Source organism: Prosopis cineraria, unplaced genomic scaffold (genome assembly GCF_029017545.1).
Source record: "Prosopis cineraria cultivar Desert tree isolate PC_DT_omini unplaced genomic scaffold, ASM2901754v1 PC171, whole genome shotgun sequence".
NCBI lineage: Eukaryota > Viridiplantae > Streptophyta > Magnoliopsida > Fabales > Fabaceae > Prosopis > Prosopis cineraria.
The window spans coordinates 1-65,586 of NW_026555498.1; the positions used below are offsets into that span (position 1 = coordinate 1).

A 65,586-nucleotide genomic window follows, 5' to 3' on the forward strand; every position below is an offset into this window, starting at 1 on the left:
TTATCGGTATGTCCTACAGTCATTAAGAGTTTAATTGCAGTAGTTTCAATGTAAATCAAGAATTTACATTCCTCACCTATTTGGTTTACACAGGATTTCACTGCAAGTTGTCAACTAATAAAATGTTTTTGTGAAAAACTTGTTAAAATATTTGGCCAAGCATTCTCATTGATGTTCTAAATTTGTAGCTCAGGTATGATGTTTATTGGGAATGGCAAAGGTAAATTGGCATGTGTGATATTAATGTTAGGAAATGGTGCAATATATATATATATATATTAGTTTGGAATCCCATGATTTATTCTGTTACTTTTCTGCATATACTGTACAAAAGTCAACATTTTATTCTCTTACATTGATTTTGTTCATCTTATGTCGATGGAAACGCCTGGTGGGAAAAAAGCCTGAAAGATAAGAATAAAAGCACCTTGACAAAAATGGTCAGAGCTTACTGATTTACCCTTGAGGATATTTATTATCCATATAACGTTAATGGAGCATCTTCAACATGGAGCAAGGCTGGCGGTTGAAAGTGCTTACTCAAATATTCAGAAACTTCTGCACCAATGGATTGTGACTGTTTAGTTGGTTAGTTATATTAGAGCTCTTAGGAAACTAGCCGTTAGGATGATTAGGTGGGTTTAGAGCCTATAAATACCCTGACATACATTTGCAAATCCTATCTATGATATCAATAACAAGTTGCGTACTATTCAGTGAATCTGTCTAGTCTCTCTCTCTCTCTTCTTCTCAATCCCTCTGAACTCTCTGATTCCTTCATTCTTCTCTGTTCTTCTCTCCAATCCTCCCTATATCCTCTCTATATCAGAATTTTTCTAGTATAACTGTCACGATTATAATTATGTAACAATACCCCCCCCCCCAAAAAAAAAAAAAGAAACTGTCCTCAAGGTCAATCACAACAAAATCTGGAAATTTCTGTTGAAACTGATAAGTGACATCCATGAGGCTTCTTCATCTGGTTTATTTCTCCACTGTACTAGAATTTCAGTAATAATTCCCCCTCTTTTCCTACCAATTCATTTGTTCAAATCTTTTTCTGGTTCTAGTGCAGGTGGCAATGCAGGCCAATCATTAGCAGGATGTCGTTGCTTTAGGGTTTTGGACATAGTTTTAGAAGTGACATGTGAACACAGGATGAATCCTTGACTCGAGGTAGTTCCAATCACTAAGCAACAGCTCAATTCTCTCCAAAACTTTGTAAGCACCAAAATAATGAGGAGATATTTCTGGGAACTCCTTGTAGCTACTGAGATTTGTCTATAGGGCTGTAGCTTGAGAAAACCCACTGTCCCACAGCAAATTCTCAGTCAATCATGTGAGAATCAGCTTTCTGCTGCTTCATCATATTGGCTGCCCTGAAGATGATGCTGTAAAACACCCATTACTGCCTCCTTACCTGTAAAAGACCTGTCCAAAACATCTAAAGCAGGGCTGTGGGATAAATAAGGGAAATGTATCTTTTTTTTTTTTTTTTTTTTTTTTTTTAACTATCCCAAGCTGAATGGTGGTATAACACCGCATTCCTACAACCACTAAAGCAATTCCTCATGAAATTTTGTACGGTCAAACAATAACAAGTTAGCAGTTATATGGTCATTTTTTCAACCATTCATGAGTTTTAAATGGGAATTTGTGAATGCAACAAGCCATCATGGATATACCTGTTTGGGTGACCACTCTGGTTCCAATCACCTTTTCTGAAGTTTTGCCTTCAATACCAAGTGTAGGAACTTCATTAACTCTTGTTGGAGAATGTTCTGTTATTAATCTATAATCGTGTAATTACTTCAGTATTATTTATGGGTATTATTATAATAATCTCTCACGATAAGCATTTATGTCTTGGAGCCTCTCCCTTGTGTATATATATACATAGGCATATTTTTGTGAATAATATGCACAAGGAATTTTTCCCATTCTCTTTTAACAGTTTACAGTCCTGTATTGGTTACAATCATACCGTGAATATCGCTCTAGTTTTTGGTTTCCATGTCACTGATTTTTCATGAAGTTTCCACCAGTTGACCTTGATGTGACCTGTTCTATAATACTTAATCCAAGTTCTTCCCTGTATGCTATATTATATGATCCATTAGTAATGAGGGCTAGATTCTCATGTTCTGGTCTAACAGCCTTGGTTAAGCCCTCTCCAACTTCCTTCCTGCTTTGCAAATAGTTTCTGGTAATAAGCAGAATTTGTAGCACACGTCCTATTGTGGTTTCCATACAAATCAACCTGCTGCCAATAATCTATCATAGCCTCCCCTGTAAGCAATTATGCAACTAGCATTTGACCTGGAAGATACTAGCAGTATTATCAACAGAAGAGAATGACTACTGAACATCTCTGTCAAATCTTCCTAGCTGTTTTATAGAGTGAAATTCTCTCTCACTGGTCCTAGAGTTAATTAGAATTATCTGCATCCCAATTGAATATTGTTGGGTCATTTGGTCTAGGCTGAGGAGTGTTATTAGATAACCAACCTTTCCTTCCCTTCACTTATCATCAAATTGAAGTGAGTCAAGTAGCTGTAAAGTCTCAGCTTGTACTCAATGATGAGAATCAGAGAAGCTTCATGGGAGGTTGAAAGATTGAGTCTTTTGTGCTGGATAATGCTCCATGGGCATTCATTGCTGCCATGGCTTACTCAATGGATGAGCTTAACTGAGAGTCTGCGTTGAAGGCGGAACCATTGCCAACCACTTTTTGAGGTTCATTTGGCTTCATGCTTTGATACCATTAAACACAGTTGTGTCAGCCAAACACATAGGAAGAAGACATATATAGGAGAGACGTAACCATTATAATGGCAATCAGTCCCATGATTATAGCAATGACTGCAACCAATTGATTAATATTCTGTAGTTGTAAGAATAATTTTGATTTGCGCTGGTGTCGATGTTAAAAGTTGGACATATACATGTTGGATTGTTGGGGGACAACTTTCTGCCCTTTCTGTCTGGCATATAACTCCAATTTTCTTCTCAATTTTTAATCATTTTGCTGATTACTGTATCTTGTTTAGGGGTTTAAAACACACTTCATTTTATTGTTTTTCTGCAGATAAAAGTTCCTTGCGGTCTCACAAAACAGTTTGTATTAACATGCTCAAATGGATCTTCCCATCCATTATGCACTCATGATGTTCGGTAATACATGTTTTATTAATTTCAAAACTGTTTTCTTTTAATCGAGTCCGTTAGCTTTGGTAAAATATGTTGTGTCTCATGCGCTCCAAATATACACTTTCAAATCCCTGAATGTACCCTAGTTCCTAATGACAGGAATTGACAGGCAAAATCTCCTATTTACTCTTATACTGTAGACTATTATCATTCATAAAATACTTGGGCATTAAACTTCCTTACAATATGTAGTGGGAACATATATTCTATATTCTCTTCCTCTCATTCTTGATCCTGGTGTAGCTGATAGTTCTTGTGCCCATCCTTTTAAATAATTTACTTCAAGTAAATTTTTGTCCTATATTTTCCTTGGGTATTGCTACTTTAGGTTTCACTTAAAAGAATATAGTATCCCTAAATCATGTGTAGCAAGTATACATTTGAAAGTGGTTTGTTATAGATATCATTTACAGTATTCATTATCCTTCATTTTGTAGAATGCGTGACACTCTTGTGTTGACTATGCGGATGTATCAGAGTAAGGTATGGCTTTGCCTTTTAAGAAATTCTTGGATATCACTGACAAAGTCATTGACAAGTAAATGTAGCATTGAAAATAAGTTTTCACAAATTTTTCTTCAACTTGAATAAAAATTTCTTGAATCTTTCATTAGCTTTTTGTTTCTTCCTGGTTCGTAAGAGGTAGATGTAACTCTATCATTAGATTTCCTTACTAATTAAGTGGCCTCTGGTGCATTACACAGAATGTGATCATGAGTTGCTCTATTCATGGCTTGTGAATAATGCAAAGTGTTATGAATTTTATATTTTATATTAATTAGGTTGAAATATACAAAATTTCTCTAAATTTTGAAATAGTTGAACAAAACCCTCCTCACCTTTAAAAGTTTAAAATTAACCTCCCTAAAACTTTTATTTTTCTTACCACAAGCTTCTATACTGTTATTTTTTTAGTTATCTTATTAACAGAAATTGCCATGTCATATTAAAAAAACACATAACAGCTTATGTGGCATCTAATGTAAGCTATTAATAGTTTTATAAAAAATTTATCCATATTTTTCTTCTTGTTGGTTTACATCAAATGCTACATAAATTGTTACGTGTCTTTTTTAAATATGACATGGCAACTTTTACTTGTAAGATAACTAAAATATAACAGTAGGAGAGTTTGTGGTAAAAAACAACAAAAGGTCAGGGAGGTTAATTTTAAACTTTTAAATGTAACTTTTTGTGCAGTTATCTTAAAGTTCAAGGAAGTTTAGTATATTTTAGTTTATAATTAAATATTGGTTTCCATCATCGTGTTGAAGCTATATTCTATCCATTGTTCACAGCAGTCTTGTAAACGAGTGCTGTGAAATAATTGGGTATTCGTTGTCTGACATTTCTTCTTTTTGGAACTTCCTTTCTGTTGGGGAAACAGGCGTTGGATGACAAAAAGAAAGGAAGAGCATGATCTCAGAATCGTGTCCAAACTTACACTTTCAAATAAGAAAAGAAAGGTATTACATTGAATTAATACATCACCTGGAGATATTTTACAATTATTTTGGTTCTGTTGTTATTGTTAATTTATAAATGTTTATGATGTAAGTAGGAATTATAGCATGCAATTTGCCTTGTGATTTCATAGTAGCCTCCCCTGTATGCAAATTTGTTTACTTCACTTTAACAAAGTTATTCAAAAGTTATCACACTTGTGACTTGTGCTTTTAACATTAATTTGCATATTAATAAAATTCTTATTCTCATAAAAATATATATTATTTTTTCTTTTTACTTAGTTTCCATTTATGATGAGTGAAAAAAGGTTATAATTCACAATCACAAGAATCTAGATTAATAAATAAAGGGGTAAAATGTGAAAAAAAAAAAACTAAATACTAAGCTGTTTGTATTGAATCATGATTCACTGGGAGAAAATATCTACATACATATATATATATATATATATTTTTTTGGATTGAAGGGAATAATTTTTTTAGTCACTTGTGAAGTGATGTTCGCACTCTTAACAGTTGTGACCTAAAAATAAATCTAAACAGCTTTTGTTATGTTAGTTCAATATCTTTATTCCTTTAATATGTTAAACGTTCATAAATTTGGATTTGGTGTATCAAGCTTCTCAAAAGAATTAAAATATAGTTGAGTACACTCAAGTCATCAAAATCTCGAGAAAATAAATTTTAGTAATCAAGACAATTTATAAATAATTTTTTCAAGTTAAGAATGATATTGATTTTGAAAAGAAAGTTCAAGGTTTAAAATATTTATAATTTTTAAATTCTATATGAAAAATATGGAATGAAGTGAAATCAATTTAACCAAACAAATAAATAAGTTTTTCAAGATTTAAATTCACTCTCATCATTATAGAATTCTAAATTCAATTTATTTGGTTTTTGTAACTCATTTAACATTAAATAAAATGTCTAATCACCATTAAGACCAGGTGACTATGGCGTAGATCAAGACACAATTTTTGAAAATTATGCCAAACAATGACTTGATTTTAAAATTATAACTTGCATTGCCTTTGATCATATTTTAATACTTAGAACCAATTAAAAATTATGTAATTAACTTCAATTTAAGACCTAATAGAAGTTAAATAATTCAGACATCGCAGTAAGGATTAAATAGATTAATATTTACACAACATTAACGATTGAATCTTAAATTCAAACTTATTGTGTGCATCATCGTTTTTGTGTGTGGTGGACTGAAATGGGAGCGTTGAACCTCGGATTGAGAAGACGAATGCGATGGTGTCTCTGGCTGTGAGGTAGCTGTGCGATCTCATGGCTGAACTCTGAACCCAGAGGAAGATGTATGCAATGATGTGTGATCCTGTGCTTGCATCTGATGGTGGAGATGAACGAACTGAATCTCCTCTCTCTTCTGCGATTTTTTCTTCTTTTTGAAAAGTCAAAAAAACCGATTTAAAATAAGAAAATTACTAAACTAGCCCCCAAATGTTTAAAAACGCAAAATAAAAAAAATTAAACCAATCTAATAAAATTGAAACAACAAAGTTTTAAAAATGAGAATAAAAATTGTCCAAATAATAAAATGTGTTAAGGAATTGAAATTCCAAATTAAAAACAATTAATTTTAATAAAATGTGTAAAATAATCAGAATGCTCATAATGTCAAAACTTAATATAAATAAATTGATGATTAAATTCAATGTTAAAATCATGTATATAAGGGTTTAAATTAATAAAATATGGTCACAAATATTAAAAAAAAATGTACAAAATATATGATTCATCAATGTACTTGTCACAGAAGTGCATCATGTATCTGTATCAAACAAGTTTGTATTATTAATTTAAGAATAAAATATTTTGACTCCCTCTTTATTTTACCTTAATTATATATTTCTTTTTCCTATTTTCAAAATTTATACAGAACTTTTTTAGTATGAATAGTTACAAAATATAAATATCTTCATATTTTTAAAATTTCATTATTATCCATCTAACAAATAGTTAATGTTAAGTTATATATGTTAAACTAAAATATCCCTCTTTAAATATAAATATTGTCTAAAAATCATTCCAATTGCCCCACAAAAATTAATACATGTATTTGTTACTTTTTTATTTATATTTAAAATTTTTTAGTAATGTAAACGTATTAATTTAGTAATTTTTAAAATTTTAAGTACATCAATTGTCTAAAATAATAATTAAACACGCAGTTAAAATAATTAGATGAAAGAAGGATTTGATATAATAAATTACAAAATATAATTTATATTTATTTTTCTTCAAATCTCATTAGTTTTAACACAAATTTTTAAATTATTTATTTAAATATTGTTATACTTAACTATTTAAAGTTTTTTTAAATATGGGGAGAGAGTAGATAACTAGATCATAAGGACAAGTTAATAATTTTTAAAATTTTAACATAATTATAAATAATCAATTAAGCATCTCAAAGTTTTTAACGGAATATTTTAGTGGTGTTAAAATTTGAACTAAATTGTTGGTCAAAAATAAAGGAGGGAACTTTGTAATTTTATCAAAACAAGAGTTATTATTGTGTTTTACTTTTACCTGACACGTTATACATATTATTTTTCACTCTTCACAAGTTTTATTTAATAAATAAAAAAAGTGCATCCAGTGCATTTTTCTAAAAAGTGCAATAGGTCCAATTTTATCCAAAATTGAATTGAACGTAGTAAATAAGTTTCGTTACATGCATACATGTGGAATAATGAAACCATATGCGAAATGAAAAATATTTAAGTATATTTAGTATATCATATCATTTGTAATTTGTCTAATTAAAATACTCTAAGTAGTTTAAATAAAATTTTATTTGATATTTTTTTAAATGATTTTATTTTTATAATATGATACACATTTGATTTTTTGTATTCTCTCTCTCTTTATTATTAATATTAAAATCAATTTATATTTAATATTATTTAAATGCCTTATTTTTATTAGAAGATCATAGGTGATACGGTGCATCCATTCTATTGAGTATTTCTCCTAGGAAAAAGGTGAATGCCAGCTGATTTATCAAAAGCATTTGCATAATAATTAATTTTTTTTAAAAAAAGTAAATTTCACCAAATCTTGAACCATGTAAAATCTAAAGTATGATGAGTTTTTATTTTCAATTTGCGTAATTAAGTCCTTTTGAAATCAGTTCGTGGATTGAACGATACCCCACAAAAGAGTATTGACTATTGATGACTAGCTACAGTATGTTCTATGCCTTGAGTCCTATTTTACTCAACGAACTCACAAGTAAAAATGCTTCACCATTTTGACAATTATGATGAGCTAACTAATTCTTATAGATTAATAAAATTCAGTTAGTTAGTTATTTGTTAAAAAAATGTGTATTAATTTTAGGGAAAATATCATTTAAGAACCCTGTGGCGTTTTAATAGTAAAGAATGATCCTAAAAATCTGAAATACCACCGCACAACCTGAGACCTATCTGAAAATAAAATTTTGGGGGAAAAAAAATCTAACTAGACCTGTGAACATCCCATTTTGTTCCGGCTCTCACAAAAAAATAAAAGAATAAAATAAAAAATTGAAGAGCCTTTTTGTAATAAAATAATAAAAAATAAAATTAATAAATAAGAATTAAATGAAAAATTCACAAATTTGTGCCTTAATATGAGTCTTCAATTTGAAGAAGTCAAATAAAATTAATCACAAATTATGATTTGATAGGATTCAACCATTAAGGTGTGAAATCCTAATTTTTATCTATAAAAAGGTGATAATCAAGGTAAAAGAAGAGGAAGAAGGAGGCAACAAATAAAGAAGCTTGAGAGAGTTTGATATAAAGGTAAGGAATATTTATTCTCTTATATCATCTCCACTCATTATAATATGATATTAGAATTGGATAGGAAAGCTCTAGATAAGATAATACTAATTGCTTATTATTTTAATACTCTAAGAAAAGCCAATCCTCTCATTTGTGATCACATGTATGATCTTTTAAAAATTAAAGGCTAAAGGGTATAGGATTAGTAATAATTTGATGATCATTTTGATTTTCATTCTTCCCCTTTGAAAATTCCTGTGTGCATGTGTTTATATATATGCATATAGGTTCCTACACTGGATTCCCTTTCTCCTCTCCCAGACCCACTCTTTTTTTTTTGTTTTATTTTTTTCTCTCTTTTTTCCTTCCCTACCTCATTATGAATATAACAAAAAAAATTTTTTTTCTTTCAACCCTAAATAGGACCAGAGGGAGTAATTTTTTAGAGTATATCAATCCTTTTTTTAGTCTTGTGGGTCCCACATGAAGCATCTATTCCTATATGTACATATGTGTGTTTTTTATTCCTCTATCTGTTGGTTTTAATTCTTCCTTATTTATTTATTTTTTGTTCCCTTTTCTTTTTTCTTTGGCCTCTCAATCAACTTTAACCACAAGCATCAGCTTTCATTCTTTTCCTTTTTTTTTTCCTATTCCAAGTGTGGCCTTTCATTCACATAGACAAAAGAAAGGAAAATATATACGTGATTTTGTCACAGTGAGCATACACGAACACATACATTCAAGCATGTGTTGGTTGTTTTTTTTTTTTTTCTTATGAGATGAAGATGATTGAAATAATCATCTAAATTATGACAAGTGATAAAGTCTCAAAAGTTTGATCTCTTATTTTTTTAATGAGCCATTTATATTATTATACCCTTCTCTAACACACACTACACCATATGATTTGAGACTATTGTGTTTGTATTATATATTTTTTTTTGTTATATCGTGTGAAATTTTTAGAGTTTCTGCAGGTAGCTATTTTATTGGTATGCCGTGTGTGGCAATGGACCATCATAGGCACACTAGTCATGATCCTTAATTGATTTGTTTTATTCTGTTTTTTAAAAGGAGAGTTTTTTTTTTGTAATTATAAATGGGTTGGGAAACAAATTTCTATGCCATGTGATATTTCAAAATCTTCAAAGGCATAAAATAAATTAATTTTTATGTGAGATTCTGTAAATCTCCATAGAAATTTCAATATAATTTATTTTTTTAAAAAAAATCCTTTTTCAAATAAGGAAATAAGTTTTTATAAAAAAAATTAAAAGATACCGATCCAATTAAAAACTTTTTTAAAAAATTAACAAACTAACATGCATTTTTACTTTCGAACTGCGTGAACTTTGATCTCTCTAAAAGGTATGTAAGTCTTATGGTTTTATCCTAAGTCAAGTCTAACTTGTAAATAAATAATTTTTTAAATTATAATTTTTTATTTTTTTAATTAATTAAGGGTAATTAAATTTCATTTAAGGCCATATTAATTTTGTTCAGTCAATTTAAGGTAACCATTCTCATGGACGGGTGATGTGGGGTGCTTAACATTTTTTTCACACACAATCGACTGCTGAACTCTATTTTAGTTATTATAGACCATTTTATTTTCTTAAAAAGATTTTCAAAATTGTCCTATTAAAATTTGACGATAACTTCTACATTTATTAATTTTTCTTTCTGGGAAGATCATGATATGGGCGCGATAGTATGGTGACTCCACTGGAGAATTTTAGAGAGTCAAGCCCATTTATGTTGATTATTCGAAATAATATGGCCTTTTTAATGACCTTTTTTTCCTTTCCTTTTTTTCCCTTTTTTTTAAAGTTTTTTCCTTATTTGTATATGATTCTCTTCTTTTATTTTTATGTTCTCATTTATTAATTAGATTCTTTATTTTTTTTCCCATCTATTCTAAAATTTTCATGCTTTAAAAATTACTCGATATGGCATTCACAAACCCCCCCCCCCTCAAATTACTTTCCAATGGAATTCCTAATCTTAATTTCACCAAATGGTTTCATCAAGTGAACTCATTTTAGCTATATATTCTTATTTCTTCATTTTCTGAAATTTTCATTGCACGGGTTATGGAGCATCATAAATTACCATGATAAAAGAATTGAACTACTTATTTATAAAACACTAACTATTGTAGAAATGGAACAAAGTAAAATAGTTGAAACTACTATATGATTAAAAGAAAACAACTCTCTTCTTTTACATTCTAAAATTACCCTACCATGATAGACAGAATCAAACTTCCCTGAAAATATCCAGAAATTTAGGCCCAAAAAGAAAAGAAAAGAAAATATCCAGAAATGATAGACATTATTATCGTAGAAAAGAAATAAACTAACTTAATTAATAGGACTACCATAGAGTAACAGAATTTGACAAATCCAATAAGTACTAATTTTTTGGCCAATAATCAATACTACTACCTCCGTACCAAATTATAGGGTACTTTTAAAGAAGTTTTTTCGTCCCAAAATATAAGACACTTTAAGTATATTAAAGTTTCATTAAATACATTAATTTTAATATTATCTTTTATCTCTCTATAATTAATTTATGGCTCTTCTCTTTTTAATATATTAAATGATGGGTATCTTTGAAAGTTTATATTTTTATTTTAGAAAGATAAGATTGTTTAGTATATTTAATGAGGTTTATTGATATGTGAGATTTTGTTTAAAAATATCTTATAATTTATGACAGAGTACTAAATTTAAACCAAGCACATTATACATGTTATATAATTATTAACTGGCCATGTTACTGATAAACTAATATAATTACACATGTTATATGGAGAGAGCAAATATAATTTGTCTGAAAATGTCGTCTATATTTTTGAATTAAAAATAATAAAAAATAGTTATTATTAAATGATAATATGGGTACAATACATGTTATGTAATTCATTTTTTTTGCAACAGAAAAAGAAAATATTTTGAATTTAAACTACCAGAAATATGAGCCAAAAAAGATAAAGAAGGATATGCTTCTTTTGAAGGAATCATTCTTCTTTTCTATATCGTATTTTTTTGTTCCTAATAAAAACTGAATAACATTCATAAACGAGCAAACTGGAAGCTAACAACAGACTACAAGAGAGTCAAAATCAATCATCATACACTCCTTTCACCATATTAAGGTGGTGGATGATCATATCGTATTTTATTTTGCAGAGGAAAAACGCACATTTGTTTTTTAATTACATTCAGTTTCCTTTGATCAATAAAAGCCCATCTTCAAATTAAAACAATCAATTAATTAACTAAGTAAAATTATAAGATGAGATCATGAATCAACTTGCCATAAATATCGATCCCAACATATTTTAATGGAAAAAAAAATACCTGGAGCTGAAAATCCTAAAGGCCCGTTTGGATTTCAATTAAGTATAATTAATTATAAAAAAATTGATTAATATAATTAATTTTTATTATAATTGATTATGTTATAATATAATTATATTTGATGTTATTTTTTAAATTAATTTTGATAAAATTAAAAATGTTTGAATGAATGAATCAAAATTAATTTTAGATATATAAATTATCATAAAAGACATTTTTTTAAAAAATATAAATATCAATAAAGCGATATATAATATTATTAGTGATAATTTAAATAATAAGTTATATCATTTAGTGATTTTAATAATTTAATAATTGTTAAATGATAAATCAAATTTAATATCAGGAAGCCAATTAATTTTTTTTTTTTGGAATTAAGGTATATCTGCAATTCCCATCTCCTCCAGCAAAAGCTTATATCTTCTCCAGCCCCAAAATTTCCACTACAATGTTAGAGAAGGCTCATCTTTCTGCCATATATATGAGAGAATTTACACAGACCCATTTTATTGCGATCCTATTGGGAGGGTCAATTGAGAATGCGAAGGAAAGGGATGAGACGGTAGAGTGCTAGCAAATTGGAGATGGGATGACGAGAATAGAGTTGGGACAAGAAGATTGGAGCAAGACACGCATTATTAGACGACAATCAGAGCTTGCAGAGGATGGCTGTAGTGGATCAGACAGGAAAGTTGGTAGTTGGACTGAAGATGTGAGGAGCTTGGACGCGCAGCTTGAATTTGATTGAAGGAGATGTGTAAAAGGTATACATGACATGTGAAATATATTGGCACCAATAGATAAAATATAGCTTGAGTCGTGTTCAAAGACACTATTTTTAAAAACTATTCTACCACATCTAGTTGACTACATGACAACTCTTTAAGATTAAACAAATTCTTTCTATAAAAGCAACAATGGAGATTTTCAAAATATAAACTCAAATTATATTAGTACTAATGAGGAGGAGAAGAGAAAGGCCATCTTCTTTTTTTCTCTCTCCCTAGAACATGTGATAGACACTACCTATTATAGGCAGAATACTCAAAATACTGAACAATAAAATTACTTTAATAACAATTAAAAGTGAGTTACAAAAAATAAAGAAGTTAAATAAATATATTTAAGTGGGGTTATGATAATTAATATTAATTCATAACAACTCCTTTTAAAAAATTAAAGATATTTTACAATACCCAACAAAATATCTGACAAATAATAACCGTATAATTAAATTTCAGAAGCTACTCTCTCCAGCTTAAGCCAGAACATGATTTGGGTTCAAATAATTGATTATGTAAAAATGGGAGTGTTTGGGTGTTTTTTTATTATAACCATGGGCATAGTTAATGGATTATCAGAGTATATCGAAACAGACACTAACACTGGCGTCCCAACAAATAAAAGCAGGGAAATGTGCTTCCAAATTATGGCGATTAAAAATTCTAAGTTCACTGTCGCATTGTGTTTATAATACTCCATACATCTTGTATAAGTTATTTTTAATCGAATCTCACATATCAATAAAGATTTTTTATTTAATTGAAGTTATATAAAAACATAATAATTTTTCAGTTTTTTTTAATAATATTATAATTAATATTACGATAGTGGTGGGAAAAATATATAATTAATAATTTATTTTATTTTTTAAGATAAAAATCAAATTATTTAATTATTTAAAACATCTTATAAAAATAAAATAAATTTTTAAAAATATATCATATATAAAGATGGAAGAAGTAATTAATATTTGACCTGCTCCATTTATTATGTCATATCATGAACATTCATAAAGTGGGAAAATCTAGCTTCTGTTCTTATCAATAAATCAAGTAGCTTATATTTTCAATGGAATACAGCTGTGCGGCATTGAATCACCTTTCATTTCCAAAGTCTTCGTCAACTTTTCCTCTTAGCTTGTTTTTTTGTCTACTAAGTGCTGATATTAATATAATGACACGTCCCATTTGGTCAGAAGGTCTTATCATTGTCTTTACTCTTTATATCTTTTCAATTGTAAAATTAAATATTAGTTTCTTAAATTTAGATGGACCACCATCAAGCAGAAGGTAATTTCTCTTAGCCGACCACTAAACAAAGTCTCAAGACAAACCACTCATATATTAATCGTTAGAATTGTGAGTTGTTTAAAATTTATTTTTAATATTGCGTAAATAGCATCTCTATACTGATACCAAACCACCGAAATATGTGTCAGCCTTTCAATTTCCATAGAAAAGAAGAAAGGCCTATCTGCTTAAGTTCATATCCTTTTCAGCTGCATGTAAAGTTTAATTATGCATATTCACCAAAGATATCTAGATATTTTAACAAGTACTGCTGATAATTAATTTTTTAATCTATTTTTAATAAAGTTAATGTCTATTTTTGCCCTTTGAAGTATTTTCTTAAACGTTATCATGACAATAACATACTTAAAGTAATCAGATCGTAACAATGTTGTCCTTATCATTAAATAAGCAAATATTGACTGTTAACTTGTCTGACTCGTAAATAAGTTTGACACAAAGCATAGCAATGTTGCCTTCTAGGTAATTAAGTTGTAATAGTTTTGCTCTTCAAGTAATTAATTAAATGATAATAATGTTATCTTTAATATTAAGATTGAGTTAGCAAAGTTAATGATCATCGTTTGCCCATTTAACATCAGGGACAATATTGCTTCGGTATAATTACTTCAAGAATAAAATTGTCATGAAAAAATTTAAGACATTGAGTGTTTCTATAAAATAATTCAGCAGGAAATATGAACCTTAGCCTTTTTAAAATATATATACAATTCTCCAATATTTAGTATTATTAGATCAGAATAATTTGAGATTGTTTATGCCTAGCTAATTAGAAGCGGTTGTTCCAACTTGAATTTCTTCATTCACTATATATTTAAATTTAAATTTTATAGGAGACTTAATTGTTATAAATTTTAAGTTTTGAGATTGTATTGGCATTCTTCATTATTTTCCCATGCCCTTGGTGAAAGCGGACTTGGATAAGCCATCCAAAGCTAAAAGCATATAAATGAAAATGACTTTAGCATTAACTTCAAGCCACAAAAATTAATCAGTGTCTTTTTACAGTTCGTTCTGCTTATGATTCATTGATAGATAGTTATGATTGCCCTGATCAGATGTGGGCCAAGATTTGGAAGCTTCGAGTGCCTCAGTGGTGTTGATCCTTCCTTTGGCTCATGAGTCATGATTGTATCCTTACTAATAAATCTTGCTTTGACCATCATTTGAATATTCAACCGTGGTGTAGTTGTTGTCCTGAGGAGTTTGAAGACACTCTACATGTGATGAGACAGTGCCCTGAAGCTAAGGAAGTGTGGATGAAATTATTAAGCCCTTCTCAAAGACGGGCTTTCTTTACCACGGACTTACGTAAATGGTGCAAGATGAATCTCAAGATTCAGGTAACAGTTAATAATTTCAAGTGGTGTGATTTGTTTACTGTTCTGTGTTGGGCAATATGGAAACGTAGGAATGAGAGAGTTTTTGAGGGACGAAGATCGACTACAGTGAGTGTCATCACACAAGCTACTGGTATCCTTAACTGCATGAACGTGGCTAACTGTCGTTTACAAAATACATCTATTGCTGGCATTCGTCCTAATAATTAGGCGGATATGACTATCTTAGCTACTGATGAGCTCTTTGTTTATGTTGATGGGGCTTTTGCGGCTGCTACTAATTCTAAGGTTGTGGAGATCTAGTTAAAGATACCAAAGGGAATATCATTGAAGCTTTCATGCTTCGTTTAGAGAAGGGGGATAATCTGACGGTAGAATTATGGGCTTGTTATATGGGTCTAAAGCGTGTTTGGGATATCAAAATCAAGCATGTAAGAATCCATAGTGATTGTCATGAAGCACTGTCTCTGTTAAGAGCCAATAATTACGATCTTCATGAAGACCGAGAGTTTATTGCTGAAATTTAATAAATACTTCAAAGAGACTGGCAGGTTGATATGAGATGCATTAGAAGGGAGTTCAACTCAGAAGCTGATTTCTTAGCGAAACGTGCCTTATCTCTCCCCATAGGTCTTCACGTAGTGGCTGGTGACTCTATTCCTTCATTCATGGAGGAGTTTTAGTTTTTATTTGCTGTTTGTTTTGATTGTTTCTTATTTATCAAAAAAAAAAAAATTAATCAGTGTCTTTTCAAAAGCCAAGTTGATAGATTTTGCTGATGACTTCATCGTGGAAGAAAGAAAAGTGACAATCAAATAACACAAGAAAATTAAGAAAAAGAAAGTGAAAGATTATTGATGAATTCGCTTTCCAGTATATTTTAAATCTCAAATATCAATTTTCTTTGACGTCAACACAGGAAATGGGTTTTGCTTTTTCTAATTTTAGTTTCTCCTTATATTTTATAAATAAATTGATGTTCTCATTCTCAAATAAAGATGATGCTCTCACAATAAAAAAAATAAAACAAGAAATTAATTAAATAATTAACTGAATAAATTATACAAGATGATATCATCTATCGAATTTCGAAGAACATTACAAAAAAGAAAAATAAAAACGTACACTTTGGCATATGATGATAATTCACTTTAATTTAGACCCGTATATATCTATTGGAGAAAATGATAACAAAATTCATTTAAATTATATAAATGACATTTAATCTCTTACAATATCATAATTCTATTGAAGTTTTTAGGGATCTCTTTCTTAATAAATTTTAAATTAAAAAGATTATTTTATCTTTATTGACAATTTATGATTTTTTGTTCAATTTTTATGATTATCAAAATAAAAGTTGTGAATGAGGTTTATTATTTTGTGAACTTGTTTTTCAATAATACAAATTACACTTAATAAATTTTAATTTTTTATTTAATAATTATGATTCATAGAACAAAAGTTTTTATTTCTTAAAAAAAGTTGTGATTGAGGTTTATTTTTTAATAACAGAAATTACACTTGATAAATTATAATTTCTTATTCAACTTTTATAATTTACAACACAAAAATTGTAATTCCTTAAATAAAAGTTGTGATTAAAATTTGTCATTTTCAGTAAAGGTAAAATAATCTTTTTAATTTAAAATTTATTAACACAAGGATCTCTATAAATTTTATTAAAATTATAGCATTTTGAGAGATTAAATTGTTATTTATATAATTTAAAAAGATTTTATGGTATTTTTTAATCTATTATGTCATATTCTGAACATAGTAAATAAATGTAAGATTCCAGAATATGATTATGATAATTGCCACTTGAGATATTAGTGGCTACTGATCTACTTATCAAGAAATCAAGTGGCATTATATTTTGAATAAATTAGTTGGTGAACAGAAAATATAATTTATCAGCTCTCCTTTTGGCAATTCTTCACCAACCTTTTTCGCCTCCAATATCAACAACACAAATGTGTTGCTTGTTTTATTTCAAAATGAAATAAAAAATAAAAAATATGTGTCTCCCTTAAATTTGGATGGCCCATATGTCGTGGCTAAAACAAATTAAACAAACAAGTTATCTCTCGGTCTGTTTCTTTTTTGGATAAAATACTGGGCACCAACGTAATTATCTTTCTCTCTTTTCACAAATTATATACTCTTTTATTAAAAAATATAAGATATTTTTAAGTAAATCTCAACCCAATAAAAGTAGTCAATTGTTTTTGAATTAATGCTATCTTTTTATATTTACCTTAATTTAAAGGAGTGTTTTTAAAAATAAAAACAAATATAAAGTAAGTATAAGCTCTTTTTGAATATGTACATTACCGTGAAATACAAAAAATACTTTACATTTTTTTAATATTGAAGCCAACAAAAAAAAAACGCATTACATTTTTTAGTAAAGAAAGTACATATTTAATTTTTTTTAATTATTCTAGAAAATAAATGAGAAAATAGCAATTAAGGACTACTAGCTAAAATAAATTAAGAAACAATTATTATCAAAACCTGAATAGAAAAAAAAAGTCTGAATAGACTGTTATAATTTTAGACTTAGTTGTTAATTGTTAAAAGCTGAATTAATAGATACTTGTTGGTAAAAATTAATATAAATCAAAAATATTTATTTGAATTTTTATATAAAAATTAATTCTTAATTAATATAAATTTTAGTCAATGGTTCTTCATTCTTATTTTCCCAAAATATAAAATGTTTATTATGAGAATTCAGTTCCAAAGGTTGATTAGGGTTGATGAAAATATTAATCTAGCTAACCAGTCAAACTCAATGCACTTGGGAGCTGAGTTTATTAGTTGTCCAAATTAGCTTTAGGGATTTTCCACTAGGATTTGCATAGTTTATTATATTAAATAATTTTTTATACTACAATATTTTTTTATTAAAAAAAGAGAAAAAATGTACTTTTAGTTTTAGTAATATAAACTATTGCCTAAATGATCTATACCAACAATTTTTAATTAAGTGTTGTCAATTCAAGTATTACCTATTGTATAAGGCAGTGTTTTTTCTCAAGCGTGAAGCATGAAGCATTAAAATCTAAATCAAGGTGATTGATTATCACAATCTTAGATATTTTCCTGCTTAATTATTTAAGCACGCTTCAAGCTAAGTCCCATAGTTATTCCAAAGTTACACGCCTCTTCTCTAATATACCAAACTACATTTACTTTCAAAAGATTTGCTTTTCTTCTTTCTTCTTCTTCTTTTTAATTTTATTGAAAAGCTGTTTATCCAATAGAGAAGCCATAATTATTATTTAAAAAAATCTCAATTACTGAGTTAGAAACCGGCAATGTGATAAACAGAAAGATATTGGCATCTGCTTATTACTTACTCTATTTGTCTCAAATTATAGAGCATTTTTGAAGTAGTTTCTTTATCTTAAAATACAAGCCACTTTAAGTATATTAAGATTTTATTAAATGAACTAATTTTAATATTATACTTTTTCTTTCTATAATTAATTTTTATTCCTTCTCTTTTCAATAGATTAAATTATGGATATTTTTAAAAGTTTATATTTTTATTTTGCAAAGATAAGGTTATTAAATGTATTTAATGAGATTTATTGACATGTAAAATTTTGTTTAAAAATGTCTTATAATGGGACGGAGGAAGTATTATATTAATTTCTAATGTATGTGCTGTCTATAAACAACTCGAACTAGTTCATGTATAAATCTAAAATGAGATTAATTTAAGACAAATTAAGAAATTTAAGGTTTAGTTATATATAATAAGGTGTGAATGGTGATGACGATAAGGAAGTTTAATAAACTACACTTTCTCCTCCGCTTCTATCGCTAGTTACTCTCTTCGGTTTCTATTATATAACATTTTTTAAATAGATTTGTTGGTTCTTAATGTAAGGCACTTGTTAGGGTATTGGTTATATTTTTTTAATATTATTTCTATTTAATTTTATTAACTATGAAAAAGACTGTTATGTAAATTTAAAAAATTATCATTTAAATAGGGGTAAAATAAAAAGTTAGTTTAATTTTCAGACAAAGTTTGTTATCATCTAGCAAAATTAATTATTTTACTATCTCTTATTAATTTTAGTAAGGTAGTTAAAGGCTTCAAAAGGAGTATAAGACAAAGTTACTTGGTTGTGACTTTGATGAAATAATAGTTTATTGACATCATTGAACTTGTTAAAAAAATGTGTGAATTTTCAATTTTTCAATTTTGCTGTTTATGGTATTGAAATTAATTAATGTCCATGATAAAGTACTCAATTAAATGAAATATTAATAATAAAAAAACCCGATTCCCATGAAAACTTCATAGTGAAATAACCGATAATGAATCTGGACCAAAAGCAGCGGAAAGTAAGTTAGGACGAAGGGACTATAAAGAGAAGTGATAAGTGAAAGCGATATTACCCAAGAACTTATCCTAATAAAGTTGAAACCAGTGAGTGAACAAGACTTTAATTAATTTAATTAGCTTTAATAGAAATTCTTTTTTCTTAGCATTATCTGATTAAATTTCACTAGTCAAATCCTTTTTTTGGGGTGAAAAAAAAAATCCTTTTTTAGTTATAAACATTGAATAGTGATGTATATGGTTGTCAAATTCTTAATTTAATTTTTTGAGTTTATTGTTTTATATTATCAGTTTATAAAATCATGTTAACTCACTCATAAACTTAAATTAAATGAAAGTTGTTAAATTCGTGAGTTAACTCTTTGAATTTAACATTTTTAGGTTTCTAGTTTATAAAATCATGATAATTTACTCATAAACTCATACTAATTGTAATCATTTAACTTGTTAAACTTGTCAATTTTTAATGAGTTGAGCAAATTAGACATATACTGTATAAAATTTGTTTATAGAAACAGTAGGACATAGTTCAAAAAGAAAACTAAAACTCAAACAAAAATTAATGTTAATAAAAAAGAAAAGCCCTTTTTTTAAAAATTTTTATGTTGAGTGTGATAATTTATCAATATAAAAAAATTTAATTTAATAATTTATATTTTTAAAATATATTTAAATTAAATTATGATCATATTTTATATTTTAATAATTTAATCATACATTTTTAATGATTAGTTATTAATAAAAATAAATTTTTATAAATTTATAATTTGAGTTTATGATTTGAGACCATACCCTTATCATGAAATTATTTAAATTGTGAGTTTGACAGACTTGTGCGTGGCTACTGAGCAAATATTCAACGAATGAATATCAAACGAAATTATTATTACTTCATTGATGCTAGATCACAATTTGACCAGAGGGAAACAAAACAAATAAATAAATATATTTCTATTTATAACATAAAATATTTATTAAAAAAATGTATACAGAATATCTTAAAAAAAGAATGCGCGAAATTCACACCCATGACTGTCTGACTTGCTGAGTTACGTATCGATGTGGCTAACCTACTGACTGCGATCCAGCTCATTCGGCTCACAAGCATCTTTACGAAAGGCCACGTGTAATCCATGATCATTTCACAGTTTTCCACTGAAGCTCTTTAATTAAATATTAAAGTACAATCAAAAGTCATATTTAAGATTTAAAAAAATACTCTTCCCGTTAAAAAATATAAAATATTTTTATTAAATTATATCTTTTAATAAAATAATTACTTATTTTTAATTAATTTATCATTTTATATTTATTTTTTATTATTAAATAACTTATAATAAATATAAAGTTATTATTAATATGAATATTTTTTAAAAAAATAATGATTACATTTTAAAAGATTTAAAAATATTTATATTTTTTAATATTCGACTCCTAAAAAGTATTTTATATTTTTAAATTAAAAAGTATATATAATTATCTTTCTTTTAAGTAAAGCTATAGTATATCTTAAATCTTAAGATTGGTACGTAATGACTAATGTTGGAGTGGTAATACCACATGTTTCTTTTAGAAGAGGTAGTCAGTTCTTGTCCTATATAGAAGGGTTAAGTTAGGGTTTAAAATTTTTTAAAAAATAAATCTTAGAATTATAGATGAAAAAAGATAAATTTTTTTTTAAAATATAAAAATGATAATGAGTTCACACAAAATGTGATAATTTCTCTTAATTCTTTTCAGATCTTTATGGCGTTAATATCTTTTATAAAATGATTATAATGCTCCCAAATTGTCGTCCCATTTTAATTATTATCAAAAAAATAATATTATTTAAATTAAAGTAGTCATTGCTATTTATAGCATTTAAAGTTTTGTGATTAAAAATTCAAACTATTTAAATTCAATTAAATTATTTTTAAATAATTTAAAATACTTGTAGTTCAATGATTAAATTCAATTTAAATTTTTTTAAGTTGCTTGATTAAAAACAATTCAAATTATTTAAACCTAACGTAAACGATCTAATTATTTTAAACCTTCATGGTAATTAAAAAATTAAATGTAAAACTGAAAACATTTTATTTTCATTATTTTCAAAAAATAAAAATAAAATTTCGATATTATGAATTTATTTGAACCAGTTGCTGCTTAGCTTGTTCATCATTTCTTCTATTATTTATTCATATTTTTCATGAATTATGCAGACACAAGCCTTGCTTTGGGCATTAGATTTCCCAGAGTTTAGGGCAAGATATTGAAATAGAAAGGTCACAAACGAAGAATTTCAACACTTTAACTTCAAAAATCAGACTCATTTTCTCACAGAGAATTCAACTCTTCTCCTACATTCAAGTCCGTGTATATATAATATTAAAATTCGAAAACTTATTATATAAGTTACTTTTTTTTTTGCCAATTATATTAAGTTACTTGATCACTTGTTTTAGTTATCTTATACTTTCCACAACTAAAGTTGATAACGGAACGTTAAATGCTTTTTACTTGATTTGGACCATGCATCAAAGTGAAAAGAAACCTTTTTTCAAACAAATAAAGGAAAATGTCTAATTTGATATCTTTACTTCTTTTGTTTGATGGATAAATTGTTCTTGACATGGATATGGTTTCTCTGAAAATATGAGCTTAAGCACTTCGTGTTGTTTTTTTTTTGGTCAACAAGCCATACTTAATTTTGACTGCCCATGTCTGGTTCATAGTTTTTCCTATTTAAAAATATAAAATATTTTTAATCGAACTAAATTTCAATAAAGTAGTTAGTTATTTTTAATTAATATTATCTTTTTATTTTACCCTTATTAATAAGGTATTTCACTTTAAATAAATATAATGTGATATATTTATTAGGGATATTTTTGAAAAAAAGTGCATACAGTATACTATGAAATATTAAAAATGTCGTACAATTTTAATGTCCAAATTCTCAAAAAACATTCATATTTTCTTAATGGAGGGAGTTTGTGTGTATATATATTACTTGTAGATTGAAAGATTATTAGCAAAACTCTGCATCCTTTTCTTTTTAAATAAAACAAATAAAATTTAATAAAATATAACGTAATGCGTCCAAGGACGGATTTACATGGGAGCAAGGACCATATTTAATTTATTGTCCTTTAATGTGTTTTCTTTTTTTAAACAAATTTGAAATTGAATTTTAGCCCCCATATAACTTTCACTCTAGATTCATCACTAAATAGGTCCCCCCCCCCCCAAAAAAAATTTCCATGCGTTTCCATAGCTCGAAACTCAAAGCTCTTACCAACTAAATTTTAAGATATGGTGATGTTAGGTTTGATTTTAATTAATTTAAACAGATATAAACACATGTATTTACATATAATATAAAAATTCTAGAAGCCTGCACTCATAATTAACTCACGAATAATGTGATTCATTTATTAGGTAGTGTGAGCACAAATCCCGACCACTTGATATTCAAAATCAAAATCAAAGTCAAAATCCTCTCTGTCCAAATAAAATCTCCTCGGAGATAAATATTAGAGAAGTAATAAACAGTAAAAAAAAGGTAAATAACACTATACAGGGGAGAAAATTTATATAGTTAATGTGATTGTATTCAATTAAATTAAATATATAGATATTTTATAAATTATTTATTTTATAATAAATTTTTATTATTGATTAAACTAATATATTAAGATTTACATATCATAATTTAATTGAATATAAATATATTAAATTAAATATATAAAATTAAGTATATAAGTCTTGCTTTTATGTAAATATGCCACTAATGGGTCCGTAATGAATATGACATGTTCTTTCAATGCCAGAAATCTAGCTAATTAAAAATATGTCCAACAAATATCGCCTGTAGAGGTATCATTCATGATCAAAAAGAGAATTGGACGACAAGCTTTTTCTAATACCTTAACTATTATTTCAACACTGTTGCTGAAATTTTGGATATCTTTGAAAGACTCAACCTTTGATAGAAAAATAAGTTTTTTAAAATTAATGTTTACTCTAACTCTCTTGAAGTTCCTTCACTGACTCACCGTAATTTCAATAACAACCACTCTCTCACTGCAACCATCACAAATATTAAATATCTTATTATAGGAGATTAGATGATTACTTTTAATTATGTTTTAAAAAAAAGGCAACAATAATTACATAGATTGGCTCGCATGTCAAGCGCTTAGTGATAGCTTTTATATTAAGATTTTATAGAAGCTATTTCTAAAGTGTAGAAACTTTTTGAATGCTAACATGACTTAATTATTATCATTTGTACTATCTGTGACCTTCCTCATTCCAATTAAAAAAAAACAATATCATCAACTTTTTTTAAATTATTCATCCACTCTTGTTAAATGTTACCAAAACACCACATTATTTCCTGACCCCACCCCCTTTATCCGCCATATTTCCTGAAAATAAAATTCATTTTATATATTGAAACACGTCGATGTCAGCTGGCACAAAGAAAAAAGAAAAAGAAGATATCGATATCAAGTCCAGCTAGCCAAAGTTTTAATGATGCATGATCTCACTACGTAAAAGATCTTCCCCAACAAAAAAAAAAGTGTTCAAACTATTTCACGTTTCATTCACTATCTGGATCCTTCATATTAAGATATAAAAAGAAATCACACATCTAAAAATTAAAAATAAATCATAGATATATAAGTTTAGGAAATATTTAATCAAATGACTTAAGTTATTTTGATAGAGTTTGCTATCCTTAAGCATACTTAATATAAGAAATTTAACATGGTATTATGAGCCATTCAATTGGGGGGCAAAAAAAAAAAAATAAAGAGAAAAAAAGGAACAGAAATGAAAGAAATGAAAGATGAAAAAAATACAACAAGACATTTAAAAAAGAAAAGAAAGAGAGAAGAAGAAGAAAAAGGAGAAAAGAATGAATAGACCTGAGGCTTTCGAGACTGAAAAAAAGTACAAGCACAGGCAAAAAAAATTAAAAAATTATGGATATATAAGTTTAGGAAGTATTTAACAAAATGACTTAAGCTATTTTGATAGAATATACCATCCTTAAGCATATTTAATATAAAAAATTTAACACCTCACACTACATCCATGTATAGTATGGTCCTCCTCGTCAACTTGTTTGTCTCCTAAAGAACTCGCCGTGTAAATCTTTTTTCTTGACCAATTCCACGTGTATGTCTTAGCGTCCGGTTAATCTCATCCAAACCTCCATATATGCACACTCACCCACAAGGCCCTTGCTCTCCGTATTCATGATCAACAAGATCGATCGCTTGAAGATTCTCTTTTTCCTCCACATATATTTTTTCGCTCTTAATGTGATCAGCTCAGAAATATTATTCTTCTTCTTCTTCTCTTCTTCTTCTTCTATCTTTTCTTCTTCTTCTTCTTCTTCTTCTTTCTTCGTTGTGATCGATCTCATAGCAAGAACCCAACTTAATTAATTCATAATGGGTTGCTTAAGTAATTTATTCAAACAGGTCAGTTCTTAAGTCTAGATATTCTAATTTCTATATAAATCCTGTTATTCGTTTCTTTTTCATTTGCATTTATTTACTTTGTCAAGCATGCATGAATATAAACACGCGCGCGCACAGAGAGATATGAACATGCATCGACTATGCATGGTTTTTTATCTGATATATTCCTTTGATCAAGTGTCTCTGAGTCTCGAGCTTTATTTTTTTTTTTTAAAATATGCATGCAATCTGAGTCTCAAGTTTCTCTACACATGACAGCATTTTTGTATTGAAAAGTTTCGATACAACGTTTCGATATAATTTCAATTTCAATTGCCTGTCAGAGTGCACTTGACCTAAAGCTAGAGCGCTTCTTATAAAACCGCCACTGTAAATTTTGCCACTCGATTTAGGAGCGTTTTTAGCTTGTAGATTATTTTTTTCCCCTGTAGTAGATAGTGAAATTTACCCTACAAAAATTTTTGATGCCCTGATTGTCATTTATAGTTGTTATTCAGTAGGGCTTGACTTAACAATTCCCTTGTCATCAGGTCACTCACTTTCTCGACCTTTCGGCATTAGGCTTTGTTTTTTTATAATTAATTTTTTCCATCCATCATACAGAAATTAAAAATATAAAAAAGTTACACTATTTATTTATTTTTATTACTCATAGGTATCTTTATATTGAAGAAAATTTTATTCAAGATATGATTGATATTAAATGTGGACGCCTCTTCCAACAGGAATATATATTATGTTATATATTATTTATAAACAACTGCTCTCTCTCTCTCTCTCTATATATATATATATATATTTCACTTTTATTTAAAAAAGTTGAGTTTACTTAATTGATTATGAGATATATAGTTTTACTATTTGCAGATTGAATCTAATTAACTTGTCATCCTTACCTTACTTGAAGATTAATTGTACAAGGATTTGTTTATTATATCTCCAAAATGCTAATTTACTATGCTTCTACGAAACAACAAAAGCTTTAACTTTCCACTTTCTTTGAATCAATAAAAAGCAAGAAGATTGTGCGTTTGGTTTTTGTCTTTCTTTAAACGACACCTTCATTTCATCATCAGCTTTATAACTGGTTTCACGCCAAAAACAAGACGACGTGATGTTCTTTGCTTTTGGTTGATTTGGACTCGAACTTTATCAATAATCAATAACTACACACACACACACAGTCTGGATTAATTTTTTTTATTAATTCATTTCCATAAATTCTTAGAATAACTCTCTCATCATGCCATAGTTATATTAATTGTTAGGGCAAAGTGTACATTAATTGATTTACAGGCCAAAAAATATATATTTTTATATTGTTATTTTAAAAGAATGAAAACTATTTTCAAAAGCAAGAAGCAAACCAACCCTTACTGAATTGAGACGTTGCTAACTTGCTATAAAAAGAAATATACCAAAAAGAAAATCTTTTACTTATTAGTTATGTTATGTCAGTGGAGATCGATCAGATATTCCATCTTTCGAAGTTCATGTGTTAATATTCTCTGATTCAAAAAGAAATCAGAGAGATATGTTTGTTCGTTTTTTCTTGCATATACATGAGACGCTCATGGAGCATATCTCTGTTCAGAATCGTATTAAACACATATTATTCAAAGTTGTGAATCTAAATCATCATGTTTATTTATTTATTCAGGTGTCTGAAACTGTTATGGATGAAAGGACGAAGGAGGTTGAGGATTACACATTAGATGGATCCACTGATTGGCATGGGAATCCTGCAGGCAGAGCAAGAACAGGAACTTGGGGGTCGGGATATTTAATCCTAGGTAATTAATTATTTCTAATTAATTAATAGTAATATAATAAAGTGGATTCTGATTTAGTGGAATCTCCAGGATTTTATTCCAAACCTAGCTGTTGTGAAGATTTTTATTTTTTATTATGATCTATTACCATCATTATTTTGTGATGTCATCTGATACAGAATCTTCAACACCGTGTGTTAGAGCTGTGTATATATGTGATGTGGCACAACGTACAGATGACCGAACCAGCCTCAATGTTCATCATACAGCTGAGCATTGAGAGCTCGTTGCCTCTAAACCATTCAGAACTAATTTGAATGGTCTAGATTTACATCTTTTTAATTTTATTTTTTTAAAGAATATAGAATCTAAAGTAAAGACAATCTCTTAACTGTGATTTTTTCAAAAAAACAAAAAATTTATTTAAAAAGCATTTGTTGAAATACTATAAATCAAAATCATGAAAATTACATATTGTTGCATTTTTAAAAACTATTTTGTAAACTATTTTTATTTTTTCCAAAAAAGTGAAAAATGTATATTTAATTATTTGGGAGATAGCAATTATTGGCAGTATGATGGCCTATAATAGTAGTTGACTATCATTGGTTGCTAGCTGAAGTAGCGAATGACTAGTTATAGTAGTGGCTGGAGTTGTCAACAATAATGGCTGATGGTAGTTGTGGTCGACAATGACAACCAATGGTGATGATTGTTGGTAGTATGCAGTTGATAGTGGCAGATGATGGTAGCTTGTGGTAGTTAGTTGGCGATGCCTAATGATAAATAGATAGTGATAGTGGCTAATGGTGACGGTCCGTGGAGGTGGTTGATAATGGTGATTAATGGATGTTGATTGACTAGGACAGTCAATTGTGGTGGCCGGTGGAAATTGGCAGAATGCTTGTGGTGGATGATAGCAAGCCATAGCCATGGGAGTTGATGGTGATAATTTTCACAAACTAAATGTAGTGTGTTGAAAAAAAAACAATTATGTTACTTTTCTATTTTATTTTTTTGAAAAATAAAAAAGATATATAAGATCAATTTTAAAAATTATTTAAATAACTCAGTTCCAAAACATTTATTTAAATAACATTTTTATTTTTATTTTAAAATTGAAAACAATTCTTAACAACATAAATAACTCAGTTTTATTAGCACTGCAGAAAAGTTGTATGGATATGTTGGCAGATTGCAATCGTGTTACATGATGTAATTAATCAAGGAATCAATTGAAAGATAACTAAATCGGTTCTTTAATTAGTCAACCTCATCCACCTAACCCACTTTCTTGAATTCTGATTAGAAAATTGAGATGAAATTATTAACAAATTATATAGTAAATATGTATTCTGTTCACTGTACAAGAATTAAGTTGTTAAAAATCTGTAACATAAATAGATAATCTAGTTGAACAGAAGGGTTAAAATTTAATAACCTACTAGATTATTTCAACTAAGTGATAGACAAAAATATTCTTTTAGATAGTGCCCATAATTACATTAAATTTTTAATTTTATCTTTATAATTTAAATTTTGTAATTAGGTCCTTAAAGTTTAAATGATTTTCGAATTTGTTCTTGTCATTGTATGAAAATTACATTTATATCTTTTTAAATAATTTGACGTACAGCTGGACCATTTAGTATTGACATGAATAGTCTAAATTACGTGTTTTAAATTTATTACTTTTTAGAAACAATTCAAAATTCAAATATAAATAGTCAAGAAGTTGAGAGATATAATAAGAATAAAAATTGAATAAAGATATGCACAAAGCCGAATGTATGTTATGATTCATACGGCTTGAAATAGTAGATTAATTTGTAGAATACACACACTATTATTAAAAAAAAAAGTGTGGTAACTGGCAAGTATAAAGGCCGAAGTATTTTTCGGCTCATTATTTGAACAAATGGATTCAGTATCTATCAAATCCTGGTATACACTCAGGCCAAACAAAAAAAAAATCATGGTATACACAAAATTGATATTCCCATAAATTAAAGCATATATAAAAATAATTAAGTATTAGTCTGATAATTATTTACACGATGCAGTGAATCAAGGGCTGGCAACTTTAGCATTTTTTGGAGTGGCAGTGAATTTAGTGTTGTTTCTGACGAGGGTTATGGGACAAGACAACGCAGACGCAGCCAACAACGTAAGCAAGTGGACTGGAACTGTCTATATGTGTTCCCTTGTCGGAGCCTTCCTCAGTGATTCATACTGGGGAAGGTATAGGACTTGTGCTGTCTTCCAAGCCATCCTAGTTTTTGTAAGTTTGAAATATGTATTTAAATAATAATTTCTTTTATAGCACACATGTATCTCATATTACTGGAACCAATTCTATTCAAGACACTTCTCCATGTGTCAAAAGTGAGAATCTCTTCCAGTGAGGATTCAAACTTTAGTTTGTCAAGTTGTGAGGAACCAATCCCTTTCTCCATGTAATCATATGCACATGCATGCAAGAATTGTAGTTGCCACAACATGGGAAATAATAATATTCAAAGCCCGGTTGAATACATTTAAGACAACATATTATCTATTACATACCATATTTTTGTGTTGACGATAACTTTATACATGACAGGGTCTTGGCTTGTTATCTCTCACATCCTACAAATTTTTACTTAGCCCCAGTGGTTGTGGAGACGAACAACTCAGTTGTGGATCCCATTCGGTCTTCCAAGAAGCTTTGTTCTACCTCTCAGTATACCTAGTAGCCCTAGGATATGGAGGATACCAGCCCAACATTGCAACGTTTGGTGCTGATCAGTTCGATGAAGCCGACCAAAAGAAGGACACTCAAAGATAGCATTCTTCAGCTACTTCTATTTGGCTCTCAATCTAGGATCGCTCTTTTCCAACACAATATTGGGTTATTTTGAGAACGATGCTTTGTGGACTCTAGGGTTTTGGGCTTCAGCAGGATCTGCTAGTCTTGGCTTGATCTTGTTCCTTTGTGGCACTACGAGGTATAGGTACTTTAAGCCAGGAGGGAATCCACTTCCTAGATTTTGCCAAGTTTTTGTTGCTGCAATAAGAAAATGTAAGGTCAGCATGGGGTCTAGTGAAGACAAGCTTTTTGAAGTTGAAGAATATTCCGAGGGAGGAAGAAAGATACTCCACACTGAAGGATTTAGGTATGTTACCGGTTAATTTCATCAATTTAATTAGTCAAGTTCACACACACACACACACACACTTCTTTGTACACGGATGTTGTTGATAGTATTTAATAAAGACGGTATGTACTTTCTTTCAAGGAAGATTACCAAGAATTTTTTATTTTGTTCAGCCTAGCTCAATCAATAGTTTACGTTTAAAAAAGTTACTAAAAATATATCTACATCCATGTGATCAGATTCTTGGATAGAGCAGCATTTAAAACGCCTGAAGAGTTTAGCGAAAAGGAAGACAATAACTTCAGTCCATGGCATCTTTGCACAGTGACTCAAGTTGAGGAAGTAAAATGCATACTAAGACTACTACCAATCTGGCTATGCACTATAATCTACTCTGTTGTTTTCACTCAAATGGCATCGATTTTCGTAGAACAAGGTGCAGCAATGGACACTAGAATTTCTTCATCTTTCAAAATTCCTCCAGCGAGCATGTCATGCTTTGACATTCTCAGTGTCGCCGCCTTCATCTTCATTTACCGGCGAGCTCTTAACCCTTTGGTGGCCCGCAAGAACAACAAAGGACTCACTGAGTTGCAAAGGATGGGAATCGGACTCATCATAGCAATGATGGCCATGGTTTCAGCAGGATTGGTAGAGCATTTTAGGTTAAAGAACGCTACAAATGAAGTGTCAAGTTCATTAAGCATCTTCTGGCAGATACCACAATATGTGCTTATTGGAGCTTCAGAGGTATTCATGTATGTTGGTCAATTAGAGTTCTTCAATGGACAAGCACCTGATGGATTGAAGAGTTTTGGAAGTGCGCTTTGCATGACTTCAATGTCACTAGGAAACTATGTCAGTAGTTTGATTGTTGCCATTGTTATGAAGATTTCTCAGAGAGGTGAGAGCCCAGGATGGATCCCAGGAAATCTCAACATGGGACACTTGGACAGATTTTATTACCTTTTAGCAGCATTTACAGCAATAGATTTTGCGGTTTACATTGCTTGTGCTAGGTGGTATAGGCCTGTCATATTTGACGAAAGGAATGAAGAAGACATCAACCCAGAGCTCAAGGTCTAGGGATTTTGGATCTCATGAGACAATATATTGATTGCATTTTGAAAAATTAGTGATAGACTGTTGTATTATATTTGTGTTAGAGGAAATGTGTGATTACATGCTATGAAACAAGGGGAATGTTTTTTTCTTCATTTCTCTATGTGGAGCAAAATGTATAAGTTATGCATTTTAGATGGAGTGGTTTATATTAATCTATGCACTATTTGACAAGGTTCGGAATATTTTGGTTTGGATTGTTCTATTATTGGATTTTCATGTAATATATATATATATATATGTGACTAGCTACTTTATTCATGGATGAGTAGATTTTTGAGGTTTCTACTTGAAAATTATAATTGGAATATGAAATGATAAATTAGCTAGAATGAAATCAGCACAGTCTTTTATGTGGAAAGAGTCGATCACATACAGTAACAAGCTCATCTAAAGTAGTATTTTAAGGGTTAAACCCAAGGAGGTTATATAATTATATTATTACAATTAACCTTAGTCGAGCAAAATGTTAAGAGTAATGAGGGAAAGATAACTTTAAACAAACTAATAAAGCAGATTAGATGAGTGGTGAGAATATTAGAGGTGATTAGGCATTAATCACTTGTTAATTAGTGACCCTAATGTGTATACAAAGGGCAAAACTTTAGATCGATTAGAAAGTTGGGATTAGGGATTAGGGAGGTTAATTTGATCCTCACCTCATTGTCTCTATTCAAAGTTTGGAGTTTATATCACTAAAAAACAGCATTTATATAGCAATTATTTTTGTTAATATATAATAGTTTTGAATTGCTATATATTCTCACGATATATAGTCTAGAAGAAACTATATCACACCTTTTAACTGCTATATAGTTGATGTATATATAATAGTTATTTACAAATAATCATTATAGAGTTTGTTCCAATTATTAGTCCTATGTACTTCTCAATAAATTATATAACAATTTTCTCGAAACAACTGTTGTATAATTGGACCCACTTATTAGTACAAAAGTGCCTAGTACTCCTTGAATGAAAGTACAAGAACATAAATACATTTTAACTCTAAATAATTTTAGCTTCTTAAGTGTTCTTTGCAAAACAAGTTGACACTTCATTTTAACTCCAAATACTAACATTCAAATCCTCACTAAAAGGTACTCACATTTAGTGCTTGATTAGTTGTTGAACAAGATTGCTTTCAATAGAAACAATAAAAAAAGTTTAGCTTTCTGTTGTGCTTGGATACATGTGGTTGTGGTCAAAGTCATTAACTCTCTCTATATTTGTAATCACTCTCATTCAATTAATTAAGATTGAGATCAGATCATAATTATCCCATTTAGACTTTGGCTCGTGACAAATCCAGTTGTGTGTTTTATCTCTGTCTTTCATTTTTTTCCACCAACGATATGAACCTCCTAGATGATCAACTCTAGGAATTGGAGTTGACTTGGCCTCCTCTGGATATTTTCCCCCCCTTTTTTAAGGGCCAAAGCCCAATGTCCTTGTCCCTTCTACCTTTTAGTCATTTTCCAATACCAATCCCAAGTCCAACCTTTCATTCTTTCCTACCAAACAGGCCTAAAGGTTCAAGTAATTGGGATTTTATTTTTTGTTTAGGCATGCTCTGGCCTAGATAAATTCTTGGGACTCAACTTATTTAAATTTTTTTACACTTTGATTTTATTTTTCTGAATATGAATCTTGCAATTAAATACATAATAATTTAATGAGTATGAGTTATTTAGACACACACATCAGCAAAGTCTAATAGATTTTCGAGTTTGACTTGGAAATGTATGTTGTTTTGACGTGGACACCTTACCCATGATACACGTGATTTCTTGGAACAATGCATCCCATATTTAGTGTAACATCTTATTTTGTGAAACCTTTTGACAACTTTTAATCATCGATATGTGTCTTTTTATTAGAGGCACTTATATTTATTTGAAGCAAACACTGAATATAACAAACCATTCAAGTATACAAAAACTATATGGCTTCATTAGGAGCTCAATTTCGGACCGTTAGAGGTAAGGAAGAGTTGAAAACTTGGGAAAAATAAAATCTCAATTTCGGACTGTCAAGTCTAAAAAAATCATAACTTATTTTTAAAAAAATTTCTTTTTAGCTTATTCTTCTCTTATTTTAAAACTTGATGAGACTTCTTTAGATGAAAATTCATTATAAGTTATACTATTTGATTCTGCCAGCATGATAATCACTCTGATCAATCCTATCTATGTTTTTTAACATTATAAACATAAATGAGAAAACAAAGCTTGTGATAGGAACTTGGGATCAACATTTGAGTCTACGTATTGATCTTACCAATAAACCAAGTTGCTTATATTTTCCACGGAAACAGCTGTCAAGCACTTTCAAAAGTCTTCACCAATTTTTGTCTCGTAGCTAATTCTAATATATGATGATGACAAGTTTCATTTGATGAGTTGATCATATCACTTTGTTACCAGCAATTGTCTAATAAATTGCTCGATTGAAAAGATATAAATATCTTCAATTCATGTATGGACCAAAAGCATTCCTTCTAATCTTATTTATAAGTTAAAAGAAAAAAATTTTAATTTTATTTATAAATTGTATCATTAAATTTTTATTATGAGTTTTTGTTATATTCTTATTAAATATTGTGGAGAAAAAATATATTAAGATGTAGAAAACTTTTTTAAACTTTAAGACATTTACATAGAACTCTCACTTTTAAAAATTTAAAATTAACCTTCCTAACGTTTTTTTTTTTACCATGTACTTCAATCCCATACTATTATTTTTTAGTTGTTTTATTAACAAAACTGCCATTATGTCATATTAAAAAAAACATGTTACAGCTTACGTAGCATTCAATGAAAGATTTTATAAAAATTTTATCCTTATTTTTTATGTTATTATTAGCTTACATTAGATTTTATGAACATATCTTTTTTTAATATGAGGATGCCATGACAACTTCTCTTAGTAAGATAATTAAAAAAAAGTAACAATATAATACAATATATAAAATTTTAAACTTTTGAAGATAAAAATGTTTTGTACAATTGCTTTAAAATTTAGAGGAGTTTTATATATTTTAAAATTATACATAGTTAATATGGAAAAAGTTAAAAATTTATTAAATTTTTAAATAGAATTAATGAATTTTAGGATTTTTCTTAATTCTAGTGAAACATAATAATTTCTTTTGGCAGATCACCGAACAAGCTTAAAGACACAGGCATCATTCTTCTAATAGTAACAACTGTGAGGTGTTTGCCTTTCAATTCCCATAGAAACGAAAAAGGCATCTCCTACAAATTCATGGTATTTTTCAATTGCATGTAAGGTTTACACTTTATAGAACTGAATAGAGATGGATATTAATGTGATCACTAAGAAAAATTTAACAAATTTAACAAGTACTAATCAATATATTTATATCTTTTACCTTCAAATTTAAATTTTTAATAGAATACTAGATATTAGATAATGTTTTTGAAAAAAGTATAGCTAGAATCTTAATTTTAAGTTTAGACCACCCACCTAAAATTTACTTCTTTTAGGCCACCACTAGACTATACACTCATACATGTGTGTGTAAGAATTGTGAGCCTTTTCTTTTACACATAAATCTCATAATATCAAGTTAAATTCCAGTATTGTTAGGAAAACTTAAATAGATGTAATTTTCTTAACATGATTCCTTTCATCTACAAAATTTAAATTAAAGACACGTCCTTATTTTTACTATATGATTCTTGTCAATCACTGTCTCCTCAAAGCCAAGTTGAAAGATTTTGCTTTCATTGGCTGAGTTCATCGTGGAAACAAGAAAAGTTACAACCAATGTGACAAAGAAATGATGAAAGAAAAAGAAAGATTGATGTGGAATGAGATACAGACAGATCAATTTGCATTACTCCAGAATTTTAAATAATCTAATTTATCAATTTTTTTACGTCGGCACAGACATTGGTTTCCATTAGCAATTTGATAGGTGTTATTCAAAGTCAAAAAAAGAAAAATAAATTGATAGGAAAAGTTAATACTATACATTGATATATCTTTGCTTCTCATGTTTATAATTTTCTTTATTTTTATTTTTTCTCCAAAATTTAGTTAAGTGAGGTTTCAAGAACTCACTAGGATCAAAGCATGCATGTCTCTCAATTCAAAGAGCACTTATAGAAGTTTCTTTCATTTTCTGATTTCAGCTTTTCTTGATATTTTATAAATAAATTGATACTCTCAAATATTTCCTCTGTTTCACATATATGCCTTTCCATAGAAAACAATTTATTCATATCATAAGTCTTCTTAGAAATACAAAGCAACATTTATGAATATTTTGCCTTTTTTATGCCTATTTACTACAACAATTCTAAAGGAGGCGCAGGTTTACAGGAATAAATGAGACAAATTTGGTAAAATGTTGCCCTACTTTTTGGTATTTATATATTATATTTTTTTTAATGTGAGTTTACTAACCTTAAAAAAAATTTATTGTAAAATGGAGGGAGTATAATCAAAGCCCTTTTAAAATTAAAACAATTAATCGCTAGTGTTGGTCCAAAATGAAGGACATTTTGTAAAAGAAAAAATAGTATAAATTATAAAATTCTTCTTTTCCACAAATGCCTTTGTTAAATGTTTTGTGTAAAAAAATTGTGTGTGTGTGTGTGTGTGTAAAAGAAAGAGATTAATCGTAATGAAGATTGATTGATTTTAGCTGAAGGATAATCTTAAAAAATAATTATATATTATATTATTTTAATAATTCAAACCTTTTTTAATTATTTTTTAATTAAATTTCACCGTAATAAAGTAGTTATTTATCTTCAAACTAACCCTATTTTTTTATATTTATCTCTATTTAATAGGGTGTTTCACTCTAAAATAAATATAGATAATTTATTTAATAGAGGTACTTTAAAAAAATATAATAATTACACCTTAAAAAATTAAAAATACTTATAGTTTCTAACACTCAACCTCTCAAAAAAATACCTTATATTTTTTAATGAGGGAATATATATAAACATATTCTATAAACATATTTCTCACATATATGTTCATATTTTTTTATTTACTTAAAAGGTATAAATATGAATTTAAAAAATTTAAAAATAGCTGGACTGGTTCAACCTCTTTACCTACCTGTTCTGTTGGTTTTCACCTTGGCCGATTCTATGATTGGACGTTTTTAACTAATAATCGAAACAGGCTTGGGACCAGACTGATATTTTATTGGGGAAAAGCATGGATCTGGAAAATGAATAAACAGAAAAAAAAAAAAAACATACGACTCTCATCTCCGAACAAACGAAAACCTCGGAAATATGAGACAAAAATATAATTTTATGTTGTAATTTAATATATACATACATACATACATACATACATATATATATATATATATATATTATAAGTTCCCTTTCGAAGACCACCACAAAGGAGAAAAATAAAAACATTATCGCATTGGTGATGGCGTGTTATGAATATAATAAACACATTTTACAAAACAAGCTTATATGATTTGGGCTTGGGATATTAGGAGCTACTGATCTTATCAAGAAATTATATATATTATTTGAATCAAATTAGCTGTTCATAAAGCAAATTGCTTCACTATAAGTCTATTAATTATAATAATAATTAAAATGAAAATGACTTGAGAATTAAATTTATAGCACATGCATTAATAAGGGTCTCCTCAAGACCAAGTTGACAGCTTTTGTAATCGTCGACTAAGATTCAAAAACTAGAAATGAGATCAAGATATTAAGAAAAAATAAAGAAAAACAAAGATCGATGAGGATTAGGATACGTATAACAGACTACTGATAAATTGGTTCGCTGGATTCCAGAATTTTTAATTTCAAATATCAACTTTTTCTTGTTTGTTTTTTTTGGGCTAACGTGGACAACATTTTCATTAGCAAATTGAAAGGAAGTATAATATTGAAAGATTCATCCTTTGTTTTCTTTTTCTTTTTAATTAAAAAAGGCAAGCAAAAGCTTGATTACAAAATAAAACTAAACAGTGTGAAGAAATAAGTTTCTGTCATTCATGATAGCAGAAGCACATTCAGGAAGAATAACATCATAGCAGGAGATTAAAAAGGAGCTGTAGTGAGCATCTCAGGCCATCATATCGGCACATCCGATCCCTTCTCTGTGAGAGTGATGAAGCTTAAAGTCAGAGAGGAAGATCAAAGACGATTGAATGTCTTGAATTATTGACTGTAATGGGTGATCAAGATTGCCGTCTCTAAATATGAGATTCATAGCATCTCATCCGTTGTTTTCTTGTTGAACTAATTAATTGATTTACATAGTTAGTTGGTTAGTCACCTTTGAATTTGGCTTTTTATGTTTTTTAAATGAAGTCTTTGTTTTTTTTTTATTTTCAAAACTCACTAGTTGGAGAATTTGATAATTTTCTCAAGGGACAATGACAATTAAAGACCTTTTTATGTTTTTTAAATGAGGTCTTTGTTTTTTTTTATTTTCAAAACTCACTAGTTGGAGAATTTGATAATTTTCTCAAGGAACAACGACAATTGAAGACCTTCTAAGATTATTAATTTTAATTAAGGATCATAAAATATTAAAATCTCAATTAAAGACCATTGTCTTTACTTGAAATAACAAACATGCATAATTTTTAAGGTACATAAAACCGGACCGGTCATTAAACCGGTTATGGTATTGGGTCATGGGTTAGTAGTTCAATTGGGGTTGAATCGGTAGCAAAACCGGTCATGATTAAAATAATACAATTTAAATAAAAAGACATTAATTATAAAAATATTCAATCAAATCCAACCACTCAAAAGTCTAACAATAATAAAATATTATATTTTTGAACTTAGCATGCTTTGCCTCTAATTTTTCATTTTTTGACTTCAATTTTACTTTTTTTTATTATCTTATTTTCAAACTCAGAGCTCTAAAAAATTAAAAATGAAAAAAAAATCAAAAACGATGTCATTTTGGGGGGACAAGTTTGAAAAAATAATAGCCCGATTAACCCAGTCAACCCATCGGGTTATCCAGGTTATACTGAGTTGAACCTGGGTTGATCGGGTTACACTGGTTCACTCCCTCACCAAGTTAAGAGTAAACCCAGACTGGACAAGGGACCGGATCACCGGTTTTTGGGTTGACCTGGCCGGTTCGGTCTAGTTTTCAATACCATGATAATTTTACAAAATTACTCTCTAATAAACACTAAAACATATATAGCATTGCCAAAATTACTATTGTGGCATGAGAATATTGTTAATGTTAGTTGGAAAAACAAGTAATCACAGTTGGGAATAAATTATTTTTCAATATGAAAGAAATTAACTTTTGAAACGTTCCAACGTCACATACGAATATACAAGTGACTTATAAATTTACTAACTTTACCAAAAAATATGAATACAATGCCTTGTCAAATTTTATGTTTATTTACATATAGTTGCCACTTGAAAAATAAAGAGAAGACACTGTTAAAATTACTATCATGACAAGTGGATATTGTTATTATCAGTTGGAAAATGAGAAATCATGTTTTCAAGTATAAAATAAACTCACTTTTAAAATGTTTCAAAGTCACTTATAAATATACAAAAGTGACTTGAAAATTTATTAATTTCACTTAGTGATTTTTTCCTGAGGGGCATTTAAGACAATTCACATTTTTTAAATTTTCAAGCAAGGACCATGGTAGTTAATTGGGATTTCAATATTTTATAGTCCTATATTAAAATTAATGACCTTAGGGTTCCTTATTGTCCTTTTCCCTTTTAAATTTTATCCTAGTTCTTTTAAAACGATACAAGAAACTTGTTATGAAATTACTGATATTTTAAGGGAAAACAAAATCATAGATATCAAGGTTTCATTGGGTTTGCTTTTAATTCTTGAAATTTTTTCGGTCCTTATAGTTTCAAAAAAATTGGGTGATGTTTGCTTCTCATCAAATCCCAATAATTTCAGTGTTGACCTCAATGGTTTTAGTCTCTATAAAGATTGAAAATATTGGAACAAAACTGCAAGATCTGAAAGCAAAATCCGATAAAAATTATAACGGCCAATACTTATGTTTTCTCATATTTTAATAATATTCTAAATAATCTTACTTATAGCATTTCTATTCCGTTATACGAAATTTGAGTCAAACAATTTCCCATATTTCATTCCGCTTCAAGTGTATCAAAGCTATACAGCATACGCATTATATTAATACCAGACTTGATTTACGAATTAGTCTGCCTTTCAAAAATTAATCTGCAGTATTAAGTATATATTTGTGAGTTAAGCAACAAATTTTCCTTTAAACTATAAGTTTAGGAGTATTTGAAACTTTAAACTCATTTTTAGTGCAATGTTCTCTTCTTTAAAATTTGAAATAATAAAATTTCACTTTTATTGTTAACAAATATTTACTTTGACCGTTAATTCACTAAAAATTATAAAAAAATCTAAAAAATCTAAAAAATGGACCAAAAAATTAGAATTTTTATATAGTACTTATTTTTAAATTTCTAGGCCCTTTTTGTTGTTTTTGAGGTCCTTTTTATAAAATTTTCTTGTCAATTAACAATCAAAACTAATTTTTGTTAAAATAGGGGCAATATTGCACTATTTTTAAATATTAAACGGGAATATTGCACTAAATTTGACTTTAAGGTTCTAGATACTCCTGAACTTATAATTTAAAAATAAAATTATCTTTTAACCCTATATTTTAATACTTGAAATTTCTTTTACACTGTACGTGGCCTGTATGAGAAATTATATATTTTCAATGGAAGTTATATATATATACACTTTTTTAAAAAAAAAAACTAAGATGGAATTTGGATCGGATCTTATCTCGTCCAAAATCGTGATATTCACTCATGTTTGAAATTGGATTCATTTCTCTGATCCAATGGCTAGGAGATCAATAAAATTAATAATCTCCTAATTAATAGCTAGCTCATATATGTATAATCTATTATATAGCCATTGGATCACCATTTTAGATATTACAAAAGACTAATTTCACTCAATGTTCAGGATATATAAAAGATAAACACATTTCAACAATGCGTGCACTATACGTAGAAACTGAGAATCAAACATCCAATCATTTGATTAATTAACAGATGATAAAAAAGCTCCAACGGTACTTATGAAACCGCTTGGTTTTTGTGGTGAATAAAAAAATGGGAGAATTACAATAATCAGGTCATAAATAATAAGAAAATCAATTATTTCAAATGCAGACAAGACTTGTAAATAATTAATTTCCTCATCTGGAACCTATATGTAATTCTTCCAGAAAAATTCTCGTCATTCTAGTTCAAGATGTGCTTATGCAAGAGAGAAGGCACAAAATATGAATGAAAGATTCAAAATGCTGAGTCAGAAACTGGCTATGTGATAAGCAGAAAGAGACATTAGCTTCTGCTTATTTATTGTTATATAATTACAAACAACTTGGGCAAGTTAACGCATTAAATTAATATGAGATTTGAGAGACAAATTAAGAAAGGTTTAGTTACAAGGAGTGATTATATATATATATATATATATAGATATGGAGGTTAACAAATAAACTATACAAATAGAAGTGATAAGCCCTAATTTTGGAAACTGATTGAATAGGACCCTTTTGACTTTGAATACATTGAAAACGATGTTTCACATAAATTCACCCTAATCTTGGTGGAAACGGTGAGTGAAAATGACTTTAATTAGCTTTATTCACTTCAAATTAATTAAATCACGTCTCTTTTGAAGAGAAGTTGAGAGCTTTTTCTCTTCTAGACAAAAATAAAAACAAAACAAAAAATCAAAAGAGAGGGAAAGTCAATTATATATCACTATTAAAAAATGACTTTTGAAAAGTTGCCGCTAAAGATGATTTTTTGACACTAAAGAGTTACCATCAAAAGTATGATCGTTAATGATTTTTGGCGGTGACAAACATAGTTGCCACCAAAAATATACATTCTAATCATTGCCAAAAGTATTTTGCTGTTAAAAGTTTTACCTTTGGCAGCCACAATTATTGCCGCTAAAAGTATACTTTTGGCAACGACTATATTTCTTAAAATTAATTATTATTTAAATTAAAATAATTACTGATATTAATAACACTTGGAATTCAGTTATTAAGAACTCAAACTATTTAAATTCTTTTTAAATAATTTAAAATACTTGGACTAAATTCAATTTAATTTTTTTAAGTCGCTCGACTAAAAAATTCAAATTATTTAAACCTAACATAAACGATCTAATTAGTTTAAACCTTCATGTTGAAAAATTAAATTTAAAAATGAAAACATTTTATTTTCATTATTTTCAAAAAATAAAATTAAAATTTAGATGTTATAAATTTATTTGAACCAGTTAACTTTAACTGTCCTCATTAAATAAGTCACAGCATTATTCCAATCCAAGTAATTTTAAAATACTTTTAGGTTTGGATTCTAAAATGTAACTTTGCTTATTATTTCTTTTTCCCCCATTCACTCTCAGAATGATCATTTTTCACTTACTGAATAAAATAATTCCAGCAATTTGGGTACCAGTTGCTGCTTAGCTTGTTCATCATTTTCTTCTATTATTTTATTCATATTTTCCATGAATTATGTATTTCAAAGACACAAGCCTTGTTTTGGCTATTAAGTTTCCCAGAATTTAGGGCAAGATATTGCAATAGAAAGGTCACAACCGAAGAATTTCAACACTTTAACTTCAAAAATCAGACTCATTTTCTCACAGAGAATTCAACTCTTCTCGTAACCATTCAAGTCCATATATATAATATTTAAAATTTGAATACTTAATTGTATAAGCCACTTGATCACTTGTTTTAGTTATCTTATACTTGCCACAACCAAAGTTGATAACGGAACGTTAAATGCTTTTTACTGAATTTGGACCATACATCAAAGTGAAAAGAAACCCATAAGTATTTTTATCAAACAATTAAAGGAAAATGTCTATTTAAAGATAAAATTATAAGCAGTGAAATAATTAAAGTAAATAACACTATGTAAATATGCCACTAACGGGTTCAGTGGCGACTATGTTAGTCACTACCAAAAGCTATTAGCAATAAGACTTTTGGTGGTAATTCTTTGATGGTGAAAAGTCACTGTTAAAATCTTTTAGCGGCAACCTTTGGTGGGTAAAATTTTATATATCAATGATTTTTTTTAAATGATTAAAATATTTCTGTCTAAAATAAAAATAAATAAATATTAGTGATCACTTTAGTTAAGCAATAACTACCTTTCTATTGGTAATAACTATAATGAAACAATCAATTATAACTTTCCTTATACAAACTTTTTATTCACTAAAATTCAAATGTTATAAGTATTTATGATTACTTTGGTTTAAGTAATGACCCACTTTTCTTCTGGCAATGACTAGAACGGAACAACTCAGAAGAAAAGTGATCATTGCTTAAATCAAAGTAATCACATATATTTACTTTTAGGTTAAAGTATTTTTTTTTTGGTACTTTCTTTCGATGAGCATTGGGTATCTTGTATTAATAAGTGAGATATTTTTTTTCAAATAAACCAGTTTTCAGAGGAGCAAAAATCCCCCTTCATCAATGATCCATTAATGGAAGGGGATTTTTACTCCTCTAAGAAATGATTTAGGAGAAAAAAATACCTCACTTATTAGTAAAAAGTGTCTAGTACTATTCGAACGAAAGTACAAGAACATAAATACAGTTTAACTCTAAATAATTTTAACTTTCTAAGTGTTCTTCACAAAAGAAGTTGACACTTCATTTTAAGCCCAAATACTAAGATTCATATCCTCACTCTAGAGGTATTCACATTTAGTGCCTGATTAATTGTTGAACAAGATTGGTTCTAATAGAAACAATAAAAAAAGTTTATCTTTCTATTGTGCTTGTATACATGTGGTTGTGGTCAGAGTCATTAACTCTCTCTATATTTGTAATCACTCTGGTTCAGCTAATTAAGATTGAGATCAGATCATAATTATCCCATTTAGACTTCGGCTCGTGACAAATCCAGTTGCGTTTTTTATCTCTGTCTTTCATTTTTTTCCCACCAACGATATGAACCTCATGGATGATCAACTCTAGGAATTGGAGGTGACTTGGCCTTCTCTAATTATTTTTTTTTCCTTTTTTTAAGGGCCAAAGCCCAATGCCCTTGTCCCTTCTACCTTTTAGTCATTATCCAATACCAATCCCAAGTCCAACCTTTCATTCTTTCCTACCAAACAGGCCTAAAGGTTCAAGTAATTGGGATTTTATTTCTTGTTTAGACATGCTCTGGCCTAGGTAAATTTTTGGGACTCAACTTATTTAAATCTTTTTACACTTTGATTTTTTTTTTCTGAATCTGAATCTTGCAATTAAATACATAATAATTTAATGAGTATGAGTTATTTAGACACACACATCAGCAAAGTCTAATAGATTTTCGAGTTTGACTTGGAAATATGTGTTGTTTTGACGTGGACACCTTACCCATGGTACACGTGATTTCTTGAAACAATGCATCCCATATTTAGTGTAACATCTTATTTTGTGAAACCTTTTGACAACTTTTAATCATAGATATATGTCTTGTTATTAGAGGCACTTATATATGAAGCAAACACTGAATATAACAAACCATTCAAGTATACAAAAACTATATGGCTTCATTAGGAGCTCAATTTCGGACCGTTAGAGGTAAGGAAGAGTTGAAAACTTGGGAAAAATAAAATCTCAATTTCGGACTGTCAAGTCTAAAAAAATCATAACTTATTTTTAAAAAAATTTCTTTTTAGCTTATTCTTCTCTTATTTTAAAACTTGATGAGACTTCTTTAGATGAAAATTCATTATAAGTTATACTATTTGATTCTGCCAGCATGATAATCACTCTGATCAATCCTATCTATGTTTTTTAACATTATAAACATAAATGAGAAAACAAAGCTTGTGATTGGAACTTGGGATCAACATTTGAGTCTACGTACTGATCTTATCAATAAACCAAGTTGCTTATATTTTCCACGGAAACTGCTGTCAAGCACTTTCAAAAGTCTTCACCAATTTTTGTCTCGTAGCTAATTCTAATATATGATGATGACAAGTTTCATTTGATGAGTTGATCTTATCACTTTGTTACCAGCAATTGTCTAATAAATTGCTCGATTGAAAAGATATAAATATCTTGAATTCATGTATGGACCAAAAGCATTCCTTCTAATTTTATTTATAAGTTAAAGGAAAAAAATTTTAATTCTATTTATAAATTGTATCATTAAATTTTTATTATGAGTTTTTATTATATTCTTATTAAATATTGTGGAGAAAAAATATATTAAGATATACAAATTTTTTCTAAACTTTAAGACATTTACATAGAACTCTCACTTTTAAAAATTTAAAATTAGCCTTCCTAACGTGTTTTTTTACCATGTACTTCAATCCCATGCTATTATTTTTTAGTTGTTTTATTAACAAAACTGCCATGATGTCATATTAAAAAAAACATGTTACAGCTTACGTAGCATTCAATGAAAGATTTTATAAAAATTTTATTCTTATATTTTATGTTATCATTAGCTTACATTAGATTTTATGAACATATCTTTTTTTAATATGAGGATGCCATGACAACTTCTGTCAGTAAGATAATTAAAAAAAATAACAGTATAATACAATTTATAAAATTTTAAACTTTTTAAAGATAAGGATGTTTTGTACAACTGCTTTAAAATTTAGAGGAGTTTTATATATTTTAAAATTATACATAGTTAATATGGATAAAGTTAAAAATTTATTAAATTTTTAAACAGAATTAATGAATTTTAGAATTTTTCTTAATTCCAGTGAAACACAATAATTTCTTTTGGCAGATCACTGAACAAGTTTAAAGACACAGGCATCATTCTTCTAATAGTAACAACTGTGAGGTGTTCGCCTTTCAATTCCCATAGAAACGAAAAAGGCATCTCCTACAAATTCATGATATTTTTCAATTGCATGTAAGGTTTACACTTTATAGAACTGAATAGAGATGGATATTAATGTGATCACTAAGAAAAATTTAACAAATTTAACAAGTACTAATCAATATATTTATATCTTTTAATTCAAATTTAAATTTTTAATAGAATACTCAATATTAGATAATGTTTTTGAAAAAAAGCATAGCTAGGATCTTAATTTTAAGTTTAGACCACCCACCTAAAATTTACTTCTTTTAGGCCACCACTAGACTATACACTCATACATGTGTGTGTAAGAATTGTGAGCCTTTTATTTTACACATACATCTCATAATATCAAGTTAAATTCCAGTATTGTTAGGAAAACTTAAATAGATGTAATTTTCTTAACATGATTCCTTTCATCTACAAAATTTAAATTAAAGGCACGTCCTTATTTTTATAATATGATTCTTTTCAATCACTGTCTCCTCAAAGCCAAGTTGAAAGATTTTGCTTTCATTGGCTGAGTTCATCATGGAAACAAGAAAAGTTACAACCAATGTGACAAAGAAATGATGAAAGAAAAAGAAAGAATGATGTGGAATGAGATACAGACAGATCAATTTGCATTACTCCAGAATTTTAAATAATCTAATTTATCAATTTTTTTACGTCGGCACAGACATTGGTTTCCATTAGCAATTTGATAGGTATTATTCAAGGTCAAAAAAAGAAAAATAAATTGATAGGAAAAGTTAATACTATACATTGATATATCTTCGCTTCTCATATTTATAATTTTCTTTATTTTTATTTTTTCTCCAAAATTTAGCTAAGTGAGTTTTCAAGAACTCACTAGGATCAAAGCATGCATGTCTATCAATTCAAAGAGCACTTATAGAAGTTTCTTTCATTTTCTGATTTCAGCTTTTCTTGATATTTTATAAATAAATTGATACTCTCAAATATTTTCTCTGTTTCACATATATGCCTTTCTATAGAAAACAATTTGTTCATATCGTAAGTCTTTTCAGAAATACAAAGCAACATTTATGAATATTTTGCCTTTTTTATCCCTATTTACTACAACAATTCTAAAGGAGGCGCAGGTTTACGGGAATAAATTAGAGACAAATTAGGTAAAATGTTGCCCTACTTTTTGGTATTTATATATTATTTTTTTTTTTAATTTGAATGTACTAACCTTAAAAAAAAATTATTGTAAAACGGAGAGGGAGTATAATCAAAGCCCTTTTAAAATCAAAACAATTAATCACTAGTGTTGGTCCAAAATGAAGGACATTTTGTAAGAAAAAATTAATAGTATAAATTATAAAATTCCTCTTTTCCACAAATGCCTTTGTTAGATGTTTTGTATAGAAAAATTTTGTGCGTGTGTGTGTGTGAGAGAGAGAGAAAGAGATTAATGGTAATGAAGATTGATTGATTTTAGCTGAAGGATAATCTTAAAAAATAATTATATATTATATTATTTTAATAATTCAAACCGTTTTTAATTATTTTTTAATTAAATTTCACCCTAATAAAGTAGTTATTTGTCTTTAAACTAACCCCATCTTTTTATATTTATCTCTATTTAATAGGGTGTTTCACTCTAAAATAAATATAGATAATTTATTTAATAGGGGTACTTTTAAAAAAATATAATGATTATACCTTAAAAAAATTAAAAATACTCACTAGTACAGAAGAATTACGCATATTTGATGCATATATATTTGATGGTTATTGAAAGATCCGTTGAATAAGGAAAGGCGGTAACTGGGAAAAATAATATTTGACACTTTCAACAAAAACTATCAAATATATGAATCAATATATTTGACGATTATATATAAAACCGTTAAACTTAAAATATAATATTTAAATTAGGAAATTTTTTGAATTTTTTTTATATAATTTTGACAGTTATATAGTTAACTGTCACATATAGTGAGATAATATTTGACGGTTAAATTTGATAACTGTTAAACTTATGCCATTTAAAATTGCTTCCGCCTTACTCATATCGCGTGTTACTATGTTGAGACCAAACATGCCTGAAAATGTTGAATCTCTCTGAAATTTGTTCTCCACCCAAATGTCTCTGCTACTTCAACTCGTCTGGAAGCATTGATTTGTGAAGATCTTGTTGTTCATCGTCGTGCCTTAGCTTCTCTGAGCACAGAATCGTGTCCGTAATCAAAGCTTGGTAAAGAATCAGAGACTTCGCAAGTGATCGGGCTATTTCTCTGTGAAGAATCAGAGCATTCTTACGCTCTTGCTCTGTCAACTTGGTGGAATCCATTGAAGCTATTCTGTTATGCAATTTGCTACATTGATCAAAGAAATTCTGTGGTATGTTTAAGCTATTCATTCTCTTTTTTTGTTCAAATGCTGTAGGTTTGAATTGGTGACTGTGATAGCTATGGTTTGTGATTGATACTTGTATTGGATTGCTTGCTTTACATTGATCATTTTCTACTGTGTCTGGTTGCTCAATGAAAGCACGTTGATGTTGTTTGCTTTTCTTTCCATGGATGCATGCAAGGTGCTCGACAGAATGCCTCTAAGAAATTAAAAATCACCCAAGCACTCTTAGCCAAACAACTTAGATTGGAATATTAATTATTATACCTAATTAGAGAAACCCTTTTTCAAATTAATAATATAAAAATATGCTGAATGAAGATTCTCAAGTGTTATTGCCTCAATTTCTCAGTCACACGTACATATAACAAGCAATTAATCATCGAAAATAGTCAACAAGAAAGAAAAGTGCCTGAATAGTATAGTAAAAAAAAAAGAAAAATATTGCTCAGGGACAACAAAGGAGGAAATACAAGAGGGAAGGGACTACAAAATTCTTCTCTGCCTTCCACCATTGCTTTACTTCTTCATATACCCAATTCCTTTTCATTAAGCCCATTTCTTATAAGTCTAAACGTAGCCACACTACTATAAAAAAGGGAATAAATGACGGTTATTTTAGTCCATAAATGACAGTTAATAAGTGTCATTTATTTGGCTGACATTTAAAAACCCCCACTAAATGACGGTTATAAAACCATCATTTAAAATATGGTAACAATTATGACCATATTTTAAATGATGGGTAAATGAGATACCCGTCATTTAAAGTCAGTATAAATGACGGGTATTTTTTTTAACCGTCATTTATTTCAATATAAATGATAGTTATTTATATAACCATTATTTTTTATGTAATTTTTTTAATTCGTGAGTTGTTTTTATACCAACCCCCTGCAAAAAGAAATCAAAATAGCAGCAACCAACCATTCTAGATTTTAATACCAACAAAATTTATTGTATTCAATTTCAAAATTAATCAATAAACAAATGTAATTACATAAAGTAACCTTTTTCCAAAAATAAACTGCTTATTAAAAAAAATTCCTAGCTACTTCTTCAAGGTAGCTCTATTAATCTTCTTTGTATGAAGTCTACAGTTAGAAAATATATTGACACCATTCTTCAATTACCTCATTTATTTTTGCATTCCCGAATTCTTTAACATAAGAATTATCATAGTACTGCAATATATAAATGATTCAACATATATTAATATAATTTTAATACATTGTATATTTTTTTAATTTAAAAGTTAATATTTTTGACATACCATCTCGGGAATTATACTCTCGTTATGGATAATGATGTCCTTCATGAACCTCATAACGCAATAGCCACAATCCAAGCTATTTTTCTTTTGTCTCGGACACTAAAAATTAAAGATATATAAATATGTATTAATGCATTAAATTTTAATTTAATAAATGATTTCATTACCTTAATTATATTCCAAGTGTAGGCCGCATCAAAATTTGTAAAGGATCTTGAAATTGATTGTTTTGTGTTAGTGCGGCATAACACAATCGCCCTAATGAAATAATAAAAAATATGTTAGTATGAAATTTAAATAATTAAATAAATATGTAAAATAATTTATATATGTACTTACGTATTAATCAACTCCAATAAAATTTGTCTCCTCCCTGGTTCCCCTCCAAGAGAATCGAGATAATATATTTTTGGAGTGTTGCCGAATGGTTCGGCGGCTATCAACATCCAATGGTCCCTAATAGTATTAACAAGTGTGGCAAAATTATAATTAATCCATTAAATTAAAAATAAAAAAGTTATTAAGATAAGTGAGAATTTTGTTACCCTTGACAGTATGGTATTATGAATAATGTTCCCTTTCGAGCCCTTGCTTTGAAATTTTCACTTAATGCCTTTGTTTGTTCTAAAATATTGTTGCTTTTAATTAAGGCATGTGCACCCACTTCATGAAGACTAACAAAGATGAACTTCGTTTGTAGATCGAAAGGGACAACAAATTTGTCATACAAGCACCTATTATAAATACAAGAAATAGATTAGTTTATATTTAAAACATTAACTATTCATATATGGAAAAAAATGACCGTATGTAGAAGTTGAGAACAGTGAGACTGGTCATATCATGTTGAAGCACTTCATCAACAACATCAAGTGAAAGCATATCATATCGATCTTCGCCATATATACCAGCCTCGAATGAGATTTGCAGGACTGGAGGATTAGACCTATGTATCGTTGCATATGCTTGGAGCAAATTTCTATATTAGTTTGGCAATTGAGGCTCTTCTTTAGGCATAGCTTTATGGGAGACTGCCTTTTTAAAGGAGAGCCTAGATCGAGGTATCATCTTTTTTTTTGATTGTACATCTTTGCTAGTTTTTTTTGGACTTGGCATTCTAACTTGACTAGCTTGCTATCCAACAAAACTACCCATCGCCTCTCCAACAATCCCTGCATCCTCGGCGGGAATAGGTAGCAGATAGTTCAAATCCTTTGGCACATCAATAGCAACATGTACATAGGACGCAGGGAGTGGCATATTATGTAACATGTCTCCTGGCAAATTGAACACCCAACCAATAGCAACCACATGACGATTCGGGCTATTTGCCAACAACTCACATAGGTTCTCACCTTATATCAATAAGTAATATACTATATTAAAGTTATGGGAAATAAAAATAGTAAAATATAAGTGAAATAAATTAATAATGTTTTACCTCAAGGAGATTTTTAATAGGCTGCATGACACTGTAACTACCTTTCTTGCTAGGACTAATATGAAACTCTGCCTCCCGCCTCTCCTTGTCCTTTAGCAAAGCTTCAATCATGTCCCATTGCCTAGATAGCTCTTCTTTCAGGGTGGCAATCTCAGCCCTTACACCTACATCCTCTATTGACCTTGTTTTCTTTTGTGACCCGAATATTTGTTTTTTGAGACACCCAAGCCATATCCCCTAACTCGACCAGGGTGTTCAGGATTATCTAACGCCTTGCCCAAGACATTATCCTCAAGCGTGCCACCTTTCTTAATCTCGGCCTATGCGATATATAGTAAGAAAATTAAATTAGTTGATTGAGTATAAAAAAAGTATTAAGTTAAGTTAATGTACTTACACACTTGTTAGTAAGCTCTTGAACACGTTCATCAACAATGTTTCCTTCTTTATTGGTTCGACCTTCTATGAATAGTCTATGATGTGAAACTGAGCTTGCCCTTGAACCCTCTCGCTCGATCTATGAATTTAAGTAAATTTAAATGTGAGGATAGTACATATATCTATGAAATAAGATAAAATTATATAGTATAAATATTAACTTATCATTTGTTGCTCAATTCCTGCATATCCTATGCGCCCCTTCTTATAAGGGTATAAATCTTTCTCATGCAACTCTTTCTTTTTGTGGCTCAACTCCTGTGCAAAACACAAAAAATCATATCAATAAAATTAACTATATCAAAAATAATAAAAATTTAATTCATCTCATTATTCTTACTTGAAATTATCCCTTGAGACGTTGAGCAACAAATTCATCCTACTGTTCTTGTGAAACTAATGGCCTTATCAAGTCGGGGACCTCAGCAGTAATGTTTCCCCCTAATTTTTTAATGTATTTTGCTCCCACGAAATACCGAAATGTTCGCATTGCCTTTCCAGCTTGTTGGATGACAAATTTCATCCGACTAGCATCAATTGTAAATTCTGACTGCAAACAAAAACAATTAATTAGATTTTCGGTCAAGTAATTTCAATTAATTACAACGATGTGAGTAAAGTATTTTACCTCTACTTGCTCCCAAATATAATTTTTAGTAGCTGGACTAACATCATTCCAGTGCCTAATTGTAATTGGCACATTTGCTTTCGCCACAACCCCTATGTAGCTGATGAATTTATTTCTGTTGGTCTTAATAGGTTGACCTTTGAAATTTTATTCAACTTCATATTTCTGTCCAGCAGCCCTTCTTCTATTCACCTCGGTCATCAATGTCAATCCTCTAGTTATTTGATTGGCTTCTTGCTGAATTTGTTGGTCATTCTATTCAACGCTAGGATTAGCACTACTAGGTCCACTGAGACCAGTACTCCTTTGAAAAGCCATTTACCTACAAAAGTAGAAAATATAAAAAAAATAAAGCACATAATAAGTAATTTTCAGGTTTAATGTAAATCACACATTACAAAACAATAAGTAATTTTCAGGTATCTTACTCAACAAACTAATTCCAACTATATACAATCACAAAACCAATGAAATTCTTACAAAATAGCATTTTCAAATTAACTCTAATTATTATAAAATTATATATAAAATTCATTCAAAATTCATAGAAAAAAGAAAAACACTATAGACATCATTTTGAATCAATGTTTTCTGTCTCATTGATCATTCTAAGATTACACATATCCTATATTAACAATCTCAAGCCAAGAACAAATCATTCTTTACCAAATGTAAAAATTTCAATAAAATAGCAATGATTTTTACAGAAATCGCGCGTCAGTTTTTGTCACTAAAATGAACTCCAATTGTAATGAAAACTGGTACACTAATACATTTCAATATATAGTTTTGAACGATAAAACTACTCTGATCAAACAATGCACAAAATTTAAATTAAAAATTATTGAAATAAATCAGTTAAAATTCATAGAAAAATACAATCATCACAAATATCCAATTTTGATCACTAATTTTCATCTTAATAATCATCCTAAGGCAAAGAAAATCATCTACAATCATTCTCAAGTCAATAAAACACCAAACATTAGCAATTTTCAACAACCCACAATATTAAAATGGGCAAAACATGAGGAGATATTTAAACAACAAAAATCAACCAATAAAACAATCCATAATTTTAAATAAATCAATTCCATAATCTAAAAATCTAAGCATATTGGAAGAAAATGAAGAAAAATCATAGAAATCACAAACCCATGTAAGTTAGAGAAGAGAGGATGAAACACAAAGAGGAAGCTAATGAGAGAGGAACCGAATGGTTTAGGAGGAGTACTTTTATGCCGGCGAAGGACTATGGTGGTTGACGGCAAGAATGAAGGCTGATTGTGAGATTTCTATCGATTTCTTGTAGAAGAGGAGAAGAGAGAAAACAGGGACGATGAATGGGCAGGAATGAAAAATTGAACTTGGAAACAAAAATAAAAGGGGAATAAATGATGGGTATTTAAATACCCGTCATTTATTCCATAATATATGACGGGTGTTTTAACATCCGTCATATATAAAGAAGGCTTTAAATGACGGTTGTTTTAAACAACCGTCATTTAAAGCCTAACATTTTTTTATTTTTTTTAAATGAGAAAAATCAAACATTGGCCACTAATATATGACGGGCGTTTGAAAACCCCGTCATATATAGTCCAGGACTTTAAATGACGGTTGTTTTAAACACCCATCATTTAAAGTTTTAAAACTTTTTATTTTTTATTTTAAGAATCTGAAACGACGAGCACAAATATATGACAATTTTTTATATAACCATCATATATTGTTTAAAATTTATATGACAGATTTTTAAAATACCCGTCATTTTTTATGGTGTCTTATATTTACATTTTTGTAGTAGTGCCATTGGCCCATTAGTTGATAACTCATAACCCAACCCAAGTACTTAGGCTAATCGTTACAATTTATAATTTATAGTTGGCATAAATGAGGAAGAGAGCTAGAAATATGTAATATCTAATTATCTATATATATAGTATTGAGAACAAGGTTTAGAACTTGGGAGACTTCTAAATAATGGTCAACCATAGGGAAAAATGATTTATTGGCCTATATATCTATGAATCTAGCCTATATATATATATATATATATCAAAATTAATGTTTATTTAGAGTATCTCTTTCAAGGCATATCTATGAGTGTAGCTTATATATCTATTGTTATTAGAATCCAAAGATGAGATATCATTATTTGGTAGTTCTTTAATTCCTATGTCAAGATAGAAATCAAGATTCATTGAAAAGAAGAAAAAAAAACAGAGAGGATACTATTCTTGAAGTATTCCATTGGGCATAGATATATTTTGATTTACTTCTATTGGAATCCAAAAATATAGTAGAAAAATGCATGCTTGTGTACATAACACTAGCTAGATGTTTGGCATTTTATTGGCTTAACCATCGACTAAGAGAATAAAAATATTTCACATTTATTTTTTTAGTTAACATTATAGAAATTGACTTGTTGCTATTGAATTAAGTTTGATTAAACTGCACAGGGATTGAATTTAATTCGAAGAGAGGGTAAAATGCCCGAGAAACTTTCAATTATAAGTCGTTATACTATCAAAATTATGTTAAATAATAACAAAATTTGTGGCTTTATTATGTTTCAAATCTTTGAAATTATATTTTTGTGAATTTGGTTGTTATCCTAACTAAGTAAGAGTGAATTAGATTATAAGCTATGAAGTTTTATTACTTATTAATAGATAGTGAAATTTTTATTAAACTAAGTTCTTCAAATTAGTTTTAGTACTTGTAGTCAATAAAGTTTATTGACGAATTATGTGTGAAAGCATGTGACTCATGATTCATTATTTGATTAATGAAGACCTAATATCAATGAGTCACTAATCACACTTTTTCTCAAAATGATTCTTTCTAGATCTGGAAGATGGACAAGGAATGAATGTCTTCCAATCGATTAACGAAGGAATACTTGAATGGGGTGAAAGATTTATTAAGTTTGCACTTGAGCACACAAAAGATCATACTAGTATAGTGTGCCCTTGTGTAAAATGTTGTTTGATGAAGCGGGTTTGTGTGTCTAAATTAAAAGATCATTTAATATGTTATGGAATTGATCAGAGTTATAAGTGTTGGCACAAACATGGAGAGACAAGAGATGTGAGCCGGGGTTATAGTAAGAGTTACTTGTCATATGATTTTGATATAAGTACATATGAGATTGATAAGGAAGACCATCTTGAAGAGATGGCCAAGGTAACTGAAGAGGAATTGAAGGATTGTCCTGAAATGCTGAGAGATTAAAAAGTAATGCAGAAAAGCCTTTGTATAGTGGTTGTATCGAGTTCACATTATTGTCAGGGGTGTTAAGTTTGTATAACTTGAAAGCGAGTAGCGGTTGGAGTGATAAGAGCTTTAGTGAATTGCTTGCACTTCTTAAAGTGATGCTACCTAAAGTGAACGAGCTTTCTATTAACATGTATCAAGCAAAACAAATGTTACGTGCTATTGGCATGAACTATGAGAAAATTCATGCTTGCCCAAATGATTGCATATTATTTAAAAATGAATATAAAGTACTCCACCATGGCATGATTAGCACGACCATCATGGATTTTTATTTGAGGTAATTCTTTTGCACAAGAGTGGTCATTATTTTTATAAATATATACTAATCTGTTTGATTTATTAATTTTAGGTTTCTCTATCATACACTTGTTGTGCCCTGCAACCTTACTAGGATATTTGCCTTCATTTGTCCTTATGACATTGCTGCTTTCCGTGACATTCGGGACTCTGATTGTGAAGATCAAGCAAAGCGGCTGTGCGATTCATTCAAAGCCAGGACTACTAAAAAGGGGGGAGATTATTCTTGATACCTTACGTGTAAGGGTTAGTTATTGTTATATTTAATGTGTTTTCTCAATTTTATTAACTATTTCAATTGTTATATATTCTTTACAATTGTTAATTATTTTAGGAATCATTGGATGTTGATTGCCCTTGACTTGGCTGAAGAAAAATATGAGAAATTGGCCATCTATTACTTGTGTTCTGCTGGCAGACAATCAGATAATCGCAAAGATATGGTGAAATTAATCAACAAGTAAGTGCATTAATTAAGTTCATACTTGTGTTTTTTGATATTTCAACTTACCAACTTTGTGTGTTTTAGGGCTGTGTTTTTGTACCGCATGAATGAATCTTTAACTGTCCTTAGGGTCAAACCATTTGACCAATTGTTCACATGGACAGTAATAAGGGTACGTGTTTAAACATTAATTGTTCAAGTATTTATTAATGATATTCAATAATTTAATATATTTTTTTGTTTTGTTTTTAAAGTGCCCGCATTAAAGACCAGATTCAGTGGACTGTGGATATTGCGTGATGAGATTCATTAGAGACATTATCACTTGCGCCAAGACTTCAATCCCTACCAAGGTTCATATTTAATTTAAATATATGTTTTATATATGGCAAAATTTCATTAGTTAGCTAATTAACTTTGATATGGCTATAATTTAAATTGTAGTATTATGATGACGCTTATTGTGAAGAATTTGGGGATGCTCACATCAATGCAGTCGTGGAAGAGTGGTGCCAACATATATTTCAACTTTGGATCATGCAAATTCACGCATTTAGTGAGTGCACATTTAGTCTAGCTTGAAGGCAAAAAGAATGTGGCTTAGAATAGAATTATTGTTTCATTTTTTAGGATAGAATTGTGATTTAAGATTAAGATTTGCAACTTTTTTATTTATAATTAATGTAAATGTATATATATGCGTATATATATATGTACATGTTCTTTTAATTTTGAAAGAATGTTGCTGATGATAATATATATTTGTTGGATTGTTTGGATTATGAAATAATGTCAATTCTGTTGCAGGGGGTTGCTTAAACGCAGCTGCCATATAAAAAAAAATTCTACAACATATTTGACGGTTATTAATATATACATAAATATTTGACGGTTCTCACATCTAACTGTCAAATATGACCTTATTTTTTCAATCAAAGCAAGTTCTTGTACCTTATACTTGATGGTTATTTAGAACAGTCAGTATAATATCACATATTTGGTAGTTAAAATAACCGTCAAGTATATAAAGCTGCATAAATGATGGTTGTCTTATTTGACAGTTCGTCAAATATAAAGGAAAAAACTGTCAAATATGCATAATTCTGTAGTAATGACTTATAGTTTTTAACATTTAACTTCTCAAAAAATACCTTACATTTTTTAATGAGGGAATATATATACACATATTCTATAAACATATTTCTTGCATATATGTTCATATTTTTTTATTTACTTAAAAGGTATAAATATGAATTTAAAAAATTTAAAAATAGGACTGGTTCAACCTATTTACCCACCTGTTCTGTTGGTTTTGACCTTGGCCGATTCTATGATTGGACGGTTTTTAACTAATAATCGAAACAGGCTTGGGACCAGAGTTCTCCTAAAACTGATATTTTATTGGGAAAAGCATGGATCTGGAAAAAGAATAAAAAGAAAAAAAAATACGACTCTCATCTGCGAACAAACGAAAACCTCGGAAATATGCGACAAAAATATAATTTTATGTTGTAATTTAATATATACATATATATATATATATATATATGTATGTATGTATGTATGTATGTATGTATGTATGTATATTATAAGTTCCCTTTCGAAGACCACCACAAAGGAGAAAAGTAAAAACACTATCGCATTGGTGATGACGTGTTATGAATATAATAAACACATTTTACAAAACAAGCTTATATGATTTGGGCTTGGGATATTAGGAGCTACTGATCTTATCAAGAAATTATATATATTATTTGAATCAAATTAGCTGTACGTAAAGCAAATTGCTTCACTATAAGTCTCTTAATTATAATAATTAATTAAAATGAAAATGACTTGAGAATTAAATTTATAGCACATGCATTAATAAGGGTCTCCTCAAGACCAAGTTGACAGCTTTTGTAATCGTCGACTAAGATTCAAAAACTAGAAATGAGATCAAGATATTAAAAAAAAAATTAAAGAAAAACAAAGATCGATGAGGATTAGGATACGTATAACAGACTACTGTAAATTGGTTCGCTGGATTCTAGAATTTTTAATTTCAAATATCAACTTTTTCTTGTTTGTTTTTTTTTTGGGCTAACGTGGATAATATTTTCATTAGCAAATTGAAAGGAAGTATAATATTGAAAGATTCATCCTTTGTTTTCTTTTTCTTTTTTAATTAAAAAAAGCAAGCAAAAGCATGATTGCAAAATAAAACTAAACAACGTGAAAAAATAAGTTTCTGTCATTCATGATAGCAGAAGCACATTCAGGAAGAATAACATCATAGCAGGAGATTAAAAAGGAGCTGTAGTGAGCATCTCAGGCCATCATATCAGCACATGCGATCCCTTCTCTGTGAGAGTGATGAAGCTCAAGTCAGAGAGGAAGATCAAAGACGATTGAATGTCTTGAATTATTGACTGTAACGGGTGATCAAGATTGCCGTCTCTAAATATGAGATTCATAGCATCTCATCCGTTGTTTTCTTGTTGAACTAATTAATTGATTTACATAGTTAGTTGGTTAGTCACCTTTGAATTTGGGCCTTTTATGTTTTTAAATAAGTCTTTGTTTTTCTTTTTTCAAAACTCACTATCTTGTTGGAGAATTTGATAATTTCCTTAAGGGACAATAACAATTAAGGACCTTCTAAGGTCATTAATTTTAATTAAGGACCATAAAATATTAAAATCTCAATTAAGGACCATCATCTTTACTTGAGATAAAAAAAAGGCATAACTTTACAAAATTACCCTCCAATAAACACTAAAACATACATAACATCACCAAAATCACTATCGTGGTATAAGAATATTATTAATGTTAGTTGAAAAAAAACAAGAAATCACACTTGGGAATAAATTATTTTTCAATATGAAAGAAACTAATTTGAATGTTTCAATGTCACATACGAATATATAAGTGACTTAAAAATTTATTAACTTCACTAAAATTATGAATCCAATAACTTGTCAAATTCTATGTTTATTTACATATAGTTGCCACTTAAAAAATAAAGAGAAGACACTACTAAAATCACTATGGTGGCATGTGAATATTGTTATTGTTAGTTGGGAAACAAGAAACCACACTTTGAAACAGATTGTTTTTTGAGTATGAACGAAACTCACTTTTAAAATATTTCAAAGTCACTTATGAATATACAAAAGTTTAGATCTATTTATAAATTATATCATTAAATTTTTATGAGTTTTTGTTATATTCTCATTAAATATTGTAGGGAAAAAATATATTAAGATATACAAATTTTTCCTAAATTTTAAAACAGTTAGATAGAACTCTCACCTTTAAAAATTTAAAATTAACTCCCTAATGATTTTTTTTTTACCATGTACTTCAATCCCACACTATTATTTTTTAGTTGTTTTATTAACAAAACTGCCACGATGTCATATTAAAAAAAAAACATGTTACAGCTTACGTAGCATTCAATGAAAGATTTTATAAAAATTTTATCCTTATTTTTTATCTTATTATCAGCTTACATTAGATTTTATGAACATAGCTTTTTTTAATATGAGGATGCCATGACAATTTCTGTTAGTAAAGTAATTAAAAAAACAATATAATACAATATATAAAATTTTAAACTTTTAAAGATAAGGATGTTTTGTACAACTGCTTAAAAATTTAGAGGAGTTTTATATATTTTAAAATTATACATAGTTAATATGGATAAAGTTAAAATTTGTTAAATTTTTAAATAGAATTAATGAATTTTAGAATTTTTCTTAATTTCAATGAAACATAATAATTTCTTTTGGCAGATCACTGAACAAGTTTAAAGACACAGGCATCATTCTTCTAATAGTAATAACTGTGAGGTGTTAGCCTTTCAATTCCCATAGAAACGAAAAAGGCATCTCCTACAAATTCATGATATTTTTCAATTGCATGTAAGGTTTACACTTTATAGAACTGAATAGAGATGGATATTAATGTGATGACTAAGAAAAATTTAACAAATTTAACAAGTACTAATCAATATATTATATCTTTACATTCAAATTTAAATTTTAATAGAATACTAGATATTAGATAATGTTTTTGAAAAAAAGTATAGCTAGGATCTTAATTTTAAGTTTAGACCACCCACCTAAAATTAACTTCTTTTAGGCCACCACTAGACTATACACTCATACATGTGCGTGTGAGAATTGTGAGCCTTTTCTTTTACACATAAATCTCATAATATCAAGTTAAATTCCAGTATTGTTAGGAAAACTTAAATAGATGTAATTTTCTTAACATGATTCCTTTCATCTACAAAATTTAAATTAAAGACACGTCCTTATTTTTACAATATGATTCTTGTCAATCACTGTCTCCTCAAAGCCAAGTTGAAAGATTTTGCTTTCATTGGCTGAGTTCATCGTGGAAACAAGAAAAGTTACAACCAATGTGACAAAGAAATGATGAAAGAAAAAGAAAGATTGATGTGGAATGAGATACAGACAGATCAATTTGCATTACTCCAGAATTTTAAATAATCTAATTTATCAATTTTTTTACGTCGGCACAGACATTGGTTTCCATTAGCAATTTGATAGGTATTATTCAAGGTCAAAAAAGAAAAATAAATTGATAGGAAAAGTTAATACTATACATTGATATATCTTTGCTTCTCATGTTTAAATTTTCTTTATTTTATTTTTTCTCCAAAATTTAGTTAAGTGAGGTTTTCAAGAACTCACTAGGATCAAAGCATGCATGTCTCAATTCAAAGAGCACTTATAGAAGTTTCTTTCATTTTCTGATTCCAGCTTTTCTTGATATTTTATAATAAATTGATACTCTCAAATATTTCCTCTGTTTCACATATATGCCTTTCTATAGAAAACAATATCATAAGTCTTTTTAGAAATACAAAGCAACATTTATGAATATTTTTCTTTTTTATCCCTATTTACTACAACAATTCTAAAGGAGGCGCAGGTTTACAGGAATAATTGAGAGACAAATTTGGTAAAATGTTGCCCTACTTTTTGGTATTTATATATTATATTTCTTTAATGTGAGTGTACTAACCTTAAAAAAAATTATTGTAAAATGGAGGGAGTATAATCAAAGCCCTTTTAAAATTAAAACAATTAATCGCTAGTGTTGGTCCAAAATGAAGGACATTTTGTAAAAAAATAAAATAATAGTATAAATTATAAAATTCTTCTTTTCCACAAATGCCTTTGTTAAATGTTTTGTATAGAAAAATTGTGTGTGTGTGTATATAAAAGAAAGAGATTAATGGTAATGAAGATTGATTGATTTTAGCTGAAGGATAATCTTAAAAAATAATTATATATTATATTATTTTAATAATTCAAACCGTTTTTAATTATTTTTTAATTGAATTCACTCTAATAAATTAGTTATTTATCTTAAAATTAACCCTATCTTTTTATATTTATCCCTATTTAATAGAGTGTTTCACCCTAAAATAAGTATAAATAATTTTTTTAACAGGGATACTTTTAAAAAAATATAATGATTACACCTTAAAAAATAAAAATATTTATATTTTTTAACATTTAACCTCTCAAAAAATGCCTTACATTTTTGAATGAGGGAGTATATATACACTTATTCTATAAACATATTTCTCGCATATATGTTCATATTTTTTTTATTTACTTAAAAGGTATAAATATGAATTTTAAAAATTTAAAAATAGCTGGACTGGTTCAACCTATTTACCTACCTGTTCTGTTGGTTTTCACCTTGGCCGATTCTATGATTGGACGGTTTTTAACTAATAATCGAAACAGGCTTGGGACCAGACTGATATTTTATTGGGGAAAAGCATGGATCTGGAAAAAGAATAAAAAGAAAAAAAAATACGACTCTCATCTCCGAGCAAACGAAAACCTCGGAAATATGCTACAAAAATAAATTTTAGTTGTAATTAAATATATATATATATATATATATTATAAGTTCCCTTTCGAAGACCACCACAAAGGAGAAAAATAAAACACTATCGCATTGGTGATGACGTGTTATGAATATAATAAACACATTTTACAGAACAAGCTCATATGATTTGGGCTTGGGATATTAGGAGCTACTGATCTTATCAAGAAATTATATATATTATTTGAATGAAATTAGCTGTACATAAAGAAAAGTGATAGTTTCTTAAACCAAAGTAATCACATATATTACTTTTAGGTTAAACTATATTTCTTTTTCTTGTACTTTCTTTCGATGAGTATTGTGCATTTTGTGTTAATAAGTGAGACATTTTTTCAAATGAACCAGTTTTCAGAGGAGCAAAAATCCCCCTTCATCAATGATCCATTAATGGAAAGGGATTTTTACTCCTCTAAAAAATAATTTAGGAGAAAAAAATACCCTACTTATTAGTACAAAGTTTCTAGTACTATTCCAATGAAAGTACAGGAACATAAATACTGTTTAATTCTAAATAATTTTAGCTTTCTAAGTGTTCTTCACAAAACAAGTTGACACTTCATTTTAAGCCCAAATACTGAGATTCAAATCCTCACTCTAGAGGTACTCACATTAAGTGCTTGATTAATTGTTGAACAAGATTGGTTCGAGTAGTAACAATAAAAGAAGTTTAGCTTTCTATTGTGCTTGTATGCATGTGGTTGTGGTCAGAGTCATTAACTCTCTCTATATTTGTAATCACTCTGGTTCAGCTAATTAAGATTGAGATCAGATCATAATTATCCCATTTAGACTTTGGCTCGTGACAAATCCAGTTGTGTGTTTTTTATCTTGTCTTTCATTTTTTACCACCAACGATATGAACCTCCTAGATGATCAACTCTAGGAATTGGAGTTGACTCGGCCTTCACTGGTTTTTTTTTTTTTTTTTTTTAAGGGCCAAAGCCCAGTGCCCCTGTCCCTTCTACCTTTTAGTCATTTTCCAATACCAATCCCAAGACCAACCTTCCATTCTTTCCTACGAAACACGCCTAAAGGTTCAAGTAATTGGTATTTTATTTCTTGTTTAGGCATGCACTGGCCTAGGTAAATTTTTGGGACTCAACTTATTTAAATTTTTTTACACTTTGATTTTATTTTTCTGAATCTGAATCTTGCAATAAAATACATAATAATTTAATGAGTATGAGTTATTTAGACACACACATCAGCAAAGTCTAATAGATTTTCGAGTTTGATTTGGAAATATATGTTGTTTCGACGTGGACACCTTGCCCATGATACCCGTGATTTCTTGAAACAATGCATCCCATATTAGTGTAACATCTTATTTTGTGAAACCTTTTGACAACTTTTAATCACAGATATGTGTCTTTTAATTAGAGACACTTATGTATATTTGAAGCAAACACTAAATATAAACAAACCATTCAACAATACAAAACTATATGGCTTCATTAGGAGCTCAATTTCGGACCGTTGGAGATGAGGAAGAGTTGAAAACTTGGGAAAAAAAATCTCAATTTCGCACTGTCAAGTTTAAAAAATCATGACTTATTTTAAAAATTTCTTTTTAGCTTATTCTTCTCTTATTTTAAAACTTGATGAGACTTCTTTAGATGAAAATTCATAAAAAGTTATACTACTTTATTCTGCCAGCATGATAATCACTCTGATCAATCCCATCTATGTTTTTTAACATTATAAACATAAATGAGGAAACAAAGCTTGTGATAGAAACTTGGGATCAAAATTAGTCTACTTACTGATCTTATCAATAAATCAAGTTGCTTATATTTTCCACGGAAACAGCTGTCAATCACTTTCAAAAGTCTTCACAAATTTTTGTCTCGTAGCTAATTCTAATATATGATGATGTCAAGTTTCATTTGATGAGTTGATCTTATCACTTTGTTACCAGCAATTGTGTTAAATTGCTCGATTGAAAATATATAAATATATTCAATTCATGTATGGACCAAAAGCATTCCTTCTCCTTTATTTATGAGTTAAAGGAAAAATTTTTTTAGATCTATTTATAAATTATATCATTACAATTTTATTATGAGTTTTTGTTATATTCTTATTAAAAATATTGTAGAAAAAAATATATTAAGATATACAAATTTTTTCTAAACTTTAAGACAGTTAGATAGAACTCTCACCTTTAAAAATTTAAAATTAACCTCCCTAATGATTTTTTTTACCATGTACTTCAATCCCACACTATTATTTTTTAGTTGTTTTATTAACAAAACTGCCATGATGTCATATTAAAAAAACATGTCACAGCTTACGTAGCATTCAATGAAAGATTTTATAAAAATTTTTATCCTTATTTTTTATGTGATTATTAGCTTACATTAGATTTTATGAACATATCTTTTTTTAATATGAGGATGCCATGACAATTTTTGTTAGTAAAGTAATTAAAAAAACAATATAATGCAATATATAAAATTTTAAATTTGAAAGATAAGGATGTTTTGTACAACTGCTTAAAAATTTAGAGGAGTTTTATATATTTTAAAATTATACATAGTTAATATGGATAAAATTAAAAATTTTTAAATTTTTAAATAGAATTAATGAATTTTAGAATTTTTTTTTATTCCAGTGAAGCATGGTAATTTCTTTTGGCAGATCACCGAACAAGTTTAAAGACATAGGCATCATTCTTCTAATAGTAACAACTGTGATGTGTTTGCCTTTCATTCCCATAGCAACGAAAAAGGCATCTCCTACAAATTCATGATATTTTTAAATTGCATGTAAGGTTTATACTTTATAGAACTGAATAGAGATGGATATTAATGTGATAACTAAGAAAAATTAACAAATTTAACAAGTAATAGTCAATATATTTATATCTTTTGCATTCAAATTTAATTTTTTAATAGAATACTAAATATTAGATAATGTTTTTGAAAAAAGTATAGCTAGGATCTTAATTTTATTAAGTTTAGACCACTCACCTAAATTACCTTGTTTTAGCCCACCACTACACTATACACTCATATGTGTGTATAAGAATAGTGAGCCTTTTCTTTTACACATACATCTCATAATATCAAGTTAAATTCCGGTATTGTTAGGCAAACTTAAATAGATGTATTTTTCTTAACATGATTCCTCTCATCGACAAAATTTAATTAAAGATACTATTCGATTTATTATATTAAGTATGCTTAAGGATAGTATACTCTATCAAAATAGCTTAAGCCATTTGGTTAGATACTTTCTAAGCTTTATATATCATGATCTATTTTTTAATCTTTAGATGTGGACTTCTTTTACACTCTAATATTCTCTCTACTTTTTTCTCTTTATTTTTTTTCATTTTTCTTCTAAATGCTTGGGATTGTACTTTTTTTTTTTTAGTCTCAAAGGTCTCAAGTCTATTCAATTTTTCTCCTTTCTTCTTCTTCTTCTTCTTCTTCTTCTCTCTTTTCTTTTCTTTTTTTTAAATATCCTATTGTAATTTTTTTTCATCTTTCAGTTTCTTTTATTTTTCCTTTTTGTTCTCTTTCTTTTTTTTTAATCCCCCAATCAAATGGCTCTAATATATGTTAGATTTATTATATTAAGTATGCTTAAGGATAGTATACTCTATCAAAATAGTTTAAGATATTTGGTTAGATACTTCCTAAGCTTTATATATCATAAATCTTTTTTTAATATTTGTGAGATTTTTTTACACTCTAATAGACACATCCTTATTTTATAATATGATTCTTTTCAATCACTGTCTCCTGAAAGCCAAGTTGAAAGATTTTGCCTTCATTGGCTGAGTTCATCGTGGAAACAAGAAAAGTTGCAACCAATATGACAAAGAAATTATGAAAGAAAAAGAAAAGATTGGAATGTGGAATGAGATATATACAGATCAATTTGCTTTACTCCAGAATTTTAAATAATCTAATTTATCAATTTTTTTACGTCGGCACAGACATTGGTTTCCATTAGCAATTTTGATAGGTATTATTCAAGGTCAAAAAAGAAAAAAAATTGATAGGAAAAATTAATACTATACATTGATATATCTTTGCTTCTCTTTTTATAATTTTATTTTTTTAATTTTTTCTCCAAAATTTAGTTACGTGAGGTTTCAAGAACTCACTAGGATCAAAGCATGCATGTCTCAATTCAAAGAGCACTTATAGAAGTTTCTTTCATTTTCTGATTCCAGCTTTTCTTGATATTTTATAATAAATTGATACTCTCAAATATTTCCTCTGTTTCACATATATGCCTTTCTATAGAAAACAATATCATAAGTCTTTTTAGAAATACAAAGCAACATTTATGAATATTTTCTTTTTTTATCCCTATTTACTACAAACAATTCTAAGGAGGCGCAGGTTTACAGGAATAATTGAGAGACAAATTTGGTAAAATGTTGCCCTACTTTTGG

The 65,586-nt window shown here is 28.6% G+C and overlaps 1 protein-coding gene and 1 long non-coding RNA gene across 2 annotated transcripts; both read left to right on the forward strand.

Moving 5' to 3' along the window:
- Nucleotides 1–3,067: 3,067 nt before the first annotated feature.
- LOC129295697 (uncharacterized) lies at nt 3,068–4,890 on the forward strand. Its single transcript, XR_008589611.1, has 3 exons — nt 3,068–3,174; nt 3,648–3,693; nt 4,598–4,890. It is a non-coding gene; the product is annotated as an uncharacterized LOC129295697 (long non-coding RNA).
- A 20,164-nt stretch (nt 4,891–25,054) lies between these two features.
- LOC129295696 (protein NRT1/ PTR FAMILY 7.2-like) lies at nt 25,055–31,427 on the forward strand. The gene is given in 6 exon segments (XM_054934240.1): nt 25,055–25,135; nt 26,796–26,928; nt 28,971–29,188; nt 29,510–29,711; nt 29,714–30,062; nt 30,284–31,427. Coding segments are annotated over 6 exon segments (1,779 nt in total). The 5' UTR covers nt 25,055–25,105; the 3' UTR covers nt 31,131–31,427.
- Nucleotides 31,428–65,586: the final 34,159 nt, after the last annotated feature.